The 70,407-nt window shown below is 49.9% G+C and overlaps 2 protein-coding genes across 2 annotated transcripts; one reads left to right on the plus strand and one right to left on the minus strand.

Annotated features, from left to right (window-relative positions):
- The first annotated feature begins 398 nt into the window (after positions 1–398).
- Positions 399–44,809, plus strand: PNPLA1 (patatin like phospholipase domain containing 1). The gene is made up of 11 exons (XM_026482755.3): positions 399–1,251; positions 22,729–22,961; positions 24,096–24,161; positions 25,364–25,573; positions 27,503–27,563; positions 34,994–35,578; positions 36,551–36,629; positions 38,725–38,850; positions 42,312–42,417; positions 43,196–43,253; positions 43,683–44,809. The coding sequence occupies exons 1-10, from the start codon at positions 1,047–1,049 to the stop codon at positions 43,220–43,222; spliced, it is 1,698 nt and encodes a 565-aa protein (XP_026338540.3). The 5' UTR covers positions 399–1,046; the 3' UTR covers positions 43,223–43,253; positions 43,683–44,809.
- A 1,529-nt stretch (positions 44,810–46,338) lies between these two features.
- BNIP5 (BCL2 interacting protein 5) lies at positions 46,339–60,164 on the minus strand. The gene is made up of 11 exons (XM_026482464.1): positions 59,507–60,164; positions 58,294–58,413; positions 56,713–56,777; positions 56,201–56,441; positions 55,041–55,172; positions 54,162–54,223; positions 53,611–53,851; positions 52,604–52,735; positions 51,643–51,707; positions 49,965–50,219; positions 46,339–46,401 (listed from the first exon to the last, which is right to left on the minus strand). Exons 1-11 carry the CDS (start codon positions 60,162–60,164, stop codon positions 46,339–46,341), a joined length of 2,034 nt encoding a protein of 677 aa, XP_026338249.1.
- Between the last annotated feature and the right edge of the window lie 10,243 nt (positions 60,165–70,407).

Raw genomic sequence — 70,407 nt, forward strand, 5'->3', positions numbered from 1 at the left:
CCTCGGGGCTCCAAAACACCTCTGACCCCAGTGCCCCCATATCTGGCCTCCTAAACTGTTCATTCTTGAGGTTAAATATCGCCATCTCAAATCTATCATTAGAAGAGCGTGCAGTATGAAGTTCCAAACCCTTAGAATGATCTAGATTTCAGACTGACTTTTTTCCTATATACTTAGGAGACAACACGAAAGTGTGGGACTTGGTGAGAGGGTGCTACAGGTGAGTGGGTCAATGTAGGACCGGGGAGAAAGGGTGGGGAGAGATGGAGAGGCGATGGTGGGTGGGGCCCTGAAGCCTGACTTCTCTTCCTTCACAGTTTTGCCCGTGGCCTGTTCTAACATGTGAACAAACACAAGTTCTTACGACAGAACAAATAAAAACAATTGTGTAACACACCACACACGCCCCGCAGAGCCTGGAGAAGGAGCCCGGGGAGGGGTGACGCTGGCGGGGGCATGGGTGGTGTGAGTGTGTCCCCCTCCAAAGCCATAATCAACCTGCTGGCTTGGGCCCCTGGGGGGGAGGGGACAACTTCCTCTCGGAGGGAGGCCTGCATCTAATCCCTTTGCTGCAGCAGCGTCAGAGACAGGCCCCCTCTGATAACCATCTGGGAGGTGCTGCAGCTCAGCGTGTGAAGTCCTGGGCCGAGGGCTGAGCAGTGCCTGCCTCTTTGGGATGGTCCCGGCGGCAGCAGCCAAGGCTATGAGGCATAGGCAGCCCGGGCCCAGGGCTGAGGAGTTTGTGCCCGCGATGAATCTAGCCACGCAATGAAGCCAGGGGGGTGCTCGCGGGCCCAAGACGCTGCTCACACGTTCGGGGTGCCTTCTGCACCTCGACCTGGGCCTGAAGCCTTTTACCAGCCTTTGGGACTGCCTCCTGGAGGAGCTCAACAGGCCCAGGCAGTGGCTGCGTACGCCACCCGTGGGTGTCCCAGCCGAGCCAGGAGAGACGGCCCCTTTCCAGGCTGCGGGCTGGCAGGGAAGCTTGGCCTGAGTTCCAGCCGGAGCGCAGCAGCCGGAGAGGCCAGCACGGAGGGGCCGAGGAGATGGAGGAACAGGTGTTCAAGGGGGACCCAGACACTCCTCATTCCATCTCCTTCTCGGGCAGTGGATTTCTCTCCTTCTACCAGGCGGGGGCCGTGGATGCCCTCCGAGACTTGGCCCCCCGGATGCTGGAAACGACCCATCGCTTTGCTGGGACATCAGCAGGTGCAGTGGTCGCGGCTCTGGTCATCTGCGGGATTGAAATGGGTAAGGCCTTTGTTCTGGGTTCCCTGGGGCAGCCTCTGACGAGAGCCCCCATAGTGGAGCCTGAGGATCACTTGGGGACACTTTGGCGGAACAGAGCCAGGCCTTCTGGGTGGTGGGAAAGGAAGAGGAGGGTCCAGTGGGATGGCAGGTGGCTGGGATGTTTGAGGTTGGGGTCAGCCAGGTCCCAGGCTCTGACCCACTCTCAGATGGGTCCCAGGTGTGGACCCATCTCTCCCGCCCCCCCCGCAACACTCTTCTGTGATGCCCTGTGTGCCAGGGCCCGGGAGAGGGAAAGGCAACAGCTCCCTCCAATGCCCTGGTCGTGGAAGTTACGCCATGACACAGACACTGGGGTGAAGTGTCATTCCTGTTTGGCCTCTTTTAAAGTGCACACATCCCCGGGTGGGGCAATACTTCACATCGTGACTCCCTTGGCGGGGCAGGCTTGTCAGCGCAGCTTCCAGCTGGCTGGAGACGTAGAAGCCTTGGGGCCACGGGGATGAGCCAGAGGGGGAGAAACCAGGAAGGAATTCGGGAGATCTCACTTAGCCTTCTTTCCTGCTGGTCCGGGGCCCCAGAGAGAAGGATGGGGTCCCACGTCTGACAGAGAGGGCAGAAGGGCCCTCCTGTGCAGGGGAAGCAGACACGTGCCCAGCAGTCCTACATTGTGGGTCTAGACCAGCGTCCTCACGGGCTGCCTCGAGTGCCTTTATTCATTCACTGTGCTACTGGACAAAGTCTGTGCTCCCATGAAGCAGACATTCTAGAGAGACGAGACAGAAAGTAAACATTCAGACAGGTAACCTTATGATGTCACCGGAGGACGCCATGAGATCTATGAATAAATGATAGCAGGAAAGGGGCAGAGAATGAAGTGGGGGCTGTTTTACAAAGAGTGGGCAGGGAAGCCCATTTGGAGGAGGCAACATTCAAACAGAGACCCGAGTGATGTGAAGATGGGGGAAAGAACTTTCCGGGTGGAGGAGCGTCCAGGGAGCCAGGGAGTGGGAGCAAAGAGTAGGGAGCGGGGGGAGGGGGGGTGGGGGTGGAGGCTGGAGAGGCAGGCAGGGGTCATATGGCGCGCGCACCATGAGCCGGAAGCTCTGGTTCCACTGGGAGAGCTGGGGAGCACCGGCAGTCTGTCGGGGGGGACGGGGCAGGTGGTGAAGAGCGTGTGCTCCAGGGGCACTGGATCCCAGCTCTGCCATTTCAGCATGTGGACCTGGGACAAATGAGGGAATGCCCCGTGCCTCCGTGCCTCCGTTTCTGCACCTGTGAAGTGGAAATTCCACCTGTACCTAATTCCCAGTGTCGTTAAAGGATTGACCGAGCTCGAGTGACCGGTACTCCCAGTGCCTGGCACAAGGCAACTGCCTGGTGTGTGTTCACTACTTGGATGGGTTTTTAAGGGCCCTCAAATGCTGGGCAGAGTTGGAGGGGGAAGGGTGGCCACAAGGAGACTAGCGGGAGACTATGGTGTGCACGTCTAGCCAGGGATGAGCACAGCAGGTAGCCGGGTCTTGAGGGGCAGTGAGAAGCCGGTGGGTTCAGGATGAACTTTGGAGGGAGAGCCAGTGAGTGAAATTTGCCAAAGGGCCAGCTGCTGTGCTGGAGGAAGGGGTGCAGGCGGGCCGCCCTCCTGCCTGGGACCTGAGCGCCGAGTGAGAAGTCTGTCTTCATTGCAAAGAATAATAGTGATGCCCATTCACCGAGTACCTTATGGGCAAGATAATTTTTTCCTTTCAATATTTCACAAGTAATACATTCTTTCTCACTGTAAAAAAATTCAAACAATGCAAAAATATATAGGGTTTTTTCTTTTTAAAGCCTCTGCTCACCCCCCTTGTCCCCAATCCCACTCTCCCTCCTGTAGCCAGTTCTAAGTGGTCCGCTTAGATCCTTCTAGATCTTTTTTTATTTCATTTAAAAACACTTTTTAATTCCGATATAGTTAACATAGAGTATTGCATTAGCTTCAGGCGTACGATACAGCGATTCAACAATTCTATACATGACTCAGTGCTCATCATGGCAAGGGCGCTCTTACCACCTTCACCTGTTTCGCCCATCCCCCCCACCTCCCTTCTGGCAACCATCTGTTTGTTCTCTACGGTTAAGAGTCAGTTTGGGGTTTTTTTTTTCTTTTTGTCCTTGTTCGCTTGTTTTGTTTCTTGAAGTCCATATAGGAGTGAAATCATGGTATTTGTCTTTTCTGCCTCGCTTATTTCACTTAACATTATACCCTCAAGGTCCAACCACTTCGTTGCAAATGGCAAGATTGCGTTCTTTTTTTATGGCTGAGTAATTAACCATTCATCTATCAATGGACACTTGGGCGGCTATTATAAATAACGCTGCAATAAACATAGAGGTGCATCTATCCTTCCAAATTAGTAAAACACTAATTTTGTGTTCTTTGGGTAAACACCCAACGGTGAAATTTCTGGATCATATGGTAGTTCTATTTTTAATTTTTTTGAGGAAACTCCATACTGTTCCCTAGTGGCTGCACCAGTTTGCATTCCCACCAACAATGCACAAGTATTCCCCTTTTCGCTGCATACTCACCAACACTTGTTGTTTCTTGCATTTTTGATTTTAGTCATTCTGACAGGTGGGAGGTGCTGTCTCCTTGTGGTTTTGATTTGCATTTGCCTGATGATGAGTGATGTGGAGCATCTTTTCATGTGTCCCTTGGCCCTCCTACACCTTTTCTGACGCCCAGAGTCCTCTTTGAACTTAGTAGCAGTTGATGCTTCCGTCACGCAATAGACCCTAGAACAAGCCTTCAGAAAGGGGCTGGGTGAGAGCCTGCCCTCTCTTGTCCGGGAATCACAGAACTCCTGCCCTTGGAGACATCCTGCCTCTGGGATCCTCTCCCTTTCCGGGTGTCTGTGTCACTCACCTCCTCCATTGCTCCCACCCTCTTCATGTCTTTACTGCGACTTTTTACAATACACTCTCTGAGAGAGTCAATGGCGTTTCCATCTCTGGCATTCACGGACTAGTCGGAATTCATTCGTTTCCATCAGTTCCACCCATACTGCCAAAAACGGACTCGGACAGGCTGTGGGAGGCACGGACAGCAGCTGAGAGGCATTAAGACCCATGGGGACACTTAACTGTAGGTGTGACCGAGGCCTGGACCACGCGCACTGCCCGTGATCGGAGAGAAGTTCAGGGAGGAGTGAGATCCCTGCGGGACTTGCCCTTATCATTCGGCACCTGTCGATGGGATTTTTCCACGTCATTCCAGCCTCCTTCTTTCGGGTTAACTGCATGGTAATTTACTGTTGACTAGCACTTCCTTCCATCAGGCGCTGTGCTAAGTCTCGGCATATTAACTCACCCAGTCCTCACAGCAACCCCTGACATGAAAACTTATTGTCTCCATTTACAGAGGAGGAAACTGAGTCACAGAAGGCTTACCTCACTTGCCTAAAGTGAAACAAACAAACACGTGGTAAATCTGGGATTAGAACCCAGTCTGGCTCAACTTTTCTTTCCTTCTTTCTTATCTTTCTTTCTTTCTTTCTTTCTTTCTTTCTTTCTTTCCTTGTATTTAAAAAACTTTTTTTAATTTATTTATTTTAGAAAGAGAGTATGCACAAGTGGGGGAAGGGGCAAAGAGAGAGGTGGGTGCAGACTCTGTGCTGAGCATGGAGCCCAATGTGGGGCTCAATGAGATCGTTGACCTGAGCCAAAACCAAGAGTTGGACGCTTAGCCGACTGAGCCCCCCAGGCACCCGGGCCTCGCCTTTTAAAGCACTGTTTCCCGACAAAGCAGCGTCAGGGAGTGCCGGTGCTGGTTGTATGGGTCCTGGGGTCAGGGAAGCCTCTCAGATCAGGTGGGGTTTGCACCCGGATCTGGAGGGGGTGAGGGAGTGGGCCATGAGACTCTCTGGGGAGAGCATTCTACAAAGAGGGCCAAGTGACTTGTGTAATGTCGTGTCATCAGTCTGAAGCAGAGCAAGAAGCAGGACTCCGTTTCCTGACTGTCTTTGAGGATCTTTACCTCTTTCAGTATATATTCCATTAAGACTGTATCATGGCTCATCTAGCCGTTCTGTGGATGCAACAGCCACGTTTCTGTTATAAACAACACTGCAATGAATATGCTTGTTTGAGACTCTCATGCCCACATAGAATGTTTCCTTAGGATATGCCTTCACATTAACGTTACCAGACTTGGGGCGCCTGGGTGGCTCAGTTGGTTAAGCGTCTTCGGCTCAGGTCAGGATCCCAGAGTCCTGGGATCAAGTCCCACATTGGGCTTCCAGCTCGGCAGGGAGCCTGCTTCTCCCTCTGCCTGCTGCTCCACCTGCTTGTGTTCTCTCTCTCTCTCTAATAAATAAAGTCTTTAAAAAAAAGGAAAAGAAAAATGGGTTCTTTTTTCCAATGGCATTTTCTAATCTAATTGATTATTGTTGATAAAAAGGAATGTTGATTGATTTTTCGCATCGATCTTGTTTTGAGAAAACTTGTGAACGTTCTTAATAGTTCCAAAAGTTTGTTGGTAGATTATTTCATATTTTACGTGTAAACAGTCACCATATCTCCATATAACCAGAGGTATGTCTCTTTTTAAAAAAATTCTTTGGGATGCTTGGGTGGCTCAGTTGGTTAAACCTCTGACTCATGATTTCCTCTCAGATCATGATCTCAGGGTTGTGAGATCAAGCCCCACACGGGGTTCTGTGCTGGGTATGGAGCCTGCTTAGGATTCCCTCTTCCTCTGCCCCTCCCCTCCCCCACTCATGTGCGCATGCTCTCTGTCTCTCTCTCCCTTAAAAAAAATCTTCAACGCGGCATGCGGGGCCTCTCTCCTCCAGGTCACACTCCCTCCTCTTGTTCCAGTCTGGGCTCTCTGCCCTGGGATTGCATGTTTCTCCCTGTGAAAGCAGAGGCAGCAGTGGGTCCACTTTCTGGAGGTGTGTGCCAAGCCCCGTGATAGGACCAATTTGGGGCACGTGAAAATGTTTATAAAAACACTTAGCACAGTGCCTGGTTTTCATTAGTGATGCAGTGAAGGTTTCTGTTCATTCGTTCATGTACCCGAGGATAGATGGTCTTTGTGACAGCTGGTGGGGGACGCGGCATTTCCAATCTGCTCAAAAGTGGGTCTGGGAACTTGCCCCCAGGCTGTAGTCGTAGTTGCATAATTTTGACAGCTAAAATTGTTTCTTATTGAAGAATGGGGCTTTGGTGGGCTTCAAACCCCATGTCCACTTTAGCTACTGCTTGGCACCTTTCCCCCTGTAAAAACTACACGGCAAGCCCTCCCTCCCTCCCTTCCTTCCTTCCACAAGTGTTTTCTGAGCATACGCTAGGCTCTGCAGAGAACACAGAGTTATAACACAAAATGAAACTCCGCCTTCGTCCTCAAGGAACTTATAGTCTACTCAAACTTAAAGACAGCTCGTCTTTAACGCAAGAAATTTCCAGCTGAATGTTGGACAATTCAAAGGCAGAGGAGTGCAGGGGAAGGGAGCGACACCTGCAGTGGTAGGAAGCGTCACGGAAGTGGCATCTGAGCTGGAGCTTGAGAGGTGAGGAGAGCTTCCACGGGGAGGGACAGGTCGGGCAGGAGCCTGGGCTTCTCTGAGGCCCGAGCATTACAACACAACCGTAACACAGCGGGGAAACTGATGCCTCCAGGGGCTGGGGAATGGAGCAGGTTGACTGATGGCAGGGGCTTTGTGCCAGCGTCAGAGAAGTAGCTTTTGGCTCAGTGAGAGTTGCCCAAGATGGGAAAGGGCCACTCCTGAAGAAAGGAGCACCTGCGCTGGGAGAGGCCGACGCAGAAGCTGGGAGGCGCCTGTCTCGTTGCTGTTCCCGTGGGTCCCCTTCGCTGGGTGCAGTCACCGAGATGACCTATAAACCTGAGGTCTCCAGATTCCTAGACTGAAACACACTGGGAGAAATATTGTTTATGTTGTGACCCCATGTAAATATAATTCTTAAAAAAAAAAAAAGTTTCCAGATAGGGTACCATACTTTTCTGCCATAATTTTAATATTCTCTTCCAGTCATTAAAGCAAACTTCATCAAATCAGGGGTCCTCTCAGCTGCATATTCAAATCACCCGGGGCGCTTTTCCACTGCCCAGGCTTCTCACCAAGCGAATTAAATCACGATCACCCAGGGCAGAACTTGCTGTTGTTTTTTCCACCCCCAGGGGATTCCTCTGTGCAGCCCCGGTGGAGACCCAGTGCGCTTTGGAAAACGAAGAGGCACCACCTCCCTCAGACTCTCTAAATGTCTGACCAGGCAGTGGAAATGGGTCGGGCATTTCCTATGCAAACCTGCAACATGCCCAGCACAGTCCTGGACTAATGACGATTCTCTGATTATTAATGGGGAATGGCTTTTCCCAGGATAAAGAGAAACCGTTTCAGTACAGTAGCTTCAGGTTGGAGGAGATTCTGTGAATTCCTCTGGCTGGCCACAAATGAGGAAGACTGATTTTGTTAAGGAGTGGGTCCCTCCCTTCCCCTTAGCCCATCCCCTGTGGAAACCACTTTTCAGAGAGGATGGCGGATACCCCTGGCCCAGAGTCTCCCCTCCAGCTGTCTTTATTTTTCTCCTCTACACCCACCTGCTTTGGTCTTTAACTTGCAAGAACAGCGCTATTGAGATATCATTCACATACCATACAGTTCACCCATTTAAATCTTATAATTCAATGACTTTTAGTATATTCACAAAGTGGTGCATCCATGATCAAAATCATTATAGAACATTTTAATTACCTCCAAAAGAAAGCCCATACACCTTAGCTGTCACCCCTCAATTCCTGCACCCCCCAAGTGTCTGGCAGCTGCTAACCTACTTTCTGTCTCTGTAGATTCGTCTAGTCTGGACACGATATGTGGTCTTTTGTGTTCAGCTTCTTTTATTTATTTTTTTAATATTTTTTCTTAGATTTTATTTATTTATTTATTTGAGAGAGCGAGCATGAGCGGGGGGTGGGGAAGGGGCAGAGGGATAGGGAGAAGCAGACTCTCCGCTGAGTAGGGAGCCCGACGCGGGACTTGATCCCAGGACCCTGAGATCATGACTTGAGCTGAAGGCAGACGCTTAACCAACTGAGCCACCCAGGCGCCCCTCGGCTTCTTTTATGTAGCAGAATGTTTTCAAGTGCATCCGTATTATAACCTGTGCTAGTGTTTCATTCTTTTTATTATTGAATAATATTCTATTGTGTGGATATAACACATTTTATTTATCTATAAAGCTTCGTGTACATTTTTAACACTTATTAATAACCCTTTTTAACGAAAAGATCTCAAACATGTTGGAGAGGGCAGTATCATGGACTCCCAGGGACCCATCCTATAACTTCAGTAGGTTCCAGCATCTACCAACTGGGTTTCAGCCACAGACTCCCCGCCCCGCTTTGCTTTGTTTTCTTTTTTATATTTTTTGGTTTGTAATGATTTTACAAACCGAAGTCTGTATGGAAGTTGCCTGTAGCCTCACCAGGCCCTGTTTTCGGTGCGAGTGTCTCTGTGCAGACAAGGCCTGTGAGCCCGAGGAAGCCCGAGGGAGCGGAGCTGGGTGATTCACTCGCACGCAACTCAGGACAGTGCAGGGCCGGCACCTGCTTCCAAAGCTGTTCCCCAGCTCCTCCCGGGGCGGAGGGGGGGGGGGAGCGACAAGAAGACGGAGCTGACGTTTAGCTGAGCTCATCAAGTGACTTTGTTTTGGCCTCTAAAAGTAATTATTTTCCAATACCTCTCACATTGCCTTCTCGACAATGATAACCTTGGCTTCCCCACCCCGCCCCCACTGCCCCAAACACCCAAACCACTAAATAAAATATTAAAAGGGTGGGGCCAAGGGTCAGGGCTGGGTTTGGGAGCTTTTCTTTTCACTTCCACAGTAGGTAGTCTCAGGATGCCTCCGTTCTCTGCCTCTGCTCTCGGGCTGTTCCCTCTCTGAGGAACAACGTCCCTGCTTCTCTCCCTACGGAACATCTCCCCATCCTCCAAGGCCTCAGACGTCACCTCCCCTGAGAGTGAGTGAATCCTGATTCCCTTTAGGCACTGACTCCCTCGTGCTCCCACAGCTGGCTCTAGGATAGCGCTTGTCTCAGAGGCCAGAGTCCCCACGGGAAAGAGCACCTGACTAGGAATCCGGCTCTCGGGATTCTGAGAACCAAAGTGTCCCAGGGACAGATCATGAGCCCAGCTGGCCACATGCATGGCTTTCACGTGGTCTTTCACAGCAGGATTTAGTAAGGAGGGAGGTGGGGTTCCAACCAAAGCTGGTGTGACCCCAACATCCAAACTCTCTCCACCCCTCCTTTCCCTCTGGTCCCAGGAATCCACTCAGCATTGAGTGACCTTGGACAAATGGCCTTGAGCTCAGCTCAGCTACTGTACCTGGGAGAGGAGTGCCTGCCTCCCCCTCTCCACCGCCTGGCTCTGGAAATCACAGTGGTGTCTATGAACGAGCTTTGCAGACGAAGGGATTGATACTACACTTGCTTTGTTGGGACAGCAGAGGCTTCAGCCAGGCAGAAGAGCATGGCTCACGCATGTGGTCTTTGCACGCCAGCCCCCCAAGGCTGGTGTGGTGGCTCCACAGAGTTAGGACCCAGGTTTCTTCCATCGTGTTGTTCACAGTCCAACAGGGATCCCCACAACGTCTTCATTCCAGCTAGCTGGCGAGGAAAAAGGCAAGGGCACACCTCTTCCCTTTAAGGGCAGGCCTTGAAGGTGGTACACATGATGTCACCTTACACCCCATGGATCTGAACTTGGTCACAGGGCCACATCTGACCGCAAGGGAGACTGGAAAATGTAGACTATTCTGGGAAGCCATGTGTCCAGCTAAAAATCGTAGGTTTGGTTACTAAGGAAGAAGAGAAGAATGGATGGTGGGGACAACTAGCAGTCTCTGCCACAACCACCACACTTGGAGATATGATGATGCTGGAAAAACTCAGTCCCTGTCTGGGACCAAGACCATGACTCCATAACCACCAGGTCAAGTTCAGTCTGTTGGCTGGGGAGGGTCTCAGTTCTGAGCCATCAGTAGGCTGCCCTCCGGGCAGCTGGGGGTGTGAGTGCCTTAATCTTGCTACAGGGCCTGGGCAGGGCACCACGGCACCCATTACATCCCCTACCTAAAATGACCTTCTGGTTTTCTCTCGAGAGATGTTACCTCCTCCCAGGACACCTTCCCATTGCACCCTACTGGATCTCTTTCCACTGTCTCTAGTTTACCCACAGAATCTGGCCACCTGTCCTAGCCCTTGAGGATATACGGTCTTCATTGTTTCAGAAGCTGTGTCTTATTTCATCAGCCAGGTTGGTTGAGCCATCTGAGGTCTTATGGGTCCCATGGCTCCACACACTGCTTGTCAAACAAGAAATGCTTGATAAACTCCTGACAATTGCTGGCCATTGGCAGGCATGACGTGGAATGTGTTTTTGCAATTTCTCTTTTGGGATTTACCTGACTCTTAGATAACTTTCTGCACTTATGGATATGACTTGACTTACAATACTAGAATTTCACAGAAGGAAGGTCAGTGAGTCCAACTTTTTCATTTTATAGATACTTGTATTTAGACTCTGGGAGAGGAAGTAACTGTTGAGGCAGACCTCGCTTAAGCCAGTGGTTTCCCAGCTGTGTTCTGAGACACCCCCAAGTTCCATGGGAAAGAGGGAGCTTGAGGGGAGGGGGGAGCAAGGGAACAGGGAGAGGACACACCGAAGCCCCAACTTCAATAAGGATAGTCCTGCTACTGTCCATTCTTTTAAAAATTTTATTTAGAGGAAATTTTCCAATGATTTTTTTTTTTTTGGTTTGAAGCCACCGTGTGACTCTAATCCACTTGGTGTGCAGACAAAGAAGTTGAGGGCCGGGTCCTGGATGAGTTACAGTGATAAAGTATACTGCTCCCTCCTTCCTTCCTTCTAGGTCCTAGGGATCCAGCAGTGAACGAAACAGCTGTCTGCCGTTATGAAGCTGACATTGTCTTGGTGAAAGCCAGCCATAAATAACCAAACACATAGGAAAACATCAGCATTCATGCTCCAAGGAGAAAATAAAGCAGGGGAGGGGTGTGGTGAATGATTAAAGGGTGAAGTTTCAGGTGCGCAGGTCAGGGGGAGGCCTCTTGGAGGCGGAAGGAAGGGAGGAGGAGACACGTGAGCTCAGAGAGGTGTTCCACGCTGAGAGACCTGCGGTGCAAATGCACTTGAATGCTCAGAAAGGAAGGCAGCTGTCCTTCTAGACAGAAAATGGGCTTTAAAAGGACCTTGCAAAGTACATGAGAGGGCCAGAGGAGCAGCAAGGGCCCTGCCCCACATACCCAGGCACAGCGGGACCCAGTATGCCCCCTCCCATGAAGATGGAATCCGCTACAGGTGGGTTGGTCTGCCTCCCACATCTGGGCCAGTGCTGCTTCAGGCAGCTCCGGCCATCCCAGTGACCAAAGGCCTCCTGGGGCCCTGGAGCCAAGGATGGCTGAAGTTATTGTCATTGGCAGGTGGCTCAGGTGTGTTCCAGGCATTGGGCCCATTGGAGCCTCAAGGACCTGTGCTGGGAGAACAAGACTACTTTGTGAGAACCTTGGCTCTGGTACCTCCTTTCTTCAGTCACCTGCGTGCCTGTCTTTGTCACTCGGTCAAGGAACAAGACACCCCAGGGTTGGTGGAGAATGCAGCTCCCAGGAAGGAGGAGGCGGGGGCAGGTGTTCCAGCTCTGCCACTAATCTCAGTGGGTCCTTGTCCAGCCAGTGACCTGCCTCCCCCCTTGGTTTTCCCATCTCTAACTTGATGGGGGGAGTGGGAGCACATCCTTTGGCCATTGCAGTAAGGGACAAAAGAAGTCATGGGTGTTCCTGGCACAGTGCCTGGCAAATATTAGTCACAAAATAAGTCTTTGATGAATGAAGGCTGAGTGAATGGAAGAACAAATAAAAAGAATATTATCTTGAAATAAAAAAGCATAAGTGAAGCAGCATTTTCCAAACTTGATTGAAGAATGTCCTTCATTGTTAAACTTAATAAAACAAAGATTACTAGGCTCCAACCCGGTCCAATTAATATTTTTAATATTTTAATTGTGAGCTCATTTGCATAAGGACTTAGTTTTCCTGGGAATTCTGTGTGGCGTGGGCAGTGGCAAGGCCCATCTGAGCTGGTTTGCCTTGGCCCTGGCCAGGCACCCGAGGGTTATCACAAACTCAGGATCAATTCTCATGGTAATTACCCTGGTGGGTTGTGTCAGTTCAAACTCTAAACCGCCTGTAATGCAGGCAAGGAGCTTTGCATCTCTATGGGAGACTGAGTTTTTTCACCCAGAGCCCTGGCAGAGATAAGCTACTGGCACCTTTCACTGGGCCAGCAGTTGTTGGAGCATCCTGGCTTTCAGCAGGGGTCTCAGTGCCCCTCACACAGCCAGGACCACGGCCTCTGTTCCTGCCCGTTTCTGGTCTGATAACCACATCATCAGCTTTCTCCTGGCGCTGGCTTTCAGTTCCTTCATTTGTTCCCCTTCTTTCTTGTGAGTTCAATCACGTCTCACGATTTTTATATCAGGCCCTCTGTTGTTGCTATTCCTGAAGCTGGAAAGTTTCCTGTAATGCTGGAGCGGAAAGTCTCCAAAATTCCTTAAGACAGTAAGGAGAACCTCCATTTTTTCCTGCGCGTGCGTGTGTGCGTCCCTGCGCGCGTACGCGCCTGCACGCATGCGTATACGTGTGCGCGCGTCCTAGGTGGAACCTGGATTTCAGTTCTGGCTGCTGGGTGCACGTTCGGAATCAAAATGTCTTCATCGGAAATCATTCGCAGTTACTTATCTGCCCGAGATGGCAATATTTCCTGTAAAAAGTCACTCTGCTCTGATTCGTGTCTTGATGTCATGCTATTAACAGCTATTTATCAAGCACTTAGAATGTGCCAGGCACTGTGCTCAACGCCTTGCACGAATCATTTACTCTTAATTCTCTCACAACTCCAAGGCAGACGCTATACTTATACCCATTTTAGAAAGGAAGAAACAGGTATTTAGAGAGATTAGATAACTTGCCATGGTTTATACAGCAGAGCCAAGACTGAGCTCTCTCTTAATTTCTACCTTCTCCATCCTCTTAAATCACAAGTTCAGATGTTGCTTTGCAAGCAACTTAACACCTTTCCTGCCAAACTCTGTGACCAAGCAATTATTTGCACATTGCTTAAGAAAGTGAGATCAAATGACATAATAAATGCAAACGGGACTTTTTATAAAATCTGTAGAAGTGACATCACTGTGTGGTGATGGTCGTAACCCGCACTACCATGTTGAGATCAGTATCTTTTAAGTCACTCAAAGTAACGTGTGTTTTACATGTTTAACCTTTCCAGCCAAGTGGATAAAGGTTTCTTTCTCCCAAACAATCCTCTCAATTTTTAAGTTGAAGAGAATTGAATGGCAAATCTGGTCAAACTCTGAATGTGTTGGGTACACAGTAGAAATATCTAACAATTTAGAAAACAACTCATGCGGGTGAGGTCCTACAATCCATTTCCCCCAACATCAGCAGGCATTACCTGAGCCCCTGCTGAGTGGCAAGCTCTGTGTGTCTAACAGCCGTGGTCAACGGTGTTTGTTTGTTTACTTCAATTATAATAAACGTTTAATTCTGGAATATTGCTAGATTTACAGCAAGGTTGCTAGAGACCATACAGGTAGTTTGATATGTCCTTCACCCAGTTCTCCCCTAATGTGAGCATCTTCATACCTATGGTACACTTGTCAACGCTAAGACATCAACATTGGTATGTTACTATTAACGATATATTTTGCCAGTTTTTCTACTAATGTCCTTTTTCTGTCCCAGGATCTAATCCAGGATCCCTCACTGCATTTGGTGGATTCATTTCTAAACCAGCTCACTCAGTATTAAGATAGTATTGTCTTTCTTGCTTCACTTTGGGATTAAATTCAGCAAAGATAGGGAGCTCCATTTCCAATACTATAGGGAAAACAGGCAAACAAACAATAAACAAATGTCCAGATCAGTTTGACTCCCATTTGAGTCAGGAGTTGACCCATTGCTCCAATTCTGTCATCAGGAAATCACCCCATAAGGAAGAATCTCCTCCTCGGCCCCAGCTCAGGGCCTCGTGTCCATCAATGTGGGGGCAGGAGGTAGGACCAGGCCTGACAGAAAACTGTTCTGTGGTTTGCTTTCTCACAACCCCAGGTCCAGCTGAGTCACTGGTTTCCTCTTTCCTGACCACCAGGTGGAAAGATCCCTAACAGCCCGATAGAAAAGACATTCTTTGATCTCCTTCTTCAGTTCACTCATTCATTCATTTTGTTAAACATTCATTAATTTATTCAGCAAACATTTAAGTTCCTATAGTGTGCTAGGTACTGAACTAAGTGCTGGGAGCGTAATGTGGAATGAAACAGAAATAGTCCCTGCTCGTGGAACATTAAATATTTTATTTATTCATTCTTGAATACCTACTAAGTGTTCAGCACTGAGCTAGGCAATCATGGGGGAGAAGGTATTCTTAATACACGACTTGTCCTCAAGGGATGCAGCTAGCCAGCGAAGCAGGACAGACCACTCAAGACAGCCTGAGATAAATGGTGTGGACAGTAAGGGGAGACAGAGAGTGAACAGTGGGGGTGAGCAGGGAGGGCTTCGAGGAGGAGGCCCAGATCTTAAGCTGGACTTAAGGGTGAGGTCTGCATCGAAAGAAAGAAAGAAAGAAAGAAAGAAAGAAAGAAAGAAAGAAAGAAAGAAAGAAGGAAGGAAAGAAAGAAGAAAGAAAAAAAGGAATGAAACACTAGCACAGGCTATAATACAGACACACTTGAAAACATTCTGCTACATAAAAGAAGCCAAGGGGCACCTGGGTGGCTCAGCCATTAAGCGTCTGCCTTCAGCTCAGGTCGTGATCCCAGGGTCCTGGGATTGAGCCCCGCATCTGGCTCCCTGCTCGGCAGGAAGCCTGCTTCTCCCTGTCACACTCCCCTTGCTTGTGTTCCCTCTCTTGCTGTCTCTCTCTGTCAAATAAATAAATAAAATCTTAAACAAACAACAAACTTTGAAGACTGGAGGGTGACAAGTTCACACCTCTTGCCTTATCTCAGGGTCAACTCAGTAGCGCAGGGAGAGTCTGGAGGGTAGGACAGGCCAGAGCCCAGAAAGGAGACAATATTGGTTTCTACTTTGGAGCAGGATCCCAAAGAGACTTCTGGTCCACCAAAGAAAACAGTCAGAGAGAAAAGAGCAAGGGCAATGGCCCTCAGAACATTCTGAGGCTCCAGAGAACCTTCTCGATATATTCCCTCTCTGCCTGTTTTATTGCAAGGTGATTAACAGATCCTTCTGTGGAAAGTTGGGGAGATTGTGCCTGGATTCTGGGGGAGAGGCACACAGGGGCCAGGGGAGGCTCCAGGTGCTGGAAAGAGCCCCACAGTTACCTTGATAGGAACCCAGGTGAGGAACCAGTGGGAGGCACTGCTGTTTCCATGGCAACCTGATATAAACCGATATGAACTTTTAAAGCCAATTCTATAGTAAACTCTTAGGGCTAGGAAAAGGTCTGTGTGAAAGATTGTTATTATCTGCAGAAGGTATTGGTTTGGTGTGTGTGTGTGTGTGTGTGTGTGTGTGTGTGTGTGTGTGTTTAAGTGCTTACTAGGTCAGAGTTGTTTTGCCTTTGGTTAAAGCCTTATAATGTGCATTCAGAACAGAGTAGGAAAAGGTGAGTTTTCTCATACATGCCACTTCCAGTGTCTGTTACTATAGACTGTGTGACCCAGGGCATATCCACCCTTTTTCATTTCTCCATCCGTGCAACCGCCCAGCCATCCAGCCATATTTACGGAGCTAAATCTTCATCCTGGGCTCGATTTCTTATCTACAAATGAGAGAATTAGTCTGGTTTCGTATTTTGACCTAGGCTCCTAGAATCTTAGGAGTTTTGAGGTGGTGCTTTCAGCAGCCACCTTCCTGGGGTGGGATGGGGCGACGCAGCAGAGTCTTGGCTTCAACCTAGAACAGCCCGGCTTTTAGCTGCTTTATGTATTGGATTTCCGCTTAAGGTTTCTTTTGAACAAAGGCTCCCTGACTGAAAACTCGCTGCTCCATAAGGTCTCTATGGATCTTCCCGTGGCAACACTGCCGCTTCAAGCCAAACTATTTTTCAATCAATGCCCCTGCAGTGTGGGGTATGGAAATAAAATGGCGAATAAACCAGGGTCACTACCCCTGGGGGGCTCGCTGTCACTGTGAGGATAAACTGAGATTGTAAGCGTGAAAACCCGCTTGGGTAAAAGACTGTGGTTAAGATAATAATAATTTTTATTATGATAGTGCAGTCGGACAGTCAAGGTATACCCACAGGGAAATGCAGCCTATAATTCAGCCTGCAATTAGGGACCAGGTAGGAGCAGCAGACTCCCAGGTGCTCCACGCAGGGACTTCGAGAATTGCAGGGCTTTCCTGGGAACGCAGCTCTGCTCGCCGCCGTCTCCCCTGGGGCCGCTGCGCCGCCAGCTTCCCCCCGCGCTTATCGCGCCTGCTGCCGGGGAGCGGGGCCGGCGGCGGGAGGAGGGGGGTGCCTGGCGGTGATTGGCTGAGCCGGAGGTTGTTGCTAGGCTACCAGTCCGCGGGAGACTGGGGCCACGGAGTCCCATCCTCCACGGCGCATCTCTCCCCCACCCCAGACCCCATCCGGGCACCCTGGGAAGGAGATTCCCCCGCAGTCTGAATTGTCGGCTGCCAGGGGCCCATCTTTCTAGGATTTTTTTTCACTTGGCAGGAGGTCATGTGGAGGAGGGGAAGAGAAGCTGTTTTATTCTCGGATCACCTTCAGTAAGCTGCTTCTCTTTCTGGACCTCAGTGACCTCCTTCGATTCCTGAGGTCTATTCATTTATTCATTATTCATGCATGCATTCATGTTTATTAAGTGCCTCCTATGTTCCAGGCACCATAGGAACTAGGGACAAAAGGATAAACAAGATAGAGACCATCCTTGCTCTCACGAAGCTGGGGTTGGGTTGGGGCGGGGGGGGGGGGTTGGTGGTGGAGGACATTGGACATTTAAGCAAATAAATAAGATAATAAGATAAACACACATCTAATCCCCTTCCTTCCTCTTCAGTGATATTTCTAAGCCCTGTCCCTTTTCCCTACTAAGTCTGTGGGGCCCCCAAGTTGACAAGGGAGTGAGTGCAGATGCTGACAGTACCTTTACTATCACCTCACTGCACTCTGAAACAGAGGGACACTCTCATCTCCACAGTGCTTTTACTTTGCTCTTTTGCACCCCAAAGTGAGCCTGAGCATGCCTCAATAAAGATTTGGGGCAGGGGTCATTGTCGCCTGTTCAGGTGAGAAAGCCCAAAGCCAAAAACATCAAGAAGACTTCTCCACGGTCACAAGGAGAATTACTGGCATAGCCTAACCGATAGTGAGCACTTACTATGCGCAGGAATAAAAAAAAAAAATCTGCCTCATAACAACCCAGTTAAGGTATTATTATTCCCATTTTATAGGTGGCAAAATTGAGACTGCAAGAAGTTATTTGACTTGCCAGTGCTGGCCCAGATAGTATGGGGCGAAGCTGGGATTTAAACCACATCCCCCGGCTCCACGGCCAGAACTCTTTCCACGAAATGGATCCGGTCCTAGAAAAGATTGGCTGAGACCTGGAGTGGCTTCCAAATGCCCTTCGAAATCTCCTAGTCCCTGGATCTTATTTATTTATTTTTCTATTGAAATTCTTGGCACAATAGACTCATAAAACTTGATGAATTGGCCACAGTTACCAATATAGTTGACCTTGTTATCTGTCCCTCTGTCTGGGATGATCTTGCCTTCAAGCGTTTACTGGGTAACGATGTCGAGTAGCCCTTCCCTGTGAGTGTCTCCATCACTTGCTTTTCCTCCCCATCAGGTTTTACTGAACAAACATTGGGCACCCACCAGGGGTCATGGGAGGCTTGGTAGGCAAAGGTGAGTATGGCCCATCCTTGCTCTCGAGGAGTTCCCAGCTTATAGTGAAGGTTTCTGAAGGACCTTCCGTAGGCAAAGCACAGTGATAGGCCTTAGAGGGGGAGGACCATAAGGATCTTCCCCCAAAGAATCTTCTTCTTGGCTTAGGAGACAGACCACACTTAGATAATAAAAGGTGTGAAAGGAGGTAGGAGGAAGCAGAAGTGAATGTAGCAAATGTGGGCTGGGGGTGGGAGAGCCAACCTTGAGTCTCCTGCGGTGCTGCTTTTAAATGCCATCTTGCTGTGGTCAGTGTGGGATACCGTGTCTCAGAGCCCAGCAGCCTGCAGCTTGGAAGAAGGACTTTAAATGGGAGAAGGTGCTGGAAAGTACAGAGATGCCTAAAGAAGCAAGCTAAATTTATCCCTTCTCCCAGCACCCAGCAATTGCTATGCTTAACACTCGACTTTCTATCAACAGAGACTTGTTTAACCAGATTAGTTGCTTCTCCCTTGGCTGGGGAAAGAGAGAGAAAGGAGGGAGAGACACATTCAAGCGTCTGCCCCTGGCTCAGGTCATGATCTCTATGATCTCAGGGTCCTGGGATCGAGCCCTGTATCAGGCTCTCTGCTCAGCAGGGAGTCTGCTTCTCCCTCTCTCTCTGTGCTCTCTCTCTCTCTCTCTCTCTCAAATAAATAAATAAATAAATAATCTTTAAAAAAGAAGGAGGGAAGGAAGGAAGGAAGGAAGGAAGGAAGGAAGGAAGGAAGGAAGGAAGGGGACAAAGAGAGACAGAAAGGGATGGTCAGAGAATGAAGACAGAGAGACCTGAAAAGGAGCAAGGAGAGATAGGGATAAAGGCAGCCTTTGCCCCAGAGCCCCAGTGAACAGCAGGAAAGAATGTGAAACTGGACACCTGAGAGGGGGAAATCAGACAATCTCCTGCCCCCTCCCTCCCCGACTACATGATCCTGGCTGGAGCATTGCTGATTTCTAGACAGCACCACTTTCAGATGCGAGTGTCCTGGGGATGTCTATACTATTTCTATTGTCTTGGCCACTGCTTTGTCCCTGTCACCCATCACCGCTCCCGAAGAGCTGAGAGTGGACCGTAAATGGATGATACATGAAAGCCATGATTAAACCAAGCAGTACAAGATGAAATATGCATGCTTTTGACCTAGCATTCCCACCTCTAGGAATTTATCCTAAGGACAATAATTACGGACATTGAGAAAAAAATTAGCATGAAATTATTCCCTACAGCATTGTTTAGAAAAGGAAAGAAACAAACTGTATGTCCAACCCCCACTGGGCACCAGCTCAGCAAATAATGGTATAACCTTACAGTGGCTTTCCGTGCTACTCGTAAACTGCGTCTAAATAGGTACTTATTGATGTGGAAAGACCTGATTTATTAGGTTAAAAAAAACAAAACTAAGTTACAAAATAATGTATACACTATGACTCCATGTAAGTATTCTTACATGTAAGAATACGTATAAAACATAGAGTCTAGGGGCTCCTGGGTAGCGCAGTCATTAAGCGTCTGCCTTCGGCTCAGGGCGTGATCCCGGCGTTCTGGGATCGAGTCCCACATCGGGCTCCTCCGCTGGGAGCCTGCTTCTTCCTCTCCCACTCCCCTGCTGTGTTCCCTCTCTCACTGGCTGGCTCTCTGTCAAATAAATAAAATCTTAAAAAAAAAAAAAAAAGAAAATATCATAGAGTCTAGGAGGACGTAAACTAGATGTTACTCTCTGGTTGAAGGGCTTCCAAGACACTTTAATTTTTTTTCTTTTTGCCTTTTTAAAAAGATTTTATTTTATTTATTTTATTTATTATTTATTTGATATATAAAAAAGATTTTCTGATTTTTGATTTGATATAAAAAAAGATTTTATTTATTTATTTGAGACAGAGAGAGAACACAAGCTGGGGGAGAGGGGCAGAGGGAGAGGAAAAGGGAGAAGCAAACCCCCCTGAGCAGGGAGCCCGATGAGGGGCTCCACCCCAGGACCCCGGGATCATGACCTGCAGCAAAGGCAGATGCTTAACCGACTCAACCACCCCCATATCTGCAATTTTAACAATTATTTCCCCCCCAAGGAACATGTATTTCTTGTGCAGTGGGAATGAATTTCCTTCCATTGTCCTAGCGAGCCTCTCCTGCGGGGAGTCCTGGTGTGGAGGGGCAAACTGAACCAGCAGGTGCTCCTGGCTCAGAGGCATTGTGGGAAAAGCCACCAACCCATGCAAGTCCCCTCAAGCGGCTCATTAAGAATTCCAAAAACAGGGGCGCCTGGGTGGCTCAGTCGTTAAGCGTCTGCCTTGGGCTCAGATCATGATTCCAGGGTCCTGGGATCAAGCCCCGCATCAGCATTGGGCTCCCTGCTCAGCGGGAAGCCTGTTTTCACCCTCTCCCACTCCTCCTACTTGTGTTCCCTCTCTCTCTCTCACACTGTCAAATAAATAAATAAAATCTTTAAAAGAAAAAAAAAAAAGAATTGCAAAAACAGCGTGTCCCCACCCTGGTCTGACTCCCCATCCTGACCGGTCTTGTGGGCGAGAACTCAGTGACCTAGCCCTTTGGTATCTAAACGCACAGTCGCTTGGTAACTACACAACTACGGTGAGTTGGCCATCGCCCGCCCCTGAGGGAAAACGCAGTCGGTACAAGTTGGCACAGGGTAAAGCTAACCTTGCTAAAACCGCGGGGTCTTCCCACCTCCCGAGAGCACCGTCCCCTGTCGCACGTGACAGCCAAGATGCTCTGTTGTTCGGGTCGGTCCCTACTACGCATATGCAGTTGTGATTCTGAATGTTGGTGAGGGAGGGGAAAAAAAAGCTGTCACCATGGCAACCCAGGCTCCCTCAGTCTCTGGGATCAGTCCAATGGCAGGGAGAGAAGGTGGGGTTTCGAGTCAGGACAAACAGTGCCGGGCTGTCTGACCTCAGGCGAGGCACTTAGCTTTTCTCTGCCTCAGTTTCTACATCTGTAAAATGATGCTGAAGCTCTTTATCCCACCCACCTCCAGGATTACCGAGGAATCCTCTGCGAACTGTAAGACACAGGAGGAGGAGCGCGGCCCTGGCTTTGGTTTGTCTCCAAATTGCTGTGTCTGACTTTGGGCAAATCATTTAACCTCTCTGTGACTCAGCTGCTCTATTCGGAAATGGGAGAATATGCCCACTGTGATGACTTCCCAGTTATATTGTCAGGCACCCGTGAGAATCCCGGAATCTCCATGTTGGAAGGAATCTTCGCGCTCATGCAGGAATCCCTTTGATAAGTTCCCTGACTGAGGTACTTGTCCCACCTCTGCTTGATTACCTCCAGGGGCAGAGAGCTCATGCCGCCCAACCTCTCAAATAACCATCGCTACGTAACACTAATTGTAAGAAAGTTCTGTATAGGATGTTTTACGGTTACATATTCATTAAAAAAGTTAGCAATCCTTTTCGGAGCTATTGCTGCTTCTGGTTTTGCCGGAGGGCTTGCACGGGGTAGAAATCAGCAGCCACTGGCAAGGAGAGGCACAGGCCTGGCTCTAGAAGCCTGTGGCTTAGTGTAGTGGAAGGAGTACGGGTTCGGGAGTCACACACTCTAGGTTAAAACCTCACTTTGTTCACTTGCCAGGTGGTTGGCCTTGGGCAAGTTATATCATCTCCCCGAGCCTCAGTCTCCTGATTAGTGAAATGTGGTTAGAAATGCATACCTTGTTGTGTTGCTGTGAGAATCCGGCATGACAGCAGTTCTCATCGAGGTTACAGCCCTAACTTCCCCAGGGGAATTCTGGGGACTTGGGGTGGGGGGGGCAGGTTACACCTTTCTCTGCGATCCCCTGAACAACACATCTGCCCTCACCCCAGTCTGGCACATGCAGGCCTTTATATATGCGACCTGGCTGTGCCCCTCTCAGAAAGGGGGAGAAGGTTCCTCTTCCCGTCCTGGAGACACCTGCAGCTTGGCCTGGCATAGCTTGTGCTGCACAGCTCACGGCCTTCTCTCTCTCAGGCCTGTGACAGGGCCTCTAAAGGGAAGATGGCGCAGTGGTTTCCGGACACAGTTCACCGCTCCCTGTAAGTCCCCTGCCTCAGGGCCACTACCCCTTCCCTGAGCACAGATTTAGTGGGCACTAAGCAAAGTGTCACAGGGTGTCCCTTGGTGAAGGCCGTGTTTTAATAGGAATCCCATATGAGGCAAAAAACCTCTGAGACCCCAAAAGAATGTAGTCGGGTGGTAGATTTCCAGGCAAGTTGGGGAAAGATATTGTGGGGTAGGCAACTGGTCCTTTGTCCTCAAAAGAGCTGTGGGCTCCCTGGAGCCGGTGACTTAATTCTTCTGGGCCGTGCTTTCCTCGTGTGCAGAATGACAGGTTGACCCCCGAGACCAAACCTGCTTCAGAATTCTAGGGGCTTCCCATCCTTTGGCTGCAGGATAAGGTGGCCTGATTGCCACTGACCCCTCTCATCCACAAGCTGCTGACCTGCCTGTCCCCCTCTGCTTCCTCCGCAGATGAGTACCTCAGAGTCCTCAACGTAGGGGTGGCCGAGGTGAAGAAATCCTTCCTGGGGCCCTTCTCGCCGTCCTGCAAGATGGTGCAAATGATGCGACAGTTCCTGTACAGGGTCCTGCCCGAGGACTCCTACAAGGCCGCCACAGGGAAGCTGCACGTGTCCCTCACTCGGTTCACAGATGGAGAGAGTGTCGTGGTTTCAGAGTACACATCCAAGGAGGAGCTCATCGAGGCAAGGGGCGGGGCCCGGGGTGTGGGGGCCGGACCAGGGAGTGGGTCCCAGTTTATGGAAACAGCCCCACGTTCTGTCCCTTCTCTTCCAATGGCTCTTGATAAAACATCCGAATTACCACCAAATGGGTTATCACGTAGGAAAGGGCACTCTGTGCACCGTCCTATGTTCATTAATATAAATCTTAGTTAGGAATTATTATTGTTAGTAAGAGCTGTGAATATGCCCAGTTATCTTTCAGGACAAAAGGGTTAAGTGGCATGACCCTCCATCCCATCTCGCCACTTCCCTTTCCTCTCCCGAGTATAAGGCCCTTGCCACGCAGCCTCACAGCCCCACGCTGGCATGGCCATGATCCTGGGAGTGGGGGAAGGAATAGGCAGCAGGCAAGGACATCCCCTTCACCTACCTCATGTCCCCCTGGATTTATTGGCACTCAGGTCTTCAAGACTTTTCTCTCCCATCCACCTCCTATCAGCTCCTGCTTTTACTCCTGCCAACCAGAGCAAACCGCACACAAAGCAGACCTCTGGACCTTTGCACCTGCTGTGCCCTATGCCTGGGATGCCCTTCCCTGCTTCCCAGCTCACTTCGCCTGCTTGACAAGACTCTAGTCACTCAGCCTGGGAACTTGCCTTCATCACCTGCCTGCCCCACACCCCCCAGGTTGGGTACTTCCCCTTAGAGGCCACAATCCCCATGCTCAGCTCCATTCCAGCCCCTGTCACCCTGTGTACTGTCACCTATTTGCTTACTCTCCCCTGTTGAGTGTTCCCAAGGGAGCACATCTCACTCTCCTTTGATCTCAGAGCCCAGCCCTGGCCACATACACATTGATGGTTACTGAATTCCACTGGATTCATGGAGATATGGTGCCAGAAGGAACCCTGGAGATCACTGAGGCTGCCTGGTCTCTTTAAAGCTGTATCGGGGCCAGACTACCAAGTAGGTTAACAAGGACCCAGCTCTTTGGGGCCAGGCCAGGAATTGAACCTGGGGCTCCGCTCCCCAGGGCAGTGCCTCCGCCTTGGTTTTAAGAAGGCCTGGGCTGGTGGTGGCCCAGACACCTGCCGGTGAGCCCTCCCCACCCAGCCGCCAGAGCCTCATGCATCTCCACTCATTGTCTCCCCACAGGCCCTGTACTGCAGCTGCTTTGTCCCTGTGTACTGTGGCCTCATCCCCCCAACTTACCGAGGCGTGGTGAGTGCTTCGGTGAGGGAGAGGGTGAGCCAGGACCCGGGAGCGCCCTGTGGCCCACATCTGGGCGAGTAGAGGGGTGGTCTCAGAATTCAGTGGGAAGACCAAGAGTTGGAAAGATTCCTGTGTTTTTCTACTTAGAATTCCCAGTGTGGATTTCTGGGGCCTTCAGATGAACTTTCCCTCCACACATTGGGCTTCACTCTGGACTAATCAAGACTAGTCAAGACTTCCTAGGCTTGCTGGACTTGCCCATACTTGACAGAGAGCATAGAATATGGACCCGGTGACATTGGTACCTGGAACCGTGAATGTTGGGAACCTTTAACGTCATCTAGGCCAGTGCACTTGAATCACGGGGTGAGGGGGAGGTGTCTTGTAAAATAATGCGAGTTCTGATCCCCTAGGCCTGGGGCGGGACCAGAGACCCTGCATCTCCAACCAGCTTCGGCTGATAGCTGACGCGGTTCTGCCGGTCCTCAAACCACGCTCCGAGTAGGGGGATCTAACCCAGGGCCCTTCCTCATTTTATACAGACAGCAAATGAGATCCAGAAATCAGGATTCAGCTAGGAGATGGAGCACATACTGTGCATGTCAGCCGTGTACTCCTCACGCATCCCAGAGAGTTACAACCTCAGTATCTGTGGTCCTTTGTTCACAACTGAGGCGACAGGAACCCCAAGAGGGAAGGGCTATATGGTGGCTGGTGGCCAGGCCATGGTCAGGGGTGTTCTGGAGAGTGCTGAGGATATCTGACCTCAGCAGAGGGAGGCAGATTGGACCCACAGCAGTCTGGAAAAGGGGATACTTCCCAGCCTGCTCAGACCCACCATGTGTTCACCTTCTCAAAAGGCCATGGGAACAGGCTCCACCCCCCTGCCCTGCCCTTAGCAGTTGAGTGGCTGAGGAGGGGTAGCCTGGGAGGGGGAGCTGTGACAGGGAAGCATTTACTTGTGCTTTATCCAGAGTATGAATGGCCTTCTTCCCCCCCAGACTCAGCACCATTGAGATGGCTGAGGGGAGACAGTGTAGGAACGGAGCACTGGGCTGGGAGTTCAGGGGCCACTGTGGACACTCCACTCACCCACCTGGACCTTGGTCTCAAGGCTTGTCCCAAGGGACCCATTTCTTAGGTGGAATCCCTGAGTGTGGAAGAGGACCTCTGACCCCATGAGCATTTATGACTCTGCCTGCCCCCCATAGCGCTACATCGACGGGGGCTTCACAGGCATGCAGCCCTGCTCCTTCTGGACCGACGCCATCACCATCTCCACCTTCAGCGGGCAGCAGGACATCTGCCCCCGGGACTGCCCCGCCATCTTCCACGACTTCCGCATGTTCAACTGCTCCTTCCAGTTCTCCCTGGAGAACATCGCCAGGATGACCCATGCTTTGTTCCCGCCGGACCTGCTGGTGAGAGGAGGGGCCCGGAAGGGAGGGGGACCTGGGGAAGGTGATAGGACCTGGGGGTGCAGTCGGGGAGCCAATGGGGTCCATACGGTTCCATCTGTGTCTCCTTAAACTTCCTCCTAAAACTGTATCCTGGCCTTGCTGCTAACTAGCTAAGTGACCTTGAACAAGACCCCTAAGTGCTCCCAGCCTCAATTTTCTTCCCTGTAAAATGAGATGATGTCAGAACAACTGATAGGATGTTACCTGAACTGTTCCACTCTGACATGCGATGCAGGCTTCAGCAACTATGGCCCATGGGCCAAATCCACCAAGTGGCTTGTTTTTTGGGTTTTGACTTCAATTTTATTTATTTTACTTTTTGAAAAATATTTTATTTGTTTATTAGAGAGAAAGAGCATGAGTGAGGTGGAGGGGCAGACGGAGAGGGAGAAACAGACTCCCCGATGAGCAGGGGCCTGACTCGGGGCTCAGCACACCAAGATCAAAACCTTTCCAAAACTGCTCTAAAAAAATAAGTCTACGTGTCTTTACAAAATGCATGTCTTTCAGGCACCTGGGTGGCTCAGTCGGTTGTGTGTCTGCCTTCGGCTCAGATCATGATCTCAGGGTCCTGGGATTGAGTCCCTTGTTGGGCTCCTTCCTTAGCCGGGAGCCTGCTTCTGCCTGCCACTCCCCCTGCTTGTGCTCTCTCTCTCTCTCTCTCTGATAGAGAAATAAATAAATAACAAAATTCATGTCTTTCTTTGGCAAGAAGTGTGATCCTGGGAGTAGGCACCAAGTTTCACTCATTTCTTTGACTACACTCACTATGTCTACGGAGGGCGTTGCTTATAGAAGGTTCTCAGTAATTGTTGTTTGAATGATAACTCCTCTAAGCCAGTTTTGTGACTTACAGTCTAATTATTGTTTACAAAACTCATAATCAAAACACTATCACGCTTAGTCAGGCAATGGATACACAAGATAGTTTATTAATCTGATTGACTCTTTGTCCTCCAACTGTGTTAGGAATTCCAGCATCTGCCTTATACTAATTTATCAATAAAGACTGTATCTATTTACTCTCATAAAAGCAATCCACCAATAGGCAGTTCAAGAAAGATAGAACAAATACACTGTATTCCTCAGAGCCTCTCAAACTTGAGTTTCTGCTCACAATCAGTGCTTGACTTTCTTTCTCAAGGTGGCTTGTTTTTATATAACCTGTGAGCTCAGAATGGGCTCTCCATTTTTAGAGGGTTGTAGAAGTCGAAGAAAGAGAAGGAAAAGGAGAAAAGGAAGAAGGAAAAGGAGGAGAAGAAGGAGGAGGAAGGAGGAGGGGGGAAGAAGAAGATGAAGAAGGAGGAGAAGGAGGAGGACAAGAAGAAGAGGAAGAACGAGAGCGGGAAGAACTAGAAGAGATAGAGACTATCCGTGGCATTCAAACCCCCAAATATTTACTATCTGGCCCTTTTCAGAAAGGCTTTGTGAGCAGTAGCTCATGCAACCCCCCAGCATCCTCTGCAATAGATACGACCATTATTCCCATTTTACAGGTGAAGATACTGAGGCCATGAGAGGTCACAGCCAGACAGCTGCACAGCCAACGACTGGCAGCACTGGGATTTGAACCCAGTCTCCAAACTCTGCTCTTCATCTGGCCCCAGTGCAGCTTCCCTGGTTCTACCATAAACATCTCACCCTCTCCCACCCAGAGGAAGCTGATGATCAGCTGTAAAACACATTATTGCACCGTCACTATGGACACACGATCAGTAACTGCTCCCCACTTCTTAGCAGATAGTGAGGGATGGGACACTGGGAGGGTCCATTTTGAAAAGCTCATTAAATAAAGCTCAAGGTAATGAAAGGAGCTGCTCCGGGTGAGGAGAGCTTGGCTCTCTCCATGATTGCAGCCGTAGTCATTGTCCTGCTGTCGCCTCCTTGCAGATCCTGCACAACTACTACTACCGAGGGTACGAAGATGCCGTTTCCTACTTGAGGAGGCTGAGTAAGTACAAGGTGGGGCCCCGGGAAGGGGTGGATTGGGGCGGGGCTAAGACCGGAAGTGGAAGGGCTGAGTGGAAGAGTTTTCCGCTCAAATTTATGAGGTGGAGACGCCCTTCCCCAGGAGCGCGGGGAATGGGCGCAAGGACCCGTTGGCAGCTTGCGTTGTCCCGGAAAGGCCACTGTGTCCAAAAATTAAGATCTCTGTGGGAAAGTGGTTTTTAGGGTCACTGTTGGGACCGTGGATAGGCTTTTGTACAGAAGCATTTCTGAACTTAGGGACTATGTTTAGGAAACACAGAGCTCGCATCTTCCCGGAGAATTCCATTTTCATGTCATTTCACTTTATTCTCTTCCCCCAAACAATCGCGTTGTTATATTAGAATCACACGAGACTGGTTTATATTCCTGTAAGACTCTGAGTGACACTGATCAACAAATGAGAGGGAAGAGCCTGTACCCTGTGTTGGTTTAGCAAGTGTGGGCCCTACACCCGCACGGCCTCTGTGCATTCTTGCGTGGACGATTCCAGTCACATGTATTTCGCACGCTAACTCCGTGAACACCATGGCAAACATCCTTGATAAAAGGGAAAGGAAAAAATTTTTTCCACATTTAGAATTGTTTCCATAGAACATATTTCCAGAAAAAAGGATTCCTGGATTGGAGGGTGTTTACCTAATGGTGTATGAAGTGTGGTTTTTTTTTTTTTGTTTCCCATGTTGTCATGTGGTCTCTGTGACTGTCTTTTTTGGCAATTGTGTGATATTCCATTACAGTTGTATAGAAAACCTTGATCATTCTTTTGAGTTTCCAAATGCTCACTGTCCTAAGCCACGCTGTGGGGAACTTGTTGTGTACGTAGTTAAAAATATATATAAGGGATTGAATGTGGGTTTTTCCCTAGGATGCTTTGACTTCTTTTCCTTCAGAGTTGCTTCCTGTGTTCCCAAGCTCCCTTTGTCTTAACTCTTCCCTTTCTCCTGGGGCTATTCTCCAAATGAGGGGTGGGGGGCAGGAGAGAAGGATGGAGGGAATGTGGGTTCTGGAGGCAAGTAGGCCTGGGCCAGGATTCTCATCCCCCCTGGCTGCGTGAGCTCAGGGAAATCACTTGCCCTCTCTGTCTTGGTTCTTAATCTGTAAAAAGGGTTAAATCCTGGTTCTTGACACCTACTAACTGTGTGATCTTGAGTGGGTAACTCATTTCCTAGGACCTTGGTTTTCTCATCTGTATAAGGGGGCTGATCACAGAACCTACGTCAGAATTTTATTCCTAGACACAGTCAATCCAGCCCACTGACCCTCTGACCTAGGAGACAGAGCCCTCCTCTCATCTCTCTGCAGGACAGACTTCTCCTAACCCTGACTCTACTCAGGCAGCTTCCCCCCCCCCCCCATTTACATGGGTCACAGCTGTGAAAACTAAGCTCCAAGTGTCCAAAAGGAGGACCACCTGAGAGGTGTCAGTGGGGTGTAGAGATGGGGTCTAACCTACAGAACCTCAGGAAGGGGAGGGGGTGGCAAAGGCCTGGGGTCCTTTCCACCCCCAGCTGGGAAGCCCTGTCACTCTTTCCTCAGTCATGGTGCGTACTGGGGATGTGGGGCTGAGGGATCCCCTGATTTGGGACCAATTCCCTGCCTCAGGAGACCCTCCCACACACCTCAGCTTCCAGCCTGGCTGCCTGGTTACCACTGCACCTGTCTTGCCCCTAGAACTTTCTCTCCCTCTCAGGGCAAGCTCTGGGCAGAGTTACAAAGTGCCTTGCTTTAGTATCTCTGGTGTCCCCCGTTTCTCAGTAACCCCTGTGCCAGCCTCTGGGAGGAACCCAGGGCCATCTCACGCTCCCCTACCCATCTACCCTTAGCTGATGTGGACGCCATGGTATAAGCGGCAGCCTTAAACCCAAGGATGAGACTCTAATAGGAGCATTTCGGCAATCCACTAAACAATCAGGGCAGTGTGTGGAGGATGGTGGGTTTTTCCAGGGGCTCTGGAATCACTGCAAGGAGGAACTGACACAACTCACAGGGAAGAAAATGTCTCTTGCTGGCTACTGGCTATTTTTGATTCCTCTTCCAATTTGCCAGTGTTCCCATGGCTTTCTCAGTGCAGGTTTCTTCAGCTCCGCCCCTAATCCTCTTGGGTTTGGTAGGGCTGGATTTTCCTCTCGGCACCAGATGCGAGCAGGAGGTATGACGCATCCTGAGAAATTGCGGCTGGTGCCCAGAGCCACACTCTTAATTCCCACCTGCCATCTGGGAACAGAAAAACAGGAGTCCGCTCCAGCTTCCCACCCTACTGCTTTCTGGATGGGGTCAGCTCTGGCAGAAGGCCACACCTGCAAGGTGTTGCCCTCAATTCCTCAACTCACAGCCTGGCATCCTCCTTTTCTGCCTTCCTCAGGGTTCACATCTGCCTAATTATTCCTGCTGCCAGGCAAGCTTCCCTCTCCACCCTTGGCCTCCCCTGGTGGCAGCCTTCTGCCAAAGGGAAGGGCAATGCTTGCTGGCATGCTTGAAAATCCACATTCCCCACACAGACATGTGGATGTGGGCGTTGAGTGAGGTTGGAGCTCAGAGGATGCCATGTCTAAAATTATTCATCTGGCATCCAGGCATGCCTGATCAGACCTTCCTCCCTCCCTCCCTCCCTGCCTGCCTGCCTTCCTACCTTCCTTCCTTCCTTCTTCCCTCCCTTTCTTCCTTCCCTCTTGACATTCTTCCTTCTCTTGTACCCTTCCTCCCTCTCACAATTTGTTAAGTTCTCTCTGCTCCCTGCCAACACACGCCTGTGAAACCAACAATCAAGGGAGTGAACCATCATCCATCATGCCCAAAGTTTTCCTCATGCTCCTTTGTGACACTTTCCGCCTTCCCCCAGTGCCCCTGATCAACTTTCTGTCATTATAGAAATTTCCAGTATGGACTTACAGTATAGACTCTATTTTGTCTGCATTCTTTCACTCATACTGAGTATAATTAGACTAATTATGCTGAAATTCATCATGTTATTGCATGTATAAATAGTTCATTCCTTTTTACATTCCATTCCATTTATGAAAACTCCACAGTTCATTTCTCCATTCACCCATTAATGAACATTTAGGTTGTATCCAGTTCGGGCTGTTATGAATAAAGTTGCTGTGAATACTCATGGAGTCTTTGTATGAACATATGCTTTCATTTCTCTTGGGTAAATACCTAGGAGAGCGATGTCTAGATGGTATGGGGATGTACATTTCATCTATATCTATATTTATGTAATACATGATTATATATGTACAATTAGGGTAAAACACATAACATAAAGTTTACCATCTTAACCATTTTTTTAGAGATTTTTTATCTTTAAGTAATCTCTACACCTAATGTGGGTCTTGAACTCACAATCCTGAGATCCAGAGTTGCATGCTCCTCCAACTGAGCCAGCCAGGGGCCCCACCATCTTAACCATTTTTAAGTGTACAGTTCAGTACTGTTAAGTATATTCACGTTGTACAACCAAACTCCAGAACTTTTTCTTCTTGCAAAACTGAAACTCTATTCCCATTGATCGGCAAATCCTCATTTCTCCGTCTCCTACGCCCTGGCTACCACCACTCTATTTTCTATTTCTAGGAGATGGATTACTTCAGATGCCTTATATCAATGGAATTATACAGTGCTTGTCTTTTTGTGACTGGTGCATCTCACTCTCATAATGTCCTCCAGGTTTATCCATTTCATAGCATGTGACACGCACCTGTGTACATACCACATTTTCTTTTTCGATGAACAATTTGAATTGCTTCTTCCTCTTGGCTATTGTGAATAATGATGCAATGAACACGGGCATGCAAATATCCTATTTTCAATTCTTTGGGATATATACTAAGGACATATACCCAGATCGTATGTTTAAATTCTTAAGAAACTGCCACATTGTTTTTTGAAGTGGTTGTACCATTTTACATTCCCACCAGCAATGCATGAGAGTTCCAGTTTCTCCTTATTACCACCAACACTGGAAATTGTCAGTCTTTTTAATTTTAACCAGATGTGATTAGTTGTGTGATGGTATTATTTTTATTTGTCTTTCCTTAATGACTAATGACATGAAACATCTTTTCACATGCTTATTTGCCATCTATGTATCTTCTTTGTTCAAGTGTTCAACTCTTTTGGGCATTTCCCACCTAGACCTATAATAAGCTTTATTTTTAAGAATAGTTTTAGATTTATAGAAAAAAATATGAAAATAGTACAGTTTCCATGTACTCCACATTCCCTATTATTATGTCTTACATTTGTTAGCTGTTATAGTATGGTACACATAAAATTCTTTACATAATATAGTGTAGTGTTTACAATTAATGTACTAATATTGGTTATTATTAACTGAAGTCCATATATTCAGATTTCCTTACTTTTTAACCTAATGTCCTTTTTCTGATCCAGAATCTCATTCAGGATGCCACATCCCATTTTGCCCTGATGTCTCTTTAGGTTCCTCTTTTCTGTGACAGTTTCTCAGATGCTCCTTGTTTTTAATGACCTTGGCGGATTGGAATACGGGCCAGATATTTCGTGGAATGTTCCTTAGTTGGGGTTTGTCTGATGTTTTTTTCATGATTAGACTGGAGTTCTATGTTCTGGGGAGGGAGACCACAGAGATAAAGTGCCATTCTCATCACATTGTATCAAAGGTGTATGTTATCCACATGGCATATCACTCATGATGTTGACCTTGGTCATCTGTCTGTAGTGGTGTTTATTGGGTTTCTCCGCTGCGAAGTTGTTCTTTCTCCCCCTTTCTATACTGTGCTCTTTGAGAAGAAGTTACTATGCACAACCCACGCTTAAGGGGTGGAGAGTTAGGCTTCACTTCCTTAAGGACAAGGTATCTACATAAATTATCTGGAATTCTTCTGCTTGGGAAAATTGTCTCTTCTCCCCCATTTGCATACTTCTTCAACCCCTTGTTTGTTTCAGTATGGACTCATGAGTACTTCTTTTAGACTTTGAGTTATTATTCAGTCTTACTCAATTTATTTTATTACTCAGATTGTTCTAGGTTTGGCCATTGGAAACTCTTTCAGTGGGCCCTTTTGCCTGTCCTAAAAATTGAATTGTTTGTTTTCTTATTTAAGAGCTTTTATGTATTCTAGATAGATGCCCTTTGTCTGAAATACGATTTGCAAATATTTTCTCAGTCTGTCATTTCTCTTTTCAATTCCTTAACAGTCTTCTAAAAAGGAGTTTTAAATTTTGACGGGGCCCATGTTATTAATTTGCTTCCTTTATGGATCATGCTTTTGGCGTCTTATCTAAGAAATCTTTGCTTTACTCAAGATTACAAGAAGGTTTTCTCCTATGTTTCCATCCAGAAGTTTTATAGTTTTTTGGTTTTTCATTTGTGTCTATATTCCATTTTGAGTTAATTTTTGAATATGGCTCAAGATATAAAACAAAGTTCTTTTTTTGTTTTTTCGCATACGGATGTCCACTTGTTCCAGCATTGTTTGTTGAAAAGACTATGCTTTCTCTACTGAGTAAAGTCAGTTGTCTCTATATGTCATGGGTCTATTTCTAGACCTTCTGTTTTGTGCCATTGATCTTTTTCTGTCTTTTCATCAGTATCATGCTGTCTTGATCCCTGAAGCTTTATCATAAATCTTGACACCAGGTAGTCTTAGTTTTCCATCTTTGTTTCTTTTTTTTTTTTTTCTTTCAAAGTTGTTTACGCTATTTCAGGTCCTTTCTAATTCCATAGAAGTTTTAGAATCAGATTGTGAATTCCTACACAAAATGCGGTCATGTTGTATTTGTCTTGGCAACCTATTCTCTCCTCCTCTGCAATCACCACCTCAAGACTTCCCTTCTCCCTGATCCCCAGGAGAGGGCCTTGCCTCCAAACAACTTCACAGAGAAAAGCAAAGCCAACAGAAAGAAGTTCTTTCAACTTTGTGCTACCAAACATACAAACTCAGCCTGCTCTCTCTCCCTCCTTCTTAGAACATTAAAGAAAGCAATCCTCTGCTTGCCTAAAGCCCACTCCCTACCTGTGCTCAGACCCCTTTCCATCATAGCACTCTTGAATTATCTCTTATTTCATCTCTCTTTTACATATCCAACCCCCACCTCTCAAATGGATCCTTACCAGCCACTTGTAGGTCTACTCCAGTCTTGCCTATTTTAACAACTTGGCCTCGGTTCCCCTCTCCCTCTCTCCTTGCTCAGTCCTGGCTTTATCCTCTTCTCACTCTGCTTTTCCTCCCTAGACAATCTCCTCCATGGCCCCCATCACAGCTTTAGTGACCGTCCATAGATGGACTCCCAAATGTACATCTCTAACCCTCATCTTTTCTCTGAGATCCAAACCCATATCCAAACCCAAGCTGCCCACTTGTCATCTCTCCTTGGACATCTCTAAGGCCCCCTGAAATCCGCTTATCCCCGAACAAACTATAACCTGTGCCCTCCTCACTGCTCTCCTAACCCATCCCCTCCATGGTCACCTTGTCAGCACCAGCATCCACCTGGTTGTGCAAGCCACCTACCTCCTCTCTTCCCCCAGTCAATCCATTGCCAATTCTCATTTATTTTACCTCCTAAACAGAATCTTCTATTTCTTTCTCCTTTCAGGTGCAAGGCCTAAACCCCTCTCCACAGCAGCCTTACAGGTTTCCCTGGGTCCCCTATGCCCATCTCAGTGAGTCTCCACACAGCAGCCACAGTGATCTTGTCAAAGCCAGAGACAGTACAGAATCCCCACTGCCTCTAGGTCTTTCATGGTCTCTGTGAAAACCAAGGGCCCTCAATGGTGCCTACACGCATGGTCAGGCCCCTGTGGCCTTCTCATTCCCATCTCCCATCACAGTGTCCCCACCCCTTCTCCAACCACACAGACCTTTCAGGCCCCACTCTTGCTCCCTCATCTTGTGACATTTGTGTGTGCTGTTCCCACTGTCTGAAATGCTCCTCTCCATCCCACCCTGACCATCCCCTGGACCCTCACTTGCCCTTCAGATCTCAGCTCAGAAGTTGCTCCCTCAGGGAAGCCTTCCCAAAGATGTCCTCCCTGCTTCCCTCTCTCCTAACATCATGTTCCTTTCTCGCCCGGAACTTGGCTTGGTTAAAATGAGATTATTTGAGTAGTCAATGCCTGTCCCCAAGCCAGACTGTAAACTCCAAGAGGCCAAGAACCATCACACCTGTTTTTGTCCCCTTCACTTCTCAGTGCCTAGCACATATAGATGTTCAATAAATATCTGTTGAATAAGTGAATCAATACACAATCAAATACTCAATATAAATTTGAGTAAGTAAAGAAGGGCCATTGAAAAGCACTAATCCTGCTTATGAAAATAATTTGGGAAATCACTTTTTGCAAATGCCATGCTGATGCCAGGGGCTAGTAATGCCACCGGTGACCCCATGCTGTTGTCTTCCTAGATGCTGTTTACCTCGATTCTCCCTCCAAGAGAGTGATGTTCCCCCGTGTAGAAGTGTACTGCAATATAGAACTTGCCCTGGGCAATGAGTGCCCTGAACACAGTCAATCAAGCCTCCAAACGGAGCAGGAAGAATCCATACAACCTCACGTACAGGGGGCTTCTGAAAGGGAAGGAAAGGGCAGCCAAGGTCTACTTGTGTCCTCACCTGTGCAGACACCTGAATCCACACGTGAGTGGCCTGTAGAATCACCTGTCTCACCACCTGTCTCTTCATTTGAGCAGTCACCTGCATCTCCACTGGCCTCATCACCATCTCATTCTCCAGCTGACTTGCTCCCTGTATCATTCCCAGCTGTGCCCTTACCGCTCAGCTCCACACCTGCGCTGTCACGTGTATCACCACAGCAGCAGGTACAAATGACTGGATCACCTCCAATATCCCTACCCTCCCAGTCCTCTCTGTCACCCAGGCCATCCCTGGGGCCTTCATCTGTAGGGGCATCTCCAACATCTGTAGGGGCATCTCCTTCAGCGGCACCTGCACAACCACCTGTGGAGGAACTGGGCCCAGAACAGCCCCAAGGTATGGACCCGTCTAGCTTCTCACAGCTTCCTTATGTCTGGAGCCCCTCAGCAAGTGTGCCACAACATGGGAGCTGATAACTGAGCTGATAACCATGGCTTTAGAAGGGTGCATTGGTTAAGTTAGCAGTTACCTTTAGCGTCTCTACCTGTTTTGAGGATAGGCCACCACAAGGGGGGCAGTGTTCTTGACATTTGTTCATGTCTTTAGTCAGTGATTTTCAAAGGCTGGTCTCTGACCAACAGCAAACTCCTCACCTGGGAACTTGTTAGAAATGAAAATTCTCAGTCCCTACCATAGACCTACTAACTCAAGCAGGTGGGACCCAGTTATCTATATTTTTATAAGCCCTCCAGGGGGTTCTTTTGAGAACCATGATTGAGAACCACTGTACCAGAAGGTCTTTGTTATTGTGATAACCACTGTGCCAGGGCAGAGCTACTCAAAGAGTGCTCGTGAACCAATGCTGGTCCCCAAAGTATTTGTTACTAATTTACAATGAAATGAGCACAGAGGTTGAAAGTAAGCATTTAGAAATATTTATAGCCATGAAATCCAAGAGCTTGGTCATTTTCCTACTAATTCATTGTATTGTATTTCACAAAAGTACTAGTCCATTATGGATTCCAAAAAAAGATTTGAAAAAGTTGGATCTTCACAACTGGTATCTTCTACAGATAGTTTGAGAAGCACTGCTCTCGAGGCTTCAAAGCTAAACAATTCTCAGCTCCTCTCTCAGAAATCTCTCCTCTAGCAGAGGGGATGACAGAGATACCAACCAACCTCAAAAACACAGCACAAATTATTAAGTACTACATTACTCGCAAAAACAGTGTTGAAAGTATTCATAGAGATTAAGATCACTTCTCTCTGCGGGGTTAAGGAAGGCCTCTTGGAAGTGACAGGTGAGTTGAAATGGACAAGATTTTGCCACCTCACTCATGTCTCTTCTATTTTTACTTTTGACTGTAGCTCCCCTTGCCTTTTCAAATACAAAAGGTGCCGTGCCTTTGGTTAATGTGAAGGAAGCCACCAGCAGGCCTCACGCAATGTAAGTTTCTCCTTAATCGGGGACACATTTTTTCCTTTGGCCAGGGGAGGGGGGCCCAGCTAAGGGAAATTTTCCTTCTTTTTAGCTGCCCCAGGAACACTGGGATCCTTTTCCAGTTTGTGTGGTTACAGTCTACCCCTTTACACTTCTCTCTTCTTCAGCGGGGGCAACGAATGGGAAATGAGCCGTTCATGCTCTCAATGTCATTCTTGTCAGCTCCTTCCTGTGCTCACTGGGGAATGCATGCACCTTCTCTGAGTGCAGTGGGAGAATGTGCACCCCTTCATGTCTTACTCTCTGGTGGTGTCTCAGTTCAAGGGAGCTAGCAGGCATGCTACATCCTTAGCCTGAGGTAGGCTATTTCCTGCATGGTATGAACTGTGGGACTCTGTCAAAGGCCTCCTTTATTTATTTATTTATTTTATTATGTTATGTTAGTCACCATTCAGTACATCGTTAGTTTTTGATGTAGTGTTCCATGATTCATTGTTTGCGTATAACACCCACTGCTCCATGCAATACGTGCCCTCCTTAATACCCATCACTGGGCTAGCCCATCCCCCCACTCCCCTCCCCTCTAAAACCCTCAGTTTGTTTCCCAGAGTCCATAGTCTCTTGTGGTTCATTTCCCCCTCTGTTTACCACCCCCCTCATTTTTCCCTTCCTTCTCCTAACGATCTCCCTGCTATTCCTTTTGTTCCACAAATGAGTGAAACCATATGATAATTGTCTTTTTCTGCTTGACTTATTTCACTTAGCATAATCTCCTCCAGTCCCATAATACAAAATGTTGGGTAATCATTCTTTCTGATGGCTGAGTAATGTTCCGTTGTATATATGGACCACATCTTTATCCATTCATCTGTAGAAGGGCATCTCAGCTCCTTCCACAGTTTGGCTATTGTGGACAATGCTGCTATGAACATTGGGATGCATGTGCCCCTTCTTTTCACTACATCTGTATCTTTGGGGTAAATACCCAGTAGTGCAATTGCTGGGTCATATGGTAGCTCTGTTTTTAACTTTTTGAGGAAACTCCACACTGTTTTCCAAAGTCAAAGGCCTCCTTTTATCCAAATTATTTTCTATCAGCACAAAAAGAGGGCTAATATTCCTATGTTATAGATTGTCCTCAGAAAATCTTTTTTATAATGCACTTCTATTGTCTGGGTTGTGTGACATGTTCTCCAATACTTACCTTCACAGTCATTCTGAGAGGGCCTGAGGATCGTTTGTTTTTTTTTTTAAGATTTATTTTTATTTATTTTTTAGAGAGAGACTGTGCAAGCACGGGGGTGGGGAGCGGTGGGGGGGGTGTAGGGGCAGAGGAAGAGGGAGAACAAATCCTAAGCAGACTCCGCAATGAGTGCAGAGCCCCCACTCAGGGCCCAATCTCACGATCCTGAGATCTCAACCTGAGCCGAAACCAAGAGTTGGAGGTTCAACCGACTGCGCCACCCAGGTGCCCCAGGACTGGTATTTTTTTAAGTTCCTTGGGGACCACATTACCCAGACTCCCTTGCTGGCTTCTTGCCAGTTGGGTTAGCCAATGGAAGGCACCAGCAGGAGATCAGAAGGTGGGTCAAAGAGTATCCCTCCCCTCCCCAGCTCCATCCCTCCTGCCTTGGGGCAGTTCTGGCAGTGGCTGGGGTTCTCCATGGCCACAGCTGCAGCTATTGGGAGAGCAGGTCCTTTTGATGTTCCAACTCCGTTTCATAGCAAATATATTAAAACATACCTGCTTCTCACATTACGTATAATTTTAATTATAAAACGTTTTGAAGGAGTTTGCATAAATTAAAAATTTTGTGCTTAGGCATATACCATGCATTTTGTTCGCAGGTTTAAACTTTATTGCATTGACATATAACTTATAAAAGTTTAGTTGAGTTTCAGTTGACTCATCTGCATGACGTTACTTAGATAAATGGTCATTGACTATAAAACAAATGTTTGCTGTGGAAGTCGGGTGTTCGGGCAGGGTTAAAAGCCATAGCATTGGTGTGCCTGTCTACCTTCCGAGCTGGAGCAGGGCCCTGATAGAGGAGGACACAGGACAGGTCACTAACAAACTGTTACTTCATCTATTGCCCAGGGAGAATCCTGTCGAAGACTCCAATTGGATGAGCAAGATATTCAAGAAGAACAAACAAAAGACAAGTGGCACCAGGAAAGGCTTTCCAAGATACCCACGATCCAAAAAAACAGGCAGCAAAGTGCAGTGAGCATGACTAATGTTTCTCAAGTTCCACAGGGAGGAAAAGCTTTGGGAAGAGTCTTCAGGAAGATCACAAGGGGTAGAGGAAGAGTCAGTAGGAGCTGGACTTTGGAGTTGGACCCACCCAACATAAACTCCCTGCTCCGCCATAATGTTACTCAGTGATCAAGCTTAGGACATGTGATCTTTCTAAGCCTCTATTTCCTGGTCTGTAAAATAGGGATAATATCGTGAGGGTTTAATGAGGCCAACATGTAAATTGCTTTGCGGAATGCAGGGTGTGTAATTAGCACTCAATAATTTTGTAGATATTAGGGTTATATGCAGAGGTTAACTAGGACTTCTCAGCTTCCAAATAGAACTCTAAAAACCAACCTAGAGAGGTGTGTGACCATGTGATCCTCAACATACAGAGATCCAAACTGTTGCCAAGCTACAAATAAAAGCCCTAACCAATGTGAGCTGCTTCTTACAGCTTTTTGGTTATATTACATTGTCATTGAGTCCATCAGTTAACTTTTATTGAGCACCTAATGAGTGCCAACCACTCTTCTGGGCTCTAGAGATAGCAAAGGTGAATTGAACTCAATCCCCAACTTTTTTTTTTTTTTGGAAGATTTTTTAAATTTATTTGAGAGAGAGTGAGAGAGGTCACAGAGGGAAAGGGAGAGGGAGAAACAGACTCCCTGCTGAGAAGAGAGCCTGACGCGGGGCTCGATCCCAGGACCCTGAAATTATGACCTGAGCCGAAGGCAGACACTTAACCTACTGAGCCTCAATCCCCAACTTTTAAGAGTTTACCCCAAAATTGAACTTTAGACCAAAGACAAGAACCAAGTCTTAAGTTTTTACTGAACTATAACATTGTTTTTTAGAGGGACATGCATATATACATACACACTTACAAATGAAAAATGCCAGCTTCAAACACAAACCAAGTCAGGAATCATCTACAACTATTTTACTGGATTATCAAAATATTCTCTGAATGGAACAGACCCACTCACTCTGCTATCTACTTTTCTTCAAGCCTCCATTGGTCAGAAAAATCCCCAAATCATTCTAAGGGACATCCTTCTGTGTTGTTCCTGTCCCAGGTGGGGATCCCAGGTGGGCAGAGAGATGTATCAGATATCAGATAGATGAGGGTCAGAAGCTCACTCTAGCAGCCACAGGCCCACTTTGAGGTCTGGGCAAGTAGGTACCTGGTGAGTGGGAGGAAGCAGTATGGTGGGAAGGAGAGTCTCAGAGCTGCTGCAGGAAGTGGGGAAGATGCGTGTGTCACTTTCTGGATTAAAGGACAGGCAGGGAGGGTGCAGGACCCCCCAGGTCCCCTTGGGGGTCATGGAATTAATGAATCCTGGGGTTAGTCTAGCTCTATTCCTTGGTCTCCAGCCCCAAGACTTCTTTGACTTTTGAGAGTCCATATCTCTGTCTCTAGGAGCTCAAGATCAAGTTTGGTCAGGAGAACATAGGTAGGTCTGCTGTGGGGTGGGGAAGCTTCCTTGGGGCTGGGAGTGCCATCTGGAAGCCAGGCCCAGACTTGAGTCCCTTCATTTCAGGACCAGCCCTCCTCCTATACATTGGAACAGTGGAAACTATGCAATTCAGCCAGAGCTGCCTTGGTTGATAAACTTCTAGGAATCAAGGTACTTTATAAAGAAGCAGGCTGTGATAAAAACAAACAAAACAACATTCACAGCTGTGGGAAACACTGTTGTCAGTAGGTCACACATTCCGTCTGCGATGTTCCTTTATAGAACATATTATGAAACTGCCTGGAAGCAATTTACCAGTGGATGTTCTTAAGCAATTCCATGCAAATTCATTGCTCTGAGCTTCAAAGACCAGGGTAGGGGATAGAAGAGAGAAGCTCAAAAAGGTTAGGCATAGAGGAGGAGCGATCCAGAAAGAGAGGAAATCTGCTCATTTCCTCCCAGAGTACAATCACAAGAGACACTGTCACATCCATGGGCGAGTCCTGTGCAACTCTGGCCCCTAGCTAATGTTCCTCCCAATAAAGAGGAGAGAAGTTAGAATAAAAGCTACAGGGTAGATGTTCCATACATTAATCTCTCTCTCTCTCTCTCTCTCTGTGTTTCTTAAAGATTTTATTTATTTTTTTGAGAGAGAGAGAGAGAGAGTACCAGTGGGGGGAGGGGCAGAGGGAGAAGGAGAGAATCTCAAGTAAACTCCATGCTGAGCGTGGAGCCTGTCATGGGGCTCGATGCAGGGCTCCATCTCACGGCCCTGAGATCATGACCTGGGCCAAAATCAAGAGTTGGATGCTTAACTGACTGAGCCACCCAGGCACCTGTGTCTTTTAAATCAGATGTTCAAATTCGTACTCTGATGCTGGCTGTATTAGTCAGTAATTGCTGTTTGATAATGCTGCATAACAAACAACCCCCACATCTCAGTGGATTCCAAAACAGATGTTTCTTTTCCCCTTTCAGAGTTCTGTGAGCTATCTGGGATAGCTCTGCTGAGGCTACAGGTTGGGGTCGAGGCTGCTCCCTGTCCCTTTCATTCTAGGACCAGTAGATGTGCCAAATATGCTCTGCCTCTGGAGCATGGCTAGAAACATGTATCAGCCTGGCTTTCCTCTGCTAGCCTCAGCTCTCCTCCAGGGAGAGTTCAGTGGTCATCTGATTTGGGTTGTGTAACTGGCCTCAAAGTGACAAGACAGATTGAGAAATTTAGGGACTGCCTACAGGCTCCACATGGAAAAGGAAGAGGTCCCTCTTGCTAATTGCTATTCAAATCCTCTCAACAGCTACCAAGTCTGTCAGACTCCTCCAATTTCTACCATTTCTACCACTAGAGAGCCCCCCTCTTTGAGTTACTGTGGAATTTCCCCCTATTCAAATGGGATTGTAATGATAATAGCTAAAACTTACCAAGTAGTTATTAGGGTCCAGGCATTGTGGCACAGAGAGGGTAAGCAACATGCCCAAAGTGGCACAGCAGGGAGATGGCAAAGCCAGGATCTGAACCCAAGTTGTCTGTCGCCAGCATCTTGGTGTCGAGCACCAAGTGATACAGCCTCCTCCCTGGAGTGAATCGGAAGTCCCAGGGTCTAGTCCTACTTTGTCTGCTTGGGCAGGGAGTGGCCTGGGGGTGCGCTTGGAGGTGCACAGGCAGACATGGCAGGGATAGGGCAGGCTGGCTTGGGGGCCATGTTCACAAAGCTGGACTTCACCTGTGGTACTGGGGAGTCATTACAGGGTTTAAACAGAGTGGCACAGTCAGAGGTGAAAGCCTTCCAAGAATGGACAGGTCCTCATGCCAGCATTTCTCTGAGGTGGGCTCTGCAGGAGTCTTCCTGCAATTCCCTTGAGAGGGCCAATGACTGGCCAGACACAGCAGGTGGAAGAGGCATTGAAACGTGGGGTGGGGCTTCCCATTGCCCCCTTTGTGTCTCATTTCTCCTCACATGTGCTTTCTTGGCATCTTACGTCCAGGTCTGCTCCCTGCCCACTTGACTTCTCCCTGCTCTCCACTTCCGAGACAGTTTGGGTCACCTACAGGCCTCACCCCAGCCGGATCCAGGAATACAGCGGCCCCGAGGTGTGGAACTGCCCAGGATGACCCTGGAGGCCAGACACTACCTGCTGTGTCCCCAGAGCTGCGGTGACCTCTGAGCTCCATCCACCCAGTTTCCTTTCGGGCCCCACCCACCTCTTCCTGGTCATAGTCAAGGCCAACACTAACCCATATATTGCTTTGTGCGCTAAGAAAACAGTACCCTTTCCTGGAGAACTTGATTGCCAGCTGCTGGAAGACTATGCTAATATATGCTGATTTTGTTAAAACGGTTGACTGCCACCTGCTAGAAATTTGTATGAATGGCATACAAAGCTACCAACCTGTACAAATAACATACAGAAAACTGCACAAATAACATGCGGCATAAACATGTCCGTGAGATGCCTCCCCTTTGTATTGGCAGGGTCTCCTTGTGCAGTCTGCAATCTACACAACTGCACTCAACACTCTGGAGGCCACTCTACTTCTTTCCCCTCCCCGAAAAGCCAAATATTAACCAGACTTTTGTAAATCAAATAATGTTTCAAACACTCTTTTATCAACTCCTGCTCTGCAAATGGCATTCTCCATTTGCAAAAAAAAATATTTTGTCTAATAAAGTGGGATTTGTTAACTGATTTCTTTATATAAACTGAGATTTCCAATTTCCACGCATCAAATTGCTAGAATGGGGCCTGGCTACTTGCTTGGGGCTGCCCTACGCATAGGAAGATGTGAGGGATGTTCTCAGTGGAAATAAGGGGCAGAAAGTCCTCGATGAGGGACTTGGAAATGATGAATCTCTCTGTTCTTTTTCTAGGAAGCTGTGAGCCAAGAGAGAACTTGAGCTGGAATGGGAGAGAACACGATGACCCCAGGTAGAGCCTTCTCCCCAAGGCTCTCAGACGCATTCCCCTCACCCTAGGCCTTTTGGGGACCAGGTGTCGCCCACTACCAAGCCTGTCGGTGTGGAGGGTCCTGCTTCTCCTGGGCAACCTCTTCCTTGTCTAAACATCCTCTCAGCTTCTCTGCGGTCCTCCAGCCCTTCCCCTACTCTGCTCTGGACAGACACATGGACCCCGATACGGATGGGCTCTGAAGAGCCCACAGCACATCCTGCTGCTGGCCGGCTGGGCTCTGGGCCTTCCTCCCAGCCCCAGCCTGAGTTTGCTTCTTCGAGCTGGACTGCACCCACCCTGGCCCCCAGGGTCTAGTCTACAGGCCAAACTCTTGGGGGTCGATGCACTTGCCTCTCTCGTGTGGTGTCAAGAGACCAAGTTCTTTTGTTTTGTTTTTAATCCTCACAGTGGACCAAAGGCTTGATTTGGAACCGCTGGACTCTGCTTCGGCTGCTCACCGGAATCACTGTGGAGCTGATCAGGCATGAGGTCTTTAAAAGCTCCCTGGGGCTCGTGCGGTGCAGCCATCTTGAACAGGCCACCCTGGGCTCCCCTGAGTCCCGGTGTGGTTGTGGAGGACAACGGGAGGCCAAATGTCCCTTCCCTTCCCATCCCTCTGCAGGAGGGCAGCGTGAGGGCAGACTCCTCTGTCTGCTGTTCACACCTCAGTGAAAATGTTCAATGAGAAAGATACCTTCAGCCTCAATTTTTCCAGCCCTTCCAGAAAAAAGATTAGCCCTACTGCTTGCTGGGGTGTGGATAACTTCCAGCCCCGGCCAGGCCCAGTAAGGAAGTCTGGGCTGCCCCCAGGCCTCAGATGTATTTGCTTAGCAAATCCTGGAATGCAAAACCCAGAAGACAGGGCCTCTGGGGGATGCATGCAAATGTTAGCCACGGAGGGTGGGAGACTGTGGCGGGGGGCCTGCTGGAGCCTACATTAAGTGGACCATGTCAGGGAGCAGGAGGCACACAGGCACCCTTAAGAACGTTCTGCCAGGAAGAACCTAACTGATGTGAAAAACAAAGACAAAAGAAAAAATTTAATTTTCTTACTGCCGATAATGCATTGACAAGTCCTTGAAACGGGCTGAGCGAACTTCCTCTGGGAGCTCAGCTGCCTCGATGTTGACACTTTGCTAAGGGCAAAAGGCAACCTTACCCCAACCCCCCAGGATCTTGTGAGTCTACTCTAACACCTAAAACTTCCTATGGAAACTTCCTTTATTTCTACCCCGCAAGATACGTGTTGGCCATCATCCTCCAAGTCTACGGCCCACTGATCTACATCTAAGGGGGCTCACGACTGAGTTTTTACTACACAGTAATAGATGACCTTTTCCTAACAATAGCTGGTCCCCTGTAGCCCCCTCAGGATCCTGGAAACCTTGTTTCCAAAATACGTTGGAGGCCCGTACTGTCCGTAACCCCCTTCCAACTTGAAAGTATATAATCAGTCACCCCTCACAGCCCCAGTGCAGCTCTTTCTGCACACGGGGCCTGTCCCTTGTGCTTTAATAAAACCTCCATTTTGCACCGAAGATGCCTCAAGAATTCTTTCTTGGCCGTTGGGTTCAGCTCTGAACCCCAATATTCCCTACATCACCAACTGTACCTTTGAGAGGCTGAAAGGAATCAAATCTCGGGTGTTCCTGCACCCTCTGCCTCCTCTGATACTCTGATTCTGTGGCTCAGACCAGGGGAGTACCCTGGGGGCCACGTGGGTGGGGAGAGACAGGTCCCACCTGGAGCGGCCCACCTAGCTACGGTCTCCTGGCCTTTTTCCCCAGGAGTGGTCTTGCGGTTTGCCGGACACGGTGGGCGCAGAGGCCTTGAGACATGTGAACCGGAGGGGGGAGGGTTTCAGTCTTGCACAACTCTGGAATGCTTATTCCCTGGTATGCAAGGGGGAGTTGAACATAACAATCATTGTCGTTCTAACTCAAAGCCTGTATTTAGAGCCCAGATGCCCTTATGTTACAGTTACATCACAGTTACAGATATTGATCAATCCCCTTGTATATTCTCCTTCGTTTTGCTTATTTCCCTTTTCCCCATTACAAGGGAATTAAAAGAACCCTTCTTGCGTTAGTTCCAGAGTTCCTGATAAAATACAGGACACCTTGTTAATTTTAATTTCAGATAAACAATGAATAATTATTCAGTGTGAGGGTGGCCCCAGTATTGCTATTATTTGTTGTCTATCTGAAATTCACATTTAACTAGGCCACCCATATTTTTATTTGCTAAATTTGGCAACTCTAATTAGTTCCTTTCTCCTTATAATGCTTTTTTTAATAGCCAGTATTAGTGGCTCTTGGTTTTTTGTTTTTTGTTTTTTTGATGTGCCAGTCACTATACTCTGAAACTGGAGGTCTCACTGGTGCGAAGGCCAAGGGCAGAACATTCTCTGGTCTTCCAAACAAGCATATCTGAATGACCTCTACAGCACAGCGCTCCCTGTAATTCAGCTCACATCCCAAACTCAGCCAGGTGTTGGCTGACCCCATTATCTTGTACTTACTTGTTTAGCCTCCAAATTAGGTTAATTATGTCCTGATGGCACTTACCCACCTTTTCAAAGCCTTTAAAGCAGCAGGGTCTCCCGTGGACCTCTGTGCTCTTGAGAGCCTGGGCGGTGTGAGTTGAGGGAGCCCCGCCCTCCCGCAGTGATGTCCCCGCCACCCTATATTCCTACTGGCACAAAATCCCCATAACGGGTGAGGTCCCTGAGCACCCCAAGGGCGGGGACTGTGCCTTTTGCATTTGTGTATTGCCCGGAGCCGGGTCAGACGTGGCACATAGTAAATCCTCAGTAAATATTGGTTGAGTGAATGAGCTAATGGATTAGACAGTTCAGGGAGGCACTAAAACGGGTTCTGGGAGCTGGAGCCTGGCCCAGTTCTGTCTGCAGGTGGCCTCGTGACCTTGAACGAGGCGCCTGCTCATTCTGAGCCCCAGCTTCCCTGACTACAAGGTGCGGTGCTGCCCTCTTCTGCCCTCCTCTGAGCATTACAGGGAGCCTCCAAGGTTTGGGAGCCCAGAGGTGGCTTGGAAAGGAGACAACCTATGTGCTCTGTGCCCAGAGGGCCGCCTTCCCCAGGGAGCCACTGAAGTACTCATGTGTTACCTGCGAGACGGGAGAGACCACATTCTGTGGGCCAAAAACCAGACACTGTATTCTGTCCATTTTCCCCCAGGTTCTGAGTGACAGTTTGGGCACCAAAATTAGGGACTTAATAAAACGGATGCTGTAGATTCAAGACTGGCCCAGATTTTCCTGGACGTACAATTAACTGTCATCTTAACAGTCCCAGAGGGACAGAATGTCAGGTCCAGAGGCAAGTATCGTGTCCCTGAGAGCCTCAGCCTGTGGGGAGTTGGACTAAAACCCAGGTCTCCTGTTGCTCAGGGCTCTCCATTACTGTCTCAACAAGTTGACACCCCCCCAAGGATGGGACACCTGGGGAGCAACCAGAGAGGGTCCCCAGGCGGGGACAGGGAGGTGACCCACACAGCCTCGCAGGCACCAGGCTGGCTGACATGGCAGGTGGCCCCCCATCTTGCCACCATTGTGAATAATCCAGATTAGGCCTCAGGACGAGTCAGTTTCTTTATTTGCTTAAATAACAGTAAAAAAAATGAGACTCGGATGCCAGCATCGGGAACTCATACCAAATACTCATACAATTTAAAGAACATCATCCCAAATAAGAAACTACGTACAGAAGGTTCCTGACCCTCGTTTCAAAACTGATTCTGATCCTTCGCATTTTGGGGCTGTGTCCCTGAACATTAAAAGAAATCCATAAATCAATCACCTCTCCCCCACTTCTTAGAATCAGCAATAAAACCAAGTGACTTTCAGAATATGCTTTGTTGAACTTCCTAAAACTTTGCATCGGGTTTGAGGCCAGTCCCAGGACCCTGGGACCCCACATCGGGCTCCTTGCTCAGCAGGGAGCCTGCTTCTTCCTCCGCCTGTCACTCCCCCTGCTTGCGCTCTCTCTCTCCCTGACAAATAAATATATAACATCTTTAAAAACAAAAACACACAAAGACTCATTTGAAATTGTCATCTAGAAAATGCCAGCCGGCCCTCCTCGTGTGAGTAGGCATAGTCTGAGCCCCTACAGATCAGGAAAATACATGATAGTAAAAATAAGGGTACGTAAGTCAGTACTAGGTTTAGCCCCAGAATGTGAAGTCCTTGACCCCTGGTTCAATGCTCAGGCCAGTGCCTGTCGTGGTAGCTCCCCATTTCCTCCCTAGCCCCCAATTTAGAGAGACAACTACTGGTTGCACAATTCCAGTGGAAGACCAAGGCCTCCCAAGGAATGCCTGGCAGAATCACCTGGCTCTCAGGAGCTCTCCCACTCATTCATCCGGTCATTCATTCCTTCAGTGAGGACTTAAGGATTGCCTCCAGCTCGGTGGGGTGTATTTAGCCACCGAGTGAAAGCACCGACCTCCCCCCAGTTAGAGAGCCTTCGGCAGGATGGAGTCAGAAGGGACCCGACGGGTTGTATACATAGTCTTGCCCAGAATCCAAGGTCTGGAGAGGAAGACAGACAAGTCCGGGCTTTGCAGCAAGTTTGGACAGGTCAGCAGGTGCAGCTCTGGTCTCCTGACTCCTTGCACAGTGCTCTCATTCCCCCAGCGTGGCGTCTTCGTCCAGCTGAGTGGAAGAGGGTTTCGAGTATCCCAGGCTCTGGAAGCCATTGATGGCACACAGACGCAGACCATCCACTCTTGTCTTCATTTGTGTCTGTGAAGCACTGGACTGGGGGGTCATGAAGCATCTTCAGAGGGTCCTGCCCAAAGCTGCCGATTGTTTGAATAGTTCAAGGAGAGTTGAGTTTAAAGCACAGCTTTTAATCAGGACTTTGGGCTTCAGGAGTTGCGACGTTCTGGGAGGAGAAAAAGAACATAGGTTTCAGCTACAGCCCCAATTACTTGTGGGTCCCATTCTGATAACAACAGACTTCTAATTAACATATCAACACACCACACTCGCTGTCCCATCTGGGTCTGGACTCACTCAGGGCCTCTTATCTGCAGTGCTCTTCTGGGCCTTTCTTCCCATCTACAGCCTCTCCGTCCTCAAAGGTCAGTCTATGCCTGCCTCCCCCTGGAAGGCTTCCAGGACCCATGGTTTCATTGGCCTTAGTTACCACTAATTTGGCATTTTACTGCTACTTAATTTCGTCATCAGGAAACATTCTGTCTTTTCCTATAGCAGAACCAGCCACAGGCCCTCACAGCACCTTGCACAGCTGGACCAATCAATACCTACTGGTCAAATGAATGAATGAGTGAAGGAATGAATGGTTAGTAAAACCAGAAGAAGGAGCTAGAGCTACCGAGGATGTCAGAGCTGTTGTTTCTCTAATATCTTTCACAAAGAGCTCAGATCACTCCAGAAACTATTACCTAACCCATCCTAGAGGGCAAATTATCATATGATCCCCATATCTGGGCAAAGATAATGAGGCTGAGGGAAGAGAGGTCAAAGGTCGTAAGGAGTTTCCCACCAGGAAAACAAGCCAGCATAGAGCAGACCACAAGTATTATGAAATCAAACCTGCTCTCCTGAGAGATGCATTACGTGACTTTGAAAGGTAACTCCAGGAAAGGCAGAGTGTTTGCAAGATGGTGACATCATTGTAATAAAGGTCTAAGGATCATTTGGGTGTAGAAATCCTGTTTGTCCAATGTCAACAAACAGAATGCTTCCTCCCTTCATTTTTTTTTAAAGATTTTAAAAATTTATTTATTTGAGAGAGAGTGAGAGAGAGAGAGAGCATGAGCAAGGGGAGCAGCAGAAGGATAAGCTGACGCCCCTCTGAACAGAGCCTGATGCAGGGCTCGATCCCAGGACCCTGAGATCATGACCCGAGCAGAAGGCAGATGCTTCACCGACTGAGCCACCCAGGTGCCCCAGGACCGCTTCCTTCCTTTAATGTCACGCCTTCATTCGACAGCTTCTGCACTGAAGATCTGGGTCAAAATGTCTGTAGGCAGATTACCTTAACTGATTTTGAAAAAGGTGGGGAACACTGTTTATCAGAGTCCAACTCAGACTAAAAAAATCAGTGAGAAGTATTATTTCTAAAGGGACCATCTCAGAGCCTTAGGGACAGGGCAGGTTACTAGGAAAAGCATGGAACCGATCAGAAGTGTGAGGTCGATGGCAGGGAGCAGCTATTCTTAACCAATCAACCAAGACAAGGTCAGTGAAGGACCACCCCCTTGGAAGCCTTCCAGGACCAACAGCCCATGGATCGTCCCATCTACCTCAACCATCCTTCACTTGACACGTAACCGTACTTCGCTTCATCGTTTAAATTTTATGACAGTCTTGAACTTGGGAAGCCAAATGGCACAACCCATGAAACAACAAGAGGGCAAGCTACGGGAGCGCCCGGTCCAGTACTCCATACCGAAATCAGTTTGGAAATGCGCATACCACCAGGGACCAGAGCCCGACAAAGCAGATGCTAATGATCGAGAAAAGCCAGCGAGGGTTTTGGAAAAGAGGATGGTCCCTTGGGTATAGAATCGTCTCACGGGGCCTCCGCAAGGAGGTGGCATTTGAGCGAGCCCCTCAAAAGTCAGGAACTCCGCAGGGGAAGGGAGAGGCCAGTAAGGTGACCGTGTTGGGATCTTGAGCCTGCTGTCGCTTGTCCTCACCTGCGAGGCCGCCTGGCACGGGAAGTGGGTGTAGCTGTGGCCGTAGCGTAGGCCCATGAGGCTGAGGACGGCGTGGCTGTTGTTGCCGGCAAATTTGTTAGAAGAGCCAAAGGCAAAGAGGTAGGGTCCCTGGGTGAGGTGACCATCGGGCCCCGCAGAGTGGGCCTTCCGGCTCTGCAGGGTGGCTGCCAGCTTCCTGAGGGAGGAGTCTGAGAGCCTGTGTAAGAAGCTCTTAAAGCTGGGGTGTCGCCTGATCTGGAAGCAGAAATGGAGGCAGGGTGTCAGTGGTGGCGGCAGGTAGCCCCCTACCTCCAGCCGCCCCTCGGCCCAGCTCCGTGCACCCAGGCTGGGCACCCCCCGCCCGGGGACGAACTCCCTTGTTAAATGCCTCCTCTACCTCCAGCCTCTCGGAATCTGTTCTGCGAGGTTCAACTCCGATCAGCAGAACAAGTTGGGGGAAAAAAGCAGGTCTTTGTATAACGGATGCTCAAACAGCATTTACTAGCTGCGCGACTTCTCCCAGCCTCAGTTTAGTCTTGGGGGAAACGGCAGGAGTAATGCCCCCCACCTGCACGCAGCGTTGTTGGGGAAGGGGATTAAGTGAGATCGTTTATGTAAAGGGTTCCACGTGGCGTGGATGTGGGTGAATTTCCTACTCTAAGTCACCTCCTCCTAACACCTAAATGTCCTAGGTTGGGTGCCCCCGAGACAAGGGCTCAGGTGCAAGTAGTTTATGTGGTAAGTGACGCTGTGAAACCCCGATGGGGGAATGGAGAGCCGGGGCAAGGATGGGAAGGCAGTGCACACATGCTGGCTATGGAGCCTGGTCCTCGCGGCCGCTCCACGAGCCGGCATAGAGCACGCTCCTCAGAGTTTTCCCCGCAAGGGGCTAGGGAGCCGAGGTATGTATACACCAGCTCCCAGGAGCCATGCGTTGAGGGCCGCTCCTCAGGAGGTGGGGAGGTCATTCTGGCCTACCATGTGGGTGGCAAAATGGTTCTAGAGGCCAGTCCTCAGGCAAAAGGCTGCAGGTACTGGCAGTGCGGAGTTGGGCCAGCGCGAACCACGCCGGTAAGGTGAGGCACTCACAGAGCCCGCTGTGCTCATGACCCAGCTAGGACCTCTGCTCATATCTGATACCTCGTATGTGATCTGTGTTTGTCTCTCCAAGTAGACTATGAGGTTTCCAAAGAGGGAACCCCCTGTTATAGGCTCTCTAGCAGGAGGGGAAACCCTAAAAGCTTGAGAGAATTGGAGACCATATTGATGCTGAAATGTGTGCCAAGTCAGAGTGAAAAGGAACCTAGCAGAGGACAAGATCAGTGGCACTGGCAGGCCGGACCTGGGGAAGGAGGCTTCCAGGGAGGTCGGACGTGAGCTGAACTTTAAGGGGGATTTGGATTGGGGGCCGTCCAGGCTGGCAGGGTGGGCCACTATGGGCCTGATAGTATTTTAAGCTAACACTGATCTCATCTGCTATGGGACTGGCATTTTCTATATATGCATTAAGCTTTGGATATATACCCCCTATTTTGCAAAAGAGAAAAACTGAGGCTCAGAGAGGTTAAGGGACATGCCCAAGGTCACCCGGATGCAGAAATGGGGATTGAACTCAGGCCTCATTTGTGGGGTGATGAGGCCCCTGGGGCCAGCCGTGGGGGGACTGAGCAGTCCTTACCTGCTCCCCCAACTGGTCATCCACTTCTCGGAGAAGGTCCACCAGCCTCTGAATGACCACTTCCTCTACGGAAAATAAAGAAAGATTCAGGGACTGTTGACAAGCTCTGCAACAACACATCCTCCATTACCGACAATATTTTGTCTCTAGAATACAGCGCACGGATTCGTTCTGAAGGGTGAAGAAAAATCTTCCCCGAAACTAGGGCTGGAGCGTGAAAGCTTTATTTGAGTTTGCTTTATGGAAACTGAAAGGACTTTGGCCAGTCAAGTCTCACCTCAGCTCCGTTTGACAGATGGGGAAACTGAGACCTCCCAGTGTCCCCTGTCCAGGCTACAGAGTAGCGTGGTCAGGCGTGGGAGCTGGGAGCAGAGCTCATCAGAAAGCAGGGAGGGGGAAAGGCCACAGCCACAGATGTAACAAGAATGCAGCCACCAGCCTGGGCTGTAAGCGGCCACATACCCATGGCAGCTCATACCAAGACCTAACTGCAAATATTCCGGGTATTTGTGGTCCTTTTGTTATAAACTGTTAGTAGCTGGAAATCAGCCATGGTGGGAACACTTACACCATAGAAATCTGCAAAAGCTACATATCAGGGCTCCCCCACCACGCCCACCCTCAGCCCCTTGACAGACACCACTGGTTATGAGACCAGAGCAAGCCAGGAAATTTATGTGGAACATTCAAGCAAACCAATGGAGTGGGATGGGGTGAAGTTACAGCCCACAGAATAGACAGGTCTCCACCTGAGAACTCTCAGAGAACACTGTCTTCTGTTCTCCACTCTGCCCCCGGAGCCCCAGCTGAAGGGCCAACCCTGCCTCCTCCCCACCCTGCTAGAGTCTCCTGGGGCGTTCGTCAGCAGCCTTCCCAGACCCTACTTGAATTCACCCTACGAGATCCACGCAAAAGGAAGCCCCACAGCAGCCGCCTCAGGAGAGAGCAGGGTGGTACTAACTAGATTCGAACACTTCGTCTGCCTGCGGTCCCTCCTCTGGCTTGTGGCTTCTGGTCTGGGAGGGTGCCTCTGAGGGTCCAACAGGTGTCCCTTCTGCAGGCAACGACTCCTGGAACTCGACGTCATCCGGATCTGAGGGCAGAAAGGAGATGGTGTGAGTGTGTTTTGCGCCCGTCTCAAATCCACAGGCACATCACAGGGCGGGGCGGGGGGGTCCAGGTTCTGACAAGAAGCTGTCCAAAGGCGCTGGCCCCAGAGGGGGTCCCGGTTTCCCAGGCTCCTCAGCGAGCCCCCAGCCCTCCAGGGGCCGCCTCAAAGGAGTTCACAGTGCCTTCTTTACCCCCTCTAGAAACCTCATTCTTCTTTTCTGCCTCGAGCCCCCTCTGCCCCCTCTGCCTCGGGAGGAAACAGAGCAGGCCTCCCAACAAATCCCACCCGACGGGCCCACGTCTCCTTCGCTCTGTGAGGCTTTGCCTGTGTGAACCTTGCTTTCTCCATCTGCCAAACGGGAATAACAAGACTGACTTCACGGGTTGCAAGGGGGTTAAATGAGATAATGGGAGAGGGGCCTGTAGGAAGCACTCCATCAATGTCAAGGGAATCAACGGTGTCCCTCACGCTGCAGGATAATGAAAAAGCAGAGGCCCAGGCCATATCCTGCTTCATCCAACCTGGATAAAGTGCTTTTCTCTGTGCTTTTCTAATAGCTTCGCAGCGAGTCTGATGCACTTCGCTGATAAACCCATGCACTGCTCTCGAACTCATTTGTTTTTAAGTGTTTGTGTGTCTATGTGGGGGGCGGGAGGGCTTGTGTTGTGGGCGGTGGGTCCAGCAGGCAACTGGCACCCACCCCTCTCCACAGCCCTCCCCCACCTCTCTACCCTTCTCAGAACAGAGAGCCAAAGTCAAGCCTGAGGCCAAGGCCACACAGCTGGCCAAGCCTGCGCTGGGGGAAGCCTGGGGCCAGAGGCAGCCTCTGTTACCATGGCACCGCTGGGCCGGCTCACCGAGGCTGCTGGAGGTGGAGGGCTGATGGCCCCCCACACACAGGGGCAGAAAGCTGGGCCTCCTGTGCGGCTTGGACTCCGGGCTGGCGGCACCTGCAGCCCCCGCTCTCTTCAGTTCCTTGGAGCCGTGTTTCTTATGAGAAAAGGCTTTTCTGAAGCTGGACTTTTTCTCATGGGATTTCCTTCTGCAGGGTGGGGACAGGTTTTCTACAGCCACCTCCGGTTCCTGGACTTGAAACTGCTGTGGGGGAGATGAGAGAAACTGAGTCAGGGCCCCTGACCATGAGGAGATTGCAAGTGGGCTGGGGAAAGAGGCCAGCACCCCCAGAAACAAACGGAGACCCCGCTGTGGACCAGAGGGCAAGGCCTGGCCCAGCAAGTGTGGCCTGCGGGCCATCTGGGTGGGGGAGGCTTCGAGAAGGAGGAGGGACTGGAGCCCGGCTCCGGAAAGATGGAGCACTGGGGGGAAGGGCAGGGAAGTTCTTAGGCCAGGCAGGGGTAGGGGAGTCCATAGTGAGGGTCAGGATCCATGCGGGGAGTGTCTGCCTCACCTGCTCTCCCCACTGCTCCCCCGCATCCTGGAGTAGGTCAACAATCTTCTGGATGAATTCTTCTAAAAGAGAACAAATGGTTGCTTACACTTGAGTGTGGACAAAAGCTTTTCTACGGTCAGTCCTCACTTCCTAAGGCCCAAAGTGGTGCCCTGGGTGAATCTGACAGGTATCCAGGCTGCTAACCAGCTTGCCCTAGTCTGTTGTCCCAGGCCCTCCATGGGGATGAGGCCCATTCCTCAGGAGTGGCCTGAGGGCAGAGCTGGTTCCCTGGGAATCTACCCACCTCTTGGTTGGTCAGGCAGCACCTAGATGGGCCATGTTAAGTGTGAGGCCTCCAGGGGAAGGTGTCTCAAGGCCATCGGAAGGGCCAGGCCCCCACAAGTCCCCTGGCCCAGCAACTTCCTCCTCTCCCACTTAGAACAGGGGCCCTTTTCAATTCCCCTTCAAGGCATGGGGTCTGTGAGAAGCCAACAAGGCGGGATGGGGGACGTGGGGGAAGTGGGTCTTTAAAAGGATCTGCAAACACCTGGAACTGGTAGTGATTCCATGGTTTCAGCCTCGCAGCGCCCGCAGCCCCATGTGTTGTTGAACTTCACCCCCTGGGCCCTTCCCCTCCCTCCTGTCCTGGGCTTCTCCTGAGGCCCCATTCTCAAGTCAGCTCCAGAACCACAGCAGTCGTAACAATAAAGGGCAGCCAACATCGCGTAGCTCTAAATAGCTTCTTCACTGCGCCCAGTGCTCCCGCCCCGCCTGCCGCGCTCCCAGGAAGTCACGGCCAGGCCCCTGCCTCTCTCTGGGTCAGTTTCTCTTCTGTGTGGGGAGGGGTCAGGCCAGATGATTTCCAAGGGGCCTCTGAGAAAGGGAGAGGGTACTAACTGAATTCCAAGGCTCTGTTCGTCTGCAAGTCCTCTCCGGGGCCCTGGCTTCCTGCCTGGGCGGCCAGCTCCGCAGGACTTGGAACCCCGCTGTCTGCGGACGGGGTCTCTTGGACGTGGGGTTCCTCTGAGCCTGAGAAGGGAGAAGAAATGATGGGTGTGTTTCATCCGTGTGAGGCCCTTAAGCACAGAAGTTAGCAGAGGTTGCAAAGTTCACTCCATGGCTGGTCTTGCTGGGACAGAGGGGAGCGGCGGGTCAGGGTCAAGGCTCTGAGGTGCTGGCCCAGACCTAGCTCCCTTATCCTTTGCCCTCCCTTACAACTGGCTTTCCTGGGCTTTGCCCTCCTCTGCCCCCTCCACTGGTAACCTCGTCCCTCCGCCAGCATCCTGGCTTGGAGAGTAAAGGCCTGACCCCACGCCATGAATTAACACAGCAGGGCCAGAATCCCCTGGTGAGGATATCCCCCCTTGTGGCCGGCAGTTTCACCACTGGAGCTCTATATTTGGTGTGAAGCATCGCCCCTCCTTTTTAAAATGTAAATTTTCCTGGCCAGGCCAATGGGCTAGGCCGTTGCTCCCCGCCACCCAGGTTGACCCTTTCTCTCTAGCTCTGGTTCCCTCAGTGGTGGGCCGTGTGACCTTGAACACTGTTTTACCTCCCTAAGCCTCAGTTCCCTCGTCTGTAAAATGGGGATAACAAGATAGCTATGAAAACTGATCGAGGAGAGATGCACAGTACGAAGTGTCTTATCTTACAGATGAGGAGACTGAGGCGGGCACAGAGATGGGGAATGATGTAGAAAGCCCAGCTCAGAGCCCGGGTGTCCTGTCTCCTGGGCTGTATTTCCTTCCTGCGTGTGCTACCCCCTGCCAGGGTGGAGAGGCTGGAGCTATGGAGGGATGAGGGAGGCTAGGGGATTCCTCCACACAGTGTCCCCCGTGGGCTTAGCTGGATTGCCTGCCTAGACACTGAGGTTTCAAGTGTGGAGGTGACCTGCTGGAATCCCCTTCTCCTCCCCACTGCCCTCCCCACACTGCTCGGGGCAGAGCTAAACTCAGAACCGGGATGGCAGCCCTTACAATGGCCAATTCCAACCCTGGAGAAGGTTCCCGAGCCGGAGGCAGCTGCAGTGTTGCCATGGTAACTCTGAGCCTGCTCACCAGGGCTGCTGGAGGTGGAGGGCTGATGGCCCCTCCCACACAGGGGCAGAAAGTTGGGCCTCCTGAGTGGCCGAGACTCCGGGCTGGAAACATCTGCAGGCCCTGCTCTCTTAGGCTCCTCGGAGCCGTGTTTCTTATGAGAAAAGGCTCTCTTGAGGCTAGACTTCTTCTCTTGGGATTTCTTCCTGACAGCGGGCACTGGGTTCTGTGGAACGACCTCTGGCTGAGGAGCTCGAAGCTGCTGTGGGAGAGACGAGAGAAATCGAGTCAAGCCCTGACCTTGAGGAGAGGGAAAAGCTCCCCGAGAAGCAACGGAACAGCCACCAGGTGCTTCAAGGTGGCCCCAGGTGAGGGAGGTGACAGAGCCCAGAGCCGGGGAGCACTGAGGCCTGGAAGAGCAGATGGGGCTTGAGCTTCTCAAGGAGGGGGAGGAGGGAGGAGGGGGAGGAGGGGCAGAGGAAGAGAGGGAAGCAGCAAGCCCTGGGGGTCTGCACAGACCATTTGCTCCTTACCTCTTCCTCCCACTGGTCTCCCACTCTTTGGAGAAATTCCACTATCATCCTGATGATAATCTCCTCTGGAAGAAAGTGAAGGCACCCAGTTAGTCTTTCTCTGTGTACGGAGAACTCTTTCTAATGCCTGTCTTGGACTTCTGAGATCAACTTAGCCCTTCTGCATTAAGTGAGGGCGCTCTTAAAACAGGCCACGGAAGCGGGGAAAAGCACCATGTCCCAGGAGTTAGTCCTTCTGAGAGAGACTCGGGAGATCCACAGGGAAAGGGCAATAGGCCAAAGCATGAACTTTTATGCAGGCCTTATCAGGTCACTCCTTCAAGAGTTCAACCTGTACCCCCCTATTTCCTTTGACCTTTACAGATTTGTGAATATCTGCTTTGGGTTTGGCAAGCTGTGCGACCTTGAGTAAATCTCTTAACCTCTCTGGGCCTTCATCTCTTTCCCTGTGACGTGTGAATCATAATCCCTGACCTGCTTCCCTCAGATGGCTGTCAGGCCCTCAAGGAACCGTGCTTGGAAACACTGTAGGGGCCTAATGCTGATCTTCCCACCTGCCAAATTCCAGTGCGGGAAATGGTGGAGACCCAGCCGAACTAGGACGGAGGACAGAGGGACCCCAGCAGGCATGACACAGACAGCCTGCCACGTCGATGCCTCCAGCCAGTCTTTACGGAGAAACCACAAACAACATAAATGGTTTTCTTCGATACCGCTGTCGACCGATCCAAAGACCCCGGGTAGGCTCTGCTGGCTGCCAACTGGCGGCTTTACACGAAAGAAGGTGCAGACAAGACTCCCCGGTCCCGGGCTGTCTGCATATTTTGTCGCCCCCATTTCCCTCCCTCACTTCTCTCTGATTTATAAGTCCTGTTTGGCTTTTGTTCCTTGACTCAGTCTACCAGCTGATTTCTTCTGCTGAGAAAAAAAATCACAGGCTGCCGACTAGCCCACTAAATGCCTTTAGATATTCTTTGACAGATGCATAGTTTTATCATCTTTTAAAATATGCCCCTTTTTCCTAGGGAATTAGATTAATAGAGCATCACTATCGATTTTATTAGAGGCAATAACAGTATTGTGGCTGTGCGTGTGACCGTACTCGTTTCTTGGAGATGTGTGCTTCAGTACTGAAGGGTGAAGGACCATTTTACAGAAGAGGGCTCAGCAGCAAAATTATACACACACGGACGAAGCAAATATTGGCCTCCATCAACAATTGTGAGTATGTGAGTGTGCACAGAAGTCTTCCACTCTTCGTGTATTTGAATATATATATAAATTCTATATCCCTCTATTCCATCTTCCTTCTATAAATTTAAAAAGACTAAAAAAAAGTCCCAGGCTCACTAACACATAAGGCAGGAGCATTGCCAGTGGCTGTTCTAATTCCTGAGACTTCCTTCTGCGAAACTCTAAAATAAGTGAATGTGACCAGAAGCACCAGAAGGAGCAAGATCGGTACAGGCATTTTGAGAGGGACCATCCAAAGTCTAAGCAGTCATCCAGAACCATCCATCGCATTTGGTGTGGGCCATCCCAGCTGCAGGGAACGAGGACACTAGGTAGATTCTGACTCACTGTCAAGGTTTTTGAGCTCCTCTTCCCGCCGGGGACCTGTGGCTTGAGAAGAAATCTCCGACACTCCAGGACCCCCATCCTCAGTGAACAAGGGCTGGTGGCGATCCGAACCTTCCCCACCTGGAAGAAAGATGAAAGTAAGCGTGTGTGGGGCTGGGAGGGGTGGAGGACTTTGCTCATGAACGCAGTAAAATGACACAGGACTCACAGCAGGACAGGCACTGTAGCTCTAGGCATAACCAAAAAAATCGGAAACCTGCCAAGGTTTCCCTCTGAAAACAGGGGGCTTCAACCCAAGCAGCCTTATCCTCATTAAAAACATGGGGAGTTTGGGGGCACCTGGGGGGCACAGTTGGCTGAGTCCGACTCTTGATTTCAGCTCAAGTCATGATCTCAGGTTCCTGGGATCGAGCTCCCTGTTGGGCTCCACGCTCAGCGGGGCGTCTGCTTGAGATTCTCTCTCCCCTTCTCCCTCCGCCCCTCCCCCAGCTCGTGTGTTCTGTCTAAATAAATAAATAAATAAAATCTTAAAAAAACAAAAACAAAAAACCCCATGGTGAGTTTTGAGGGCTGCAGGGCAAAGCTCTGTCTCCCTCCTGACTCTGACCTATGAGTCAGAAAAGAAAGGCACCTTGGGGACCAGCTTCCTTATTTCACAAACGAAGAACCAAAGGTCCCAGAGAGGGGTGGCGACTTGCTCGAGGTCACAGAGCAAGTTCATTCCTGATAGAGCCGAGTCTAGAACTGGCACCGGGCAGCCGGCTCTTTGCGCCTCTCTGGCCCCACCCACAATCCTCACCTCTGCATTAGTGTCGCTTCCCTCCTCACCTCCCTCCCTGCCTTCCCGTTTCCCCGGGCTGTGCTCCTTCCACTGGAGTACTTAAAACGATAGCTACAGCTCCCATCTATGGAGCACTTGCCCTGTGCCAGCTCCCGGCCACGGCTACCCCAGGGCGGAGCAGCTGCTGTTACCCCATTTTATGGATGAAAAAAAAAAATGAGGCTCAGAGAGGAAAGTCGCCAGCCCCGGGCACACAGCTAATGAGTGGTGGGAATGGGGTTTGACGGCAGGCTGTCAGCCACGGTGCCTCAAAGACGTTTCACAGAGCAGCTGTCCCTGGTGGTTGCCCCACCGTCCTCGTCCCCTCCGTTGAGAGGTTTGACGAGCCAGCTAAGAGTACCCTAGCCCTTGGGGGTGGGGCAGAGGGGATACCAGGCACGGTCTGCTCACCCTTGGGTGCTGGGCCCAGGTCAGCCTCCTCGGAGCGCGGGGCAGCCGCTATCTTGGGAAGCCCTGTCTCTTGGCCTTCGGCCTCCTGATCTTGGGCGCCCTTGGTTTCCTCAGCAACATGTTTCTTGTGACCATGTTTCTTGCGGCTGGCCTTCTTGTCGTGGGATTTCTTCCTAGGAGCTGTGTCCCCCGGGGTCTCAGGGGTTTCTGCGGGCTTGGGGAGGCCCTCCTTCCCCTTTGCCTTGCGGCTGCCCTTTTCTTTAGGCTCCTCAGGGCCTGTCCTCAGAAAGAAGTTTATAAAGGTCTTCAGCCACCCCTGCTGGCCCCGCCTCTGGGCCTTGTCCTTCTTGGTGTCCTGTGGAGGCCTCTGGTCACTGGCGAGAAACTCCCTGGTCTCCTCTGGGCTGAGGGCTACGGCCGTGGTGCCCCGAGCCTCCACAGACCGGGCTAGGCTCTGGGGACATCTGGTCCCATCGCTGGCCGTCCGGTGCGGCACCCGCCTGGAGGGGCTGGTGAGCACCGGCAGGGAAAGGCACTGGCAGTCCCATGACTCCGAGTCCTTCTTGGGGCCGTGTGACCTGTCCAGAGACCTGGCTCTCCTCCCTGACAAAGGCTTCTTCGGGCCCCGTGGACGTTCCATGGCGCTATGAACAAAGCAAACAGTTCCCTTATAGGAGACCTACCAGAGGCGCGGAGGCCCGGGGCGAGCAGGGCTAACCGTGCTCGGAGCCGCCCTACCCATTCCTGTGAGTGACAATCAAAGCTGTTGTCTCGTTTCAATTCCTCAACAGTCCCAGGAGGGAGGGCTATCCTCGTCCCCATTTTCCAGAGGAGGAAACTAAACCATGGAGGTCATGCCCCAGGTGTCCTAGCTGGTCCGCAACTCCCCCAGGGCCTCCAGAAGGAGCAGGGCCTTGCCAACACCTTGCTTTTAGTCCGCTGAGACTGACTGTGAACTTCTGAGCCCCAGAACTGCAGGGTGAGTAACTCATGTTGTTCCAAAACCTCTGAGTTCGTGGCATTTTGTTACGCCAGCGGCAGGAAACTAATACAGCAGGAGCCAGGGGCCAGGTCCTGCCCCTTGGGACTTTGGGCAGTGCACGCACCCCTGTCCTCATCTGAAAAATGCCTGCGACCTGCGTGTCTATCTCACAGGCTGTACGCCTCTTTCACAAGACAGCTCAGTAAATGGCAGCGCTATTCCTCCAATCGCTTGGGCCAAAAATTTGAAGTCGTCCCTGACCCCTTGCTTTCTCTCACTCCCCACATCTGATCCATCAGCAAAGACTGTTGGTTCTGTAAAGCACGTCCAGACCCCAGCCCATCTCCCCACCTCCTCCACCACCCCCTGGGTCGGTCTAGGCCCCAGCTCTGCTCACCTGGGCTACTGCAGTCACCTCCCAACTGGTCGCCCTGCTCTGCTCTTGTCCTCCTCCCAGCTTCTCCTCTCAGCAGCCACGGGGACTCACCCTAAGTTAGAGCACGTCACTCTCTTGCCTCCAACAGCTCCTCTTTCACTCAGGGTCAAAGTCAAAGTCGTTACGGCAGCCAGCAAGGCCCTGTACAACCTGGTCCCATTACCCCTCTCGCCACCCCCTCATCACTGACTCCACTCACACAACACTGCTCACTGCCTCAGGGCCTTCACACGGGCTCTTCCCTCTTTCTAGAACATTCTAATGGTCTGTTCCCTCACTTCCTTCAGGGCTTTGCTCTAATATTATTTCCCAGAGAGGCCCTCCCTGCGCACCCCATGAGCACATCCCCTCCCCCTTTACTACATCATGCAGCTATGCAGTATCACTCCTCCGTGCGTGTCGCCGTTATCGGCTGAGTCTCTCTTCCTTCCGTCTGTTTTGCAAGGTCTTGTATCCTGAGCACCTAGCACCCAGTAAGCGCTCATTCAATAAATGAATAAATGTAGACCACAAACATTTAGTAAACTATACAATACATAAGTTATTTTGGGGTGTGTAGTTAACATAAAGTAAACAAATCTGGACTGCTCCCGTCTTAGAACGGTGGGGCCCTTCCTTTCTCCATCCAGAAGGAAGCAGCTGACGATGGAAAAGATGACGGAAAGAATCATCTCCTCCTGGGCAGCATGTTAAGCAGGCCAGGCTGTGAGCAGTGCACCTAATTTGCCTGTCTTTAATCTGAAACTCTGTGGTTTCCCAATTCTCTCAGAGTTGTTCAGAAACCCTTTGTCCTTTGGTGGAAGTTAAAAGAAAAATAAAATATGGTCTTGAATCCCCAATCTGAACCCCCAGAGATTCCTATGGAGTTTAGAAACATGAACTGTCTATTCTATTCTGTAATTATAGCCTTATCATGCATTTACTAAGTATTATTTAGTGTATTACATATTCATGAATTACGTACTTACATCACAGGTCCTGCGTTTACCAACTAATTCATTACTTGATTTTTTTAAAGATTTTATTTATTTATTTATTTGACACACAGAGAGAGAGCCAGACAGAGGGAGGGAGAGGGAGAAGCAGGCTCCCTGCTGAGCAGAGAGCCCAACACAGGGTTCAATCCCAGGACCCTGAGATCATGACCTGAGCCGAAGGCAAACACGTAGCCAACCGAGCCACCCAGGAGCCCCTAATTCACTACTTTAAAATGTGCTCTATCACATGTCCAGCTTAGAGGCGCAAATAACGATCTATAACTGCAATTTCAGATGTGCGGGGATCCATGTGAATATGAAGAAAATTCATAGAGAGGACAGGCACGGGGAAATACAGAGAGATTTGAAGGTGACCGTAACATTCAGGATGTCTTCCCTCCTTCAAGCACGGGTCTGGGGAGGAGGGACTGGGAAGGGAGGCCAGGGGCCCCGGGTACCAGTCACATGCTGGGCATCCACACATGGACGGTCTTGGAGGAAATGAGCAAGAGGGCTGGGGAGGAACCAGGTAATTTGGAAATCTTTATTTGTTGTTTAATGGAACAGGAAGATCGGTAGGAGAAGAAAGGGATAAAGAAAGGGGGGTAATCAGAAAGGAGAATGAAGCATGAGAGACTATGGACTCTGAGAAACAAACTGAGGGCTTCGGGGGGGGTGGGGGACTGGGATAGGCTGGTGATGGGTAGTAAGGAGGGCACGTATTGCATGGTGCACTGGGTGTTATACGCAAGTAATGAATCATCGAACTTTACATCAGAAACCAGGGATGTACTGTATGGTGACTAACATAATAAAAAAATATGATTATAATAAAAAAAATAAAGGAACATCTGAGTTACACAAGAACTTTAGCATTCTGTGCCTGTACCTTATATGGAAATTAACGAATGCTCTCGAAAGCCTGGGAAACCTATGGTCGTGCTTTTGAAATGCAGAGTGGGGTGGGATAAGCAGAAGAAATCATAGAAGAGAATATTTCCTTTCTTCTCATTTACATCTTTCAACAGCATTCATAAGCACCCACCAGGTACCAGGAATTATGCTCGGTGCCAGGGATGGACGGAACAAGACGTACGCTGTGCACTTGGAGAGAATGCTCTGGTCTTCTTCAAATCGGCACCACAGTAAGTGGTGGTGGCGGTAATGGTCTATTCCCGAGAGCCGCACACAGTTTTAAGAGAAGATAAATTTAGGTTGAAGGTCTATTTAATTTAAGCTCCAAGCAAGTTGAGCCAGAAATATTTACTGAGTGGTGTCAGGGTTCTCTCTGATTTTTCCATATGTTCCTGTGGTCAGGGCGCATTGGATGGGGTTGGCCGAGAAGCTGTTCGATAACAAAACCACCAAACCAACAGAACACGAGAGAACACCCTGCTCGGCTCAGCCCCTCTTCTTCCTGCGCTAACTTGGCTCTGGCAGGGGGGAGGGGGGAGGGGAGCAGCATCACAGGGAGGGCCGGCGCATCCTTCCCAGCTAATGGGAAAAGAGGCACAGTCATCTTTAAAAGCTGTCATTGCTATGGAAACGGTTTCCACCACTGCTGACTGTCGCAGTGTCCTCCCGCTGCATTCGAAGGACACGCTGCCACTTCTCCTGAGTGCATCGGTGCAATTCCACCAGGCAAGGTGTCCGTCTTGATGTTTTCTCAAGACAACTGCCCTGGTTTGGCCACCCCCTCCCCAGAACGACAGTGCCCTGAGTCCGGAAGGAGGCAAGGGAGAACCCCAGCTGCCGCAGCCGCAGAAGCCGGCTGTCCCCCAGAGAAGAGAGACTCCAGGATCTCCCAAGGCCTCCTCATTCCAAATCAAGGGACCTCATCCTCCCTTAAGGGGCTACAGCATTCAATACCGCGTTCACATGGCCACTCGGCTTCCTTGCAACTCTTCCCTCCTGGGCGGCCACGACCAGGCTCAGCCCGGCCTCCTCCCACCTCTCTGGCCACCGCTCCTCTGAAGGGCTCCAACATCCTGTCTGCCCACACCAGCCCCCGGAGCGGAGAGAGTGTGGCTGGCCCAGGGGGGCCAAGCCCACCAGCCCCCTGGAGACACCCCAGAAGAGCCTCCCTTTGGCCAATGTATCCTCAGACTTTTAAACTCTCTAAGGCCTGGGAGGATTGTGTTTTCACACACACACACACACACCCCAAATTCTATGTGCGCTGAAATTAAATCTTTCCAGAATTTCTAATTGTCAAATTCTGCCTATCTAGAATTCAGCCAAGCAAGACTTTCTCTTTCCTTCCTTTCTTTTCCATGCTCCGTGCTCTGCCTGGGGGTCCACCCACACTTGGCCTGTCGGGGAATACCACCCTGTCCTGGATGTACGTCCGGACCAGGAACCCCGAGCCAGCGGCAGACCCTTACTGCAGGGAACCCCAGCTGCTCTCGTAAACTCGTTTATGGCCTGGGCAGAAAGCGGACTTTGGAACAAAACCCAAGCCTGCTCTGAAACCCCAAGAGAGGTGCAAATCACAGGACTTCAGATAAGACATGATACAGGCCGGTGACGTGTTCACAACAACCACCACCAGAGAAAGCCCGCAGAGCTGCCCTCGAGTGACGAGGGAGCAGGAAGCTTGCCAGCTTCTTCTAAGCGGGCTGCCGTTTTTGTTTTACTGTCTGCATGATCCGCTGACCTCATCTGAGCACCATTAGCTAATGTATTCCTTCGGCTCCAGGACTGTGTAGCCACTCCGGCGTCAGTTCACAGAGGGATTCTGGCCCCCCCATCTCCACCCCTGTGCTTCACACGACAGATAGTCAACAAACAGCTGGCCACTCCGAGGGAGCGTGTGTGGCGCCCACGTGGGGGCTCAGGGTCAACACCCAACAGACACTCATTGCCATTGGCTGAATGTCTGTGCCCCCCTCCAAGTTCGTGTATTAAATCCTCCCCTCAGTATTGGGAGGTGAGATCTTTGGGAGGTGATCAGGTCATGAGAGCAGAGCGCCATGAAAGAGACGGGCTCCCTCGCCCCTTCCCCCGTGGAAGGGCACACTGAGAAGGTGGCCATCCAGAGAGGCCGTCACGGGACGCCGAATCTGCTGGCACCTTGTTCTTAGGCTCCCAGCCTCCGGAACTGTGAGGAATAAAGGCTGGTTGTTTAAGGCGCCCAGTTTGGGGGCCACGGCAGCCCGAATGGGCTCACACGTTCATGGGTCACGGAAACACACTCTAACACACGTAAACCTATGTGGATTCATAACGCCATGTTATTTTTCTTAAACCAAATGCAAGGGAGTAATTGAATCTATTTGCCACCATACACCACCTCGTCCCACCCCCCCACCCCCGCAAGTTCAGAGAGGACCTGAGCCTGCCTGGTTCCCAGCTGGGTCCACCCTGCCTGGGGAGTTCTCGGCGTTTGTAGAACAAAGAAGCAATACACAGACATGCACAAATTCGGTCTCCCGTGCGCTGCCACAGAGCGTCCAGAATGCCCTTTGACTCGGGCCCAGATTCAAAGCCACGGCCATGTGACTCAGACAGCCTGGTGGTGGGAAACTGAGTCTCTGAAGAGTCGAGAGACTTGCCTGGGCACCCACTGCAGGGAAGCATAGTGAGTTGGGGCTTGAATCCATCTCCTTGAATTCTAAATCCTTCCTTCTCTCTCCTACACCGAGTGGCCTTCCGTAAATATAAACACACACACACACACACACACACACACACACATCTGTGCCCCAGAGGCAAAGACTGAGACACCAGGAGGGGCTCACAGACCCCTGGAGGAGAACCCATCAGGAGGCGGGAGGGTCAAGGGCTGCACCCTGAGGTCACGCTTGCTTCTCACTGGTATAAATGGCCCCATGGACGCTCCAAACTCCCGGTGTGGGAGCTGCATCCGTCCAAGTTCAAAGCCTTCCACCTGGGCTCCCACAGTGGTGTAGGTGCCATCCGAAGTTCACGCGCCCCCCACACGCAGTGTAGTGCGGGTCCTCCTTGGGGAAGTCCCTGCACTGCACTGGCCAGACTCAAGAGGAGGGCGAGGCAGTCATCTATTTTTTCAACACTAGACCTGTCCTCTTCCCGTGCCCACCTCTCGGGTGTTAGATGTGACAATTCAAAGTGTTTCTTCTCCTTTCTGCGGTCCCTCATAGGTTCCAGGAGCCAGAGGGGACCTGAGAAGGATCTAGCCCTACCTCTTGTATAGGACTCCTCTGGGCCACATTCCTGGCAGGTGGACTTGCAACGTGTTGGAACACCTTCTCCAGCAGGAACTCCCCACCCCTCGAGGCAGAGCATTCCAGTCAGCCAGCCCGTATCTTAAGGGAGGTCCTCCTTAGACAGAGCTGAAGTCACCAGCAGCAGCCCTTCACACCCGAGGGGAGGCCATGTCGCCCTTTGAGTCTTCTCTGTCCCAGTCCATCACCCTGATCACTCCAGTCACCTCAAATTGGGCACCCTTCCCTGAGTATTCACCTGCCGGTCCTCGTCCACTTCAGAATGTGAGGCCTAGGCCTGGACAAGGGCTCCAACCAGGGCCCAACCCCAGCAGAGCCTGATGGGATCTTTGCATGGCTGGGGGTGACAGCTCAGTGTAAAGGGGCGGACTTTGACCATCTGCCTGTTCCTTATCGGCACCGCCAAACACACTTTATGCCTGGTGCCTGCTTTCCAAAAGGCTGGGCATTTGCCTCTCTTATGGATCTTTCCATAAGAACTGCCTAATGGTGGGACTTCTGGCACTATGATACAGCAGTGGGGCAGAACTGGGGCAGGGGTAGCGGGGTCAACATTCCCAAAGCTGGAAAACTCCTACGACAACCACCACTCCCCTCCATCCCATACTAGACTGTGCTCTGCTGGCGCCCCATCCCGTCCCCACCCCATCATGTCCTCTATCCAGGACGACAGGCAATGCAATGCTCTCATCCCCCTCAAATTGCTGTCAGAGCGTCAGGCCACCAGAACTCTTCATAAGATCTCCCTGGCCTTGGACTAACTTTCAAGAACTTTAAACTGATGGAAATTGAATCAAGCCATGGGTAATAAGAATACCTCCTGTTTATGTGAGTTTTCCCTTTACTATGAACCTTCACATAAAGTCTATAACTTGACCTCTACAATGTTCAATGGAGAAACAAGCAGGAGAGGTAGGTAACGCTGTTCCCATTCTATAGATGAGGAAACTGAGGCCCAAGAAAGGGAACTTCCTCACTCAGCATTGCTGGACTAGGAAGTGGCAGGCCTGGGACTTGAACTCAGAGCTTTGAAGTCCAAGCTTGTTCAGAGCTCTTTGCATGACACCGTTGGAGATTACTTCACTGAAGTCGGCTCCGTCTTTCTAGAGTTGAAGAAACTGAGGCCTACGGAAAGCCCAACAAGCTAGAAGCAGAATTGGGGTTCGACCCAGAGTCTGAGTCCTGGGTCTGCCCCTACTTTCAGCACCCCAAGATACCCACTACTCCAGCCCCCTAAGGAGAGAGAATTGTTCAACTAACCTCAGACCACAGAAGTCCCTGCTGTCTCAGGACACGCCTGGCCAGGATCTCCAGGCCAGGGACTCTGCGTCGGGAATCCCTGCAGTGTCTGGGTACCACTTCTTGTCGGCTGGAGGTTGGACCCAGTGGGTAATCCCCCTAGCTCGCCCAGGGAGAAGATGCTGCTATTGCTGCTGCCAATTTCCAGTGTCTCAGAAGTATTTTGGTCATGGTCACATTTATATCGTAACTCCCAGGAGCTGAGCTCACAGGCGGCCAATCCGGAGAGCTGAAGGTCAACCATTGCAGGTTATGGCCTCGCCCCGTCCTATCACAGGGCTGCTTCCGGCTCCTCCAGCGATAGGAGGCTGACCTCAGCTACCTGGGGGAAAAAAAACAGTTTCGTTTGACAACTTCCCTATTACATCCAAACATCAACAAGAAACCAATACCAGAATACAACCTTGAACCTAGCTGGAGGAAAACCAGTCCATGGAAGAGAAAACAAGCCCTTATGGGAAAAGCAGGTGGGGGGGATGGGAGAAGAAGGAGGTGTTTTATCCCCTCCACCTTCAGCCTTCCCCAAAGAAGGAAAGATCTAAAAAGAAAGGTCATTGAACGCAACACATATATTCCTTGAGTTGGAGGAAAAACTCAGAAGGAGGAATTGATAAGGGGCATGTTTTCCAAAACCCGCTACCTTTGGAGAGGGTCGCCATGAATGTTAACAGAACATTCTAAGAAGTCTTAAAAATTCACATTTTCACTTTCTGTAATGCCCGAATTTTTTTTTGAGAGAGTTTATACATGTTTATAATCCAAAAAAGAAGAACCAGTTTTATTGAAACAAAAGCAAAACTCGTCAGAAATCCAGTTTTGGTTAATTGAGGCGGGGAGGCATTGCAAAGTAAATATCGAAAGCACCATGCTTTGGAGGCACCCGACCTGGAACCGTATCGTATGCCAGCTGTGTGACCTCGGCAGGGGACACAATATCTCTGAGCTTGTTTCTCATTCAAAAACGAAGTAGTCACCTTAGAGGGCGACTGTGGGGCTAAATGTGATGAGGAAAAGAAGAAAAATGTACTGAGTGCCAGGCCCTTTTCTCTAGCCTTTTTTTTTTTTTTTAAGATTTATTTATTTATTTGAGAGAGAGAGAGGGCAGGAGAGAGCATGAGCAGGGGGGAGGAGGCAGAGGCAGAGGGAGAAGCAGACACTCCCTGAGCAGGGAGCCCGAGTCACCGGGTTCGATCCCAGGACCATGACCTGAGCCGAAGGCAGAGGCTTAACCAACTGAGCCACCCAGGTGCCCTTCCATCCTTTCTGTGTATTAAGAATGCCTAGCACCTAGTAAGTGCTTAATAAAGGGTCAATGTTTTATTATTGGTAGCATGGTTACTAATGTTTTATTCATTCTGCCAGCAAATAGGTTTGGGACCCAGCTATATGCTGGGCACTGTCTCAACATGGAATTTAGAGGATTGATTAGCCCAAGAGCTGACTCAGGCTTCAAACAAGGGTTAAATGACATCCCCCTCCCTCCAACTTTTTCTTTTATTTAATGAAACTGTGTTTTCTTAGCCATGTCTCTGGGCCCCTGGGCATCCTGCTACTCTTTCTTATTCAGAGGTGAATAAGCCCCGCGCAGCCGTCATGGGATTCACGGTGTAGTTGGGAAGAGAGACACACGGAAGCATGATAACAACCAGGTGGGATGGAATAGGGAGTATTGTTCCTTGGGTACAGAGTGTCAGTTTGGGTAGATGAAAGAGATCTGGAGATGGCTGGTAGACTGGTTGTACAACAAAGTGAATGTACTTAATGTCCCTGGGCTGTAGACTAAAAAATGGTTAAAATGGTAAATTTCATGTTATGTATATTTTACCACAATTAAAAAAAAAAAAGGCAGCTGGAAGAGCAGGGGCAGAGCCAAGGGGGCATTGTCCGCAAACCTACCCTATGACCCAGGAAGTCCATCCGCGGGTACATACAATCCCGGGTTCTCACAGGAGGGAGAGCAGGATGGGGCCGTTATGGGCATCAGAGGGGCAGAGGGGCAACCTAGCCCTGGGCCTGTGCCCATCAAAGACCAAGCCTTGGACAGAGATCTGCGGGGAGACACTGGCAGCGGCCTGAGGTCAGGCCAGGCTACATACGTGATGTGTGAGGCTTAGTGGCAAATGAGAACAAAGGGCCCCTTGTTCGAAAAGTCCTAAGTAGGGGCGCCTGGGTGGCTCAGTCGGTTAAAGGCTGACTCTTGGTGTCTGCTCAGGTCACGATCTCAGAGTCATGATCTCAGGGTTGTGGGCTCGAGCCCCAGCAGGGAGTCTGCTTCTCCCTCTCCCTCTGCTCCTCCCCCAGACCATGCTCGCTCTTTCTCTCTCTCAAATAAATAAAATGGGGTTTTTTTAAGTGCTAATTATTTCAAGACAGAGACAGCAGAGCATGAAACCAGTTGCAGGCCTTTCCGAATGCCAGCCCTGTGCCCCTGTACGGGTCGTAAGGCCATGGAGGGGACTCTGGTAGGGACAGTTCCCAATCAGTGCTGTGATGAAAGACGACAGAGGGAGGGAGAGGGGGAAGGTGAGAGAATATTTTTTGAAAGTTTCATTTAAGTATCACATACAGGAAGGTGCACCTGTCATAACCACACAGAACTTTGACAAAGAGAACAAACTTGTAGAACCAGCACCCAGATCAAGAAACAGAGTCCGGCAGCCGGGAGCCTTCCTCGTGCTTCTCACGGGTACCCCAACCGGGACTTCTAAGAGCTTAGATTATTTTGCCCATTTTGGGGGCTTTATGGACACGGGAACCAGAGGGCGTGTTTTCTTTCACGGCTGGTTTTGTTTTCTCTCATGTCTCAGCCATACTCTGGCCTGTAGTGCGGTTGTAAACTCTCCGACTGACAATACCAAGTGTCAGAGAGGTTGCGGGGGGCCCAGAACTCTCCTAAGCTGCCGGGGGCGGGGGGGGGGGGCGAGGGGCGGAGTGGAAACTGGGTGCAGCCACTCTGGAAAATTGAGTGGCGATGTCTACGAAAG

This window comes from Ursus arctos, unplaced genomic scaffold, assembly GCF_023065955.2.
Source record: "Ursus arctos isolate Adak ecotype North America unplaced genomic scaffold, UrsArc2.0 scaffold_31, whole genome shotgun sequence".
Lineage (NCBI taxonomy): Eukaryota > Metazoa > Chordata > Mammalia > Carnivora > Ursidae > Ursus > Ursus arctos.

Coding starts and splice junctions, on each gene's coding strand:
- PNPLA1 (XM_026482755.3), top strand. CDS start 1,047: ATGGAGGAACAGGTGTTCAAGGGGGACCCAGACACTCCTCATTCCATC. Junction 22,962..24,095: donor CCAAGGAGGAGCTCATCGAG/GCAAGGGGCGGG, acceptor GTCTCCCCACAG/GCCCTGTACTGCAGCTGCTT. Junction 24,162..25,363: donor CCCCAACTTACCGAGGCGTG/GTGAGTGCTTCG, acceptor TGCCCCCCATAG/CGCTACATCGACGGGGGCTT.
- BNIP5 (XM_026482464.1), bottom strand. CDS start 60,164: ATGGAACGTCCACGGGGCCCGAAGAAGCCTTTGTCAGGGAGGAGAGCC. Junction 56,778..58,293: donor GGAGCTCAAAAACCTTGACA/GTGAGTCAGAAT, acceptor ACTTTCTTCCAG/AGGAGATTATCATCAGGATG. Junction 55,173..56,200: donor CTCCACCTCCAGCAGCCCTG/GTGAGCAGGCTC, acceptor CTCCCTTCTCAG/GCTCAGAGGAACCCCACGTC.